This window comes from Chiloscyllium punctatum, chromosome 6 (assembly GCF_047496795.1).
Source record: "Chiloscyllium punctatum isolate Juve2018m chromosome 6, sChiPun1.3, whole genome shotgun sequence".
Lineage (NCBI taxonomy): Eukaryota > Metazoa > Chordata > Chondrichthyes > Orectolobiformes > Hemiscylliidae > Chiloscyllium > Chiloscyllium punctatum.
In genome coordinates, this window is record NC_092744.1 from 75016887 (window position 1) to 75077614 (window position 60728).

The following is a 60728-nucleotide window of genomic DNA, read 5'->3' on the forward strand; positions in this document are numbered from 1 at the left end:
TAATCCACATTTCTAAAAGTCACATTTTTCAACATTATACTCCATTTTCCTAAATCAATCACCCTGCTATATCGCTTTGCAGAGTCTTTGTAACCTAGTCACAACTTGTTCTTCCATTTATATTTGTCTCATCAGTAAATCTGCAATGCATTTGGACCATTCATCTGTCACAAATCTAAATTGTGAATAAGGCTTCATTGCTGTATAAGCGTCTTGGTCCTGAGGGTCAATTTGTATGTCACTTTTGTTTGTCAGTAGTTGCATTTAAATGTGTGTGCCGAGCTCTTCAACTAGACAATCATATCTCTCACCATAAATCCTAGGTACCAGAATGTTCTAGCTCCTCCCAATGGTGTGTTGTTAATTCTGATCTCAAGTGGACCCCGTGCACATAACTACAGTTTCTTTACACTGTTGGTGAGGAAGAGCACCGCAATCATTAGTCAACATTGTAATTATCAAGAAAATCACCACTGCCAAACAAACCAGTAAAATCATCACTGTAATCATTAGAAACATCACAATATAAATCAGCAATATCACAAAAGTATCACTGCTATGATCAGCGACACTGTCATTCCAAATTTCAGTAAAATCATCTGTAAAATCATCAGAAACTTCACAGTAGTCATAATGCAATCAGCTGTTTCAATCATCTTTGCAATAATTAGCAAAACTGAAGTCAATGAGAATCAGGAGAGAGCTCTATCTTGGTTAGAGTCATATCAAGCACAAAGGAAGATGGTGATGGTTGTTGTTGTCAACTCAGCCTCCAGGACATCACTGTTGAAGTTCTTCAAAGTATTTTCCAAGCCTAACTGTAAGAATATCTTTTTGTTTTCAGATGGTGTCCAGAAAGTAAGGAAAAGATGATTACTGCTTTAAAAAGAGGAGAATGTATTCGGAGTTGAAGCTCACCGCTGCATATGAGAAAATGCTACTTTTTGAGGACGTGGAATCAAGAGAAATGCATGCCAATCACCATCTGAGAGCCCTTGGAGCTTAGAGGGAACATTGTTTGCTATGTATTAATTTAGTGCGCATTGATATAATGGTCATAATGTAAACTTAATGGCAGGAGGATTGCACCTTCTTCCTAAATTAATTCTGCCCTCACTAGCTATATATTCTATCACTCGCCTTGTCCAGCCTTTGGCTCATATCACCAAACCACCCCTTGGTTTGTGCCATTACTCCTCTACACTTTCTTTTCCTTTGAACACCTCACTTTATTCCTTTCTTTTCACCATTCAGTTCAAATCCTTGTTCTCTTCCACGCACCAAGAGTCATAAAGCTTTTCTCACCAATGCATATTCCCTACTTTCCTCGTTGAACAACTTTTCATCTTGATGAATTCAACTTTCATTGCAATTCATCACATAATCACTCCTCTGTGCTCACTGCCTCCTCATCCACCCTCAATCCCTCCTGTCACGTAGGCTCTCAAAGCCATACATAGGCCACCCCCTTGTCATTACCATCTCATGTGATCTCCCTAATCTCATCATGTCAATCACAGCCAGTGCCATCTCTGATCACGTTCTAGTTCTGGCCTCCAACCACATCCCACGTCCTCTCTCAAATTCATTTCTGTTTTTGCCTATTCCTGGAAAAAGCTCTCTCACAGTTCACTTACAACTGCACTTTTAAAATCCCAACCTTTTTGCTGCCACCTATGAGCCCGATCACAACAAACTCTACTGAAGACCTTGTCAGCATCAAAATGATTATTCAATCTCTCTTTCTCTCTCTTTCTCTCTCAGTCTGGTGATTACCCCAGAACAGATCTCATTATGGCTCCCTGAAGTTCAAGCCAAGAGCCAAAAGTGAACCAAAAACCTAAGATTGTAAACTACTCAGAAAACTAATTTTTAAAAGATGAAATTAATTTATAATAAACTAATCTGTTATTTTTCCCTTCCCCTTTATTTCAATGGAAAAACACTTGTAGCCAGAGAATAGATACCTTCAGTTGACCTTAAGTAGGATCTCCAAGTCTCAGTTGCTCTGGGCAAAACTAATCATGGCCGCCAATTACAAACAAATAACCAAAATATACTCATGTATATATGACAAATGTAATACAAAGTACAAGGCAAAAATGTTGTCAATGAGAATAATTCTTGCTGAGTTATTGGAACTTTCTCCCTAACAGTCTGTCAAAGCTACCTTTCAACACAATATAATCTCCTCTTCATCATGTGTGACAAAAAATTAATTACTTGTTCAGAAAGCCATTCTTTTTTGACTCAAATCTATGCAAGGATCTCAATCAACTTCTTCTCCCTTCTCCTCCCCTACATCACACATGGAGAAAGTGAGGACTGCAGATGCTGGAGATCAAAGTCGAGAGTGTGACGCTGGAAAAGCACAGCAGGTCAGGCAGCATCAGGGCAGCAGGAGAATCAATGTTTCGAGCATATTCCCTTCATCATGCCCTCCATGATTCCTGATGAAGGGCATATGCCCAAAGCATCGATTCCCCGGCTCCTCGGATGCTGCCTGACCTGCTGTGCTTTTCCAGTGCCACACACTCAACCCTACATCATTGGTTATACCAGAACAACTGCAGCAACTGGTATGGATATAGTGTCCCAAGACTTCCACCCATAAGCATAAAGATAATAGATACTGTACCGAAATGAGTTCAGCCAGCTGGACCTCAGAGAAGATGAGTTGCCTGAATGGGGCTGTAAATCTGGTTCAAAAAGGGAGCCCTGGCTTACAGATAAAAAGGATATGGGCGGCACGATGGTCAGTGGTTAGCACTGCTGCCTCACAGAGGCAGGGATCTGGGTGACTGTCTGTGTGGAGTTTGCACATTCTCCCCTTGTCTGCTTGGGTTTCCTCCAGGTGCTTCGGTTTTCTCCCACAATCCAAAGATATGCAGGTCAGATGAAATGGCCATGCTAAATTGCCCATAGTGTTAGGTGCATTAGTCAAGGGGTAATTATAGGTTAGGGGAATGAGTCTGGATGGGTTGCTCTTCGGAGGGGTGGTGTGGACTTGTTGGACCGAAGGGCCTGTTTTCATACTGTAGGGAATCTAATCTAACCTAAAGAGACTGACACTCTGTTGTCTGACTCTATATGGGGCAATACTATAGTCGAGTATGATTCATATGTAAATAATGGGTGACTTGGTGAGGGGATACTGGCCTCTGTGGAGTTAGTTCAGATACTGAGCCAGAAAGGGAGAGATTAAGAAGGATTAATTGAAAAAGCTTGTTTTTATGGAAGATAGAACAGCAATGATTTTTGGAAAGGTTGTCACCTATGTCATCAATGTTGAGGAAAGAGAGGAGAAGGCAGCCTTACCTCAAGTTACAACCAATTATCTATGCTTCCAAACATTACAATTTGCACAAAGTCTTACTTTATCCATTCGTTCTCATCGTCTACTACATTTGCTCCACCTGTCCCACCTTCAGAATCTTCATTACTGGCTTACACTGGCTGCTGCTATTCAAATTTAAATAGGATGTATCCCTATCTCTGGAAACATCTTTAACTCTAAACTTTTTCCCACGCACTTACATTAGATCCACCCTCAAGGATCCATTACCCTTTTGTTCACTAGAGCCCTGGGCCACATTGGTTCTACTCTCTTTAGGTACTTCTTCTCTTCACTCTCTATTTTTAAAATGCCTTGAAACCCACTACTTTCACATCACAGGTATTAGTTACCTCTCCCACCTAGACCAGGGTAATAAGATGGTTCATGTAGTGCCTGGAGGTTGGATCCTTGGTTCAACAGTATATGATCATGAAATTCACCCTGCAGTGTCTGTCCCTTGCTTTCACTGTGAAGTCTCATGGGATGTTTTGTTACTCTGATGTTAACAACATCAATAGGATGAAAACAAGATTTCTGTACTATTTTTCTTGTAATAATGGGTTAAGACACTGAGCAAAGAGGAGCAGATAACAATGTGTTGTAGCAAACAATCATGACATAACTCTCAGCAACATCTACTTGTTCTCAAAGCGCTGTTGACCAAGTAACTGAAAGCTTAAAGTCAAAAATAATACCAGCTACATATACTCTACATAATTCAATCCAAAGCAGCTTCCCTTTGAATGGTTATGTGCAGAATAGAAAATGATGCAAAATAAAATACAATCCTTGAGCTTGTCATTGAACATCAGTTGCATTTTCCCAACAGCAAAATAAAGTTCTGTTCGCTCCTCTTCAGTACAGGTGTAGCTATGTCAGAAAAGAAAGTAGAAATTAGAACATGACTTTTCCAATTTACAATCAGAATAAGAGGTAAGAATGATCAAATGGACTTTGTGAAACTATTGATATGTCAGACCCAGTGCTCTCACACTTTGGGACTGGGTGAGACATTAGGTCAAACAGTGTCCTTTCAACTCTTGCCCACAATCATTAGATTAAATTATTTGTCTTTGGCTGTAAGGGTTTTGTGTGAAATCAATTTGATGTCTCAGTTTTGAATCTCACACATCAAAGTAGTTGACAATGTAACATCACACCAATTCATTCAAGGTTATTAAGCAAACATTTCCAATTCTCCTGTCAGCCTGAATCTGGAAATTGTATGGGCCCAGATTTTGCAATCTGTGATTCATCAACACAACACATCCCTGATCTAAAACAAAACTGCCCACAAAGCAAAGCAATCCTTACTATGTGAATTTTCCTTTTTCCAATGTTGTTCTGATTTGGATGTCAGGTCAAAAGGATCTGCAGATATTTAGCAGCAGTGATATCATCAAACAGGGTAAGTAACCAATCATATTAGATATGCTAATAGGCAGAAAACCTAGAAGTGAAGTATCTGTATACTGAATTTTTCAGATATAACTTAAACATTTCAATACAATCAAAGAAATAATTTAGATATCAATGTGGAATTATAATAGAAACTGAAATATTATAAGCAAACTATGAAATTAAACCGACTACTCTACTATAAATCGGTAGTTTTCCAGACGTAGCCTACCTATGCTCCCTCATAATTTCCTTAAACACTTGTGCCAACTCCAACTAGACCCAACCACCAAGAACATCTTTCCCTCCCCACCCCTCTTGACAAGGACTGTTCCCTTTAACAGTCATAAGTTGTCCACCAACCCCCCTGAACCCCCAGGTACCTTCCCCTGCAACCGAAAAAGATGCAAAACCTGCCAGTACACCACCCCCTCACTTCCATCCAGGGCCCCAAACTGTTCTTCCTCCTGAGACATAGGTTCACCTGCCTCTCTCCCAACCTAGTTTACAGCATTAGGCGCTCCCGATGTGGTCTTCTCTAGATTGGAGAGACCGAACGTAAACTTAGGGAACGGTTCACTGAGCATCGCAGCAGGGGCTGACTGGACCTCCCAGTCAGCACCCATTTCAATTCCCCCAACCACTCCCTTTCCGACATGACCATCCTTGGCCTCCTCCTTTGCCAAAACCAACCACAACGCAAATTGGAGGAACAACACCTCATCTTCCACCTGGGCAACCTATAGCCTGGAGGACTCACCACTAAGTTCTTCAATTTCAAATAATCTCTCCCAACTCCATTCCCAGCCTCTCCCCATCCCTTCCACTGCTTCCTGCCACTAATTGGATCCATTCCTCCCATTGACCAATATGTCTTCACCTATCCCCACATCACCACCCAACCCCTGCCACCCCGTTTATCTGCAGTTCCCCCCACACCCACCCCGCCAGTCCTATATAGAAGGGTTACACCCAATCGTCGACTTCTCCATTTCCTGATGCTGTCTGCTCACTGTGTTCTTCCAGCCTCCTGCCCCTCATAACTTTGTACACTTTAATCAAATTCCCCTCAACCTTCACTGTTCTAAGGATAACTGGATTATCTAGCCTCTCTTCATAGCTGAATAATTTCAAGCCAGAGAATATCTTGGTGAAACACCTCTGCACCATCTCCAGTGCAATCACATTCTTCCTATAGTGTGATGACCGGAACTGCACACAGTGCTCCGGCTGTGGCCTAATTAACATTATATATGTCTTCATCATAACTTTTCCTCATAAGATTCCTGAACATTCCAGGCATGTCTCTGAGCTGTTTCCAATGCTTCCTTAAATAAGGAAACCAATACTGTATAAAGTATTCCAGAGATGGTTTCTCCAGTGCCCTGTATAACAAAGACATAACCTCCCTACTTTTGTATTCAAGTGCCCTCACAATAAACAATAACATTTTATTAGCTTTCCTAATTAATTGTTCTACCTGCACTCTTACCTTTTGCAATTCATAACCAGGGCATCCAGCTTTCCCTGCATGTCAGAGCTTTACAATATTTCACCTTTTAGATCCTACATCTTTTTTATTTTTCCTGCCAAAATGGGAAATTTTACATTCCTGCACATATTGTCCAGTTGACAGATCTTTGCCCACTGACTTAACTTATCTATATTGCTTTGTAGCTTCCTCACGTCTTCTTCACAGCTTAGTTTACTACATATTTTTGTTTCCTCAGTAATTCTAGCAACCTTGGGATCAGGGTCATCCAAGTCATTTCTATAAATTGTAAAATGTTGAGGCACCAGCACTGACCCCTGTAACATCACTAATCACATTATGGGCGGCATGGTGGTCTCACAGCGCCAGAGACCCGGGTTCAATTCCTGCCTCAGGCAACTGTCTGTGTGGAGTTTGCACATTCTCCCTATGTCTGCGTGGGTTTCCTCCGGGTGTTCCGGTTTCCTTCCACAGTCCAAAAATGTGCAGGTTAGGTGAATTGTCCATGCTAAATTGCCCATAGCGTTAGGTGAAGGGGTAAATGTAGGGGAATAGGTCTGGATGGGTTGCTCTTCGGAGGGTCAGTGTGGACTTGTTGGTCCGAAAGGCCTGTTTCCACACTGTAAGTAATCTAATCTTGGCAACCAGAAAATGACCTGTTTATGTGTATTCCCTATCCCTGTTTATTAGCTAATCTTCTATTCATGCCATTACATTATTCCCATACCATGAGTTTTTATTTTCTGAAACAAGGTTTGCAATGGCCTCATCTGAAATGCCTTCTGGAAATTTAATTAAAGTCCATCTTTCCCTTCATCCAAGCACATGTTAAGTCCTCAAAAACACCAATAAATTAGTTACACATGATATTCCTTTGCACAAAACTAGTTTATGTAAGCCTGAGTACTTTGAATTTTTCTAAGCGCCCTGCTGTCATATCTTTAGTAAAAGCTTCTAACATCTTCCCTATGACAGACGTCAAGCTAACTGGCCTGTAGATTATGCATTCTGTCTCTTTCCCTTTTCTCTTTCCCAATGAAAGGAACCTTTTCCAGATCCAGGAATTTTGGAAAATTAAAAGCAATGCATCAAATTTCTCATTAGCCACTTCTTTAAAGTTCATAAGATGAAATCCACAAGGCCCCGTTGACGTGTTAACCACAACTTACTCACTACACCTTCTGGATGATAGTAATTTTATTGACCCTTCTTTACATTTGCTGTTTGACAGCTATTTCTGAGATGTTACTTCTATCCTCGACATGAACACAAGTGCAAAATTTCTATCAACTGTACCTACCACCTCCCTATTTTCATTTATCAAATACCCAGAATCACTTTCTAGAGGGTTCACATTCAGTTTATTCACTCTTTTTAAAATGTCTATAGAAATTCTTACTACCTGTTTTTATAAAATATTTCCAGATAACGTTTTCTCACAGCCTAGTTTTTCCTTCCTCATGAATTTTCTAATAATTTTTTGATTTTATTTTATTTTATATCCAATTATTTGTGCCTGTCATTTATCTTTGAGCAATTAGATGCCCTTTTTGAGTTTAATTCTGTCTTTAATTGTTTTTGTTAACCTTGGATAGTACATCCCCCCATTTTTCTCATTGGAATGTAACTATGCTGTGTATTCTGAGATACCCTTAAGTATCTCTACTGATCATACCCTTAACCTAATTTTCAAGTTAGTTTAGGTAGCTCTGCTTTTGTGTCCTCATGGTTTCCCTCATTTGTGGTTAAAATGCCAGTATTGGATTCATTCTCTCTTCCTCAAACTGAATGTAAAATTCAATCCTATTATGATCACTGTTACCCAGTGACACGTTCACAATGAATTGTTTTTAGGAAGAAATCAAAGTAAGTGGCTATCTTTCCACCATTTGGCCCGACTATCTTTTGCTCCTTCAGGATTAACCTCTTCAGTTGTCTTTGGTGTTCAAGATTTTGGGAGGAGCATACAATGACTTTGAAGAACCTACATCTAGTCACCAGTTGCTGCTCCCCCACTGTTAACCCTAAACCTGCAGGATTTTGCACAGCGCACCTTTCTATTCAGATTAGATCAGCTTCTCCACAGAAGAAGACCTCCATTAATGATTAAGGCCAGGGCTCTCAGACATGGGCCGGGGAATGTTTTGCAAAGCCCACTGCAAGATGCCATCGATCGAGCTCTATGACAAATCAAAGAATAAAGTTAAAAATATTGATTTATGCTTTGGGTACTCCTGATTACACGATATTTCCTAGGTCAGGATTGAGGGAAAAAGTCAGGAACTGGGCTGGTTAAAGACAGACAGTGGAAAAAGGGCATGATGTTGATCTTTAAACTATTAGGCATAGACACTGCAGATGGAAACAACTGCCTAACTTAGATTATATTTAATACGAATTAGTATGAAATTAGATTAGAGAATGCAATAAAAAAGGTTCACAGTCATAGAGTCATAGAGATGTACAGCATGGAAAATGATCCTTTGATCTAACTCATCCATGCCAACAAGATGTCCTAAATTAACCTAATCCCATTTTCCGCCACTTGGCCCATATTCCTCTAAACCCTTCCTATTCATGTACTCATCTAGATGCCTTTTAAATGTTGTAATTGTACCAGCCTCCACCACTTCCTCTGGAAGCTCGTTCCATACACACATCACCCTCTGCGTGAAAAGGTTGCCCCTCAGGTCCCTTTGAAATCTTTCCCTTCTCACCTTAAACCTATGCCCTCTAATTCTGGACACCCCCACACCAGGGAAAATACCTTGTCTATTTACCCTGTCTAGGCCCCTAATGATTTTGTAAACCTCTATGAAGGTCACCCCTCAGCCTCCGATGCTCCAAGGAAAACAGCCCCAGCCTATTCAGCCTCTCCCCATAGCTCATACCCTTCAACCCTGGCAACATTCTTGTAAATCTTTTTTGAACTCTTTCGAGGTTCATTCTCCTGCTCTTCACATGCTGCCTGACTTGCTGTGCTTTTCCATCACCACACTCTCGACTCTGGTCTCCAGTATCTGAAGTCCTCACTAACGGCATGAATTTCAGCCACTCAAATGTAGTATCCATGTAATAGTTGTTGCCATAAGTTTAACCTGAAAAAGTAGCAAAGATTTTGCTTATTACACAAGTATCTGCGGTACTAGGTAATAGTTTGGATGCTGAGTGTCGCTGTAATCACTCTTTGAATGAATGGGCCCTAAAACTGGAGAACAATCAGGTTATATTCACCTGGATGAAATTGATTGGAAATTTCCAGTTATGAGGAGAGCCTTGGGATATTGGTAGTAGATTCTGGATATCCACTTGGGCAGGAAAAGTTAAAAATCACACAACACAATCCTGATGAAGGATCGTCGCTCCGAAAGCTAGTGTGCTTCCAATTAAACCTGTTGGACTATAACCTGGTGTTGTGTGATTTTTAACTTTGTACACCCCAGTCCAACACCGGCATCTCCAAATCAGGGCAGGAAAAAATTTTGATTGAGGGAACAAGGAAGGCTACCTGCTTTGGTTTGAAATCAGGATTGATTAAGTTAGAATTGTAACTAGGAGAGTGGATATAAAAGTCAGAAAATCTTTCTTTACTCAGATAGTATCTGAGACATGGAATGATTTGCCAGAGAGTATTATACCTTTTAAGGGGAAAGTAGAAAAACATTTCTGGAAGAAAATACCTGGGAATTATCTTGGGCAGTGTTCATTGCTTCGATGGAAATTTAGCAGAAACCATGTTTATGCAGGGCATTTGAGGTTTCCATTAATCTTCTGGCAAGTCAATGGCAGCAGGTCAATACAAATCCCTTCAAAGCTCAACATATTGACCTGGACAAAGTAACAGGGCCATGCAAAGAAGCTGTGACAATCAGATTGATTTTAAATGGTGTTAGCTAATTACTGGTATGAGGATTATGAAATGAATTCCCAACCAGCCTGCACAACACCAGGCACGTTCAGTGTGTATCACAACATGAACCTATTGGGTACAAAGCTACTGAATATTTGAAACAGCAGTAAGGTACACCACAAGTTATACCTTACCACAATAAACAAAAATAAAACAAAGAGCAGCCAATGCTGGAAATCAGAAGTAAAAACAGGAATTACTGGAAAGTTCAGCAGGTCTGGCAGCATCTATGGAGAGAAAGCACAGGTAACGTTTTGGGTCCAATGACCTTTCTTCAGAACATTCCTTAAATAACTCCATAGAGGTTGGTATTGTGTTATCAAGTCACTCTTTATTTATACATGAACCATTCCTGATTATAGTCCTGCCTCATACAGTGTCAGGATCTCTGACAAACACCGTTTTTACCTGTTAGCCAGGGCTCCATGGCTGAGGCTGTTAACTTGGTCAATCAGGCAACTCACTCCAGTTCCCTTAACTCTGCTTTCTCTCCACAGATACTGCCAGACCCGCTGAGTTTTTCCAACAATTTCAGTTTTTGATAACACAACAAGCCTTCAGCAGTCAGTAAGTTAGCCAGAGTCAGTCAGTAGGTGGTATTTGCATGATATAATCTACATATGCCGTACAATTAAGTTGCCCAACAATTGGGACAGCCAACACCTGCCACGTGCCAGGTATACTTATAGTGCAGTCAATGTGTGAATTAACATCGATTGTAAAATGTTTTTCAAAAAAATATTAAAATAACTTTTAACTCAAACAAACTCAAATGCTGATCATAAGCAGGAGTATCAGGTTACAACTGCATGATCTGTAGAGGGCTAAGCTAGGAAGTACATCTGCTGCATAAGGGAGGCTGGAGAAGTGCATTCTCAACTGTTCTATTTTGATGATGAAATTCAAAAAGCTGCACAAAAGCATATAAATGCACTATTTACCATTGAGCAATAACCTTTAAGTCCAGTGATTCTGACACTACTTGTTTATTACATGTGTTTAATTGCACACTGGTGACAGACATTCATTTGGAATTCACTTGTGCACTTAGAAATAGGCACAGATTGAAATTCATAGAACCCCTACAGTGTGGAAGCAGGCCATTCGGCCTACTGAGTCCACACCGAACCTTCACAAAGCATCCCACCCATATCCTTACACTATGCCAATAACTCTTCATTTCACATGGTTAATCCACTTAGCCTGCACATCCCTGGACACTGTAGGCAATGTAGCACGGCCAGTCCACCCAACCTGCATATCTTTGGACTGTAGGAGAAAATTGGAGCACTGGACAAAACCCACACAGATACAGAGAGAACATGCAAACTCAAACAGCAGACAGTCACCTGAGGCTGGAATCAACCCCAGGTCCCTGGAATTGTGACATAGTAGAGCTAACCACTGAACTACCATATCATCCAGTTGTGGATAATGAGTAAGGATATGCATGTGTCAAACATGTACTTCTGTAAATAAATACTTGTAAAAGTGAAATAATGATCTTCAATCTTCCCTTCACCTACTGGCCTATTAGAACATAACAATGAAAGCAGAAGGATGGAGAACGGAAACATTAAAATGCTAGTGAATATGTTGAAAAAGAACAGAAACTTAAACGTAAATTGTTGATGTATAATCACTCTCCCATGTAGTTGGAGTCCGAGCCATATAATCAGTTACATCCTTCATAAAGAAGAAACAAGGTATTGCCTTAGTATTTTCATATTCTACCACAAGTAAAATCAAAAGCATTTTGCCACATTGATGTCCATTACTTTGATGGTAAAAAAAATTGTATTTTCCATTAGGTTCTTGGGTGGAGTTTACAAGAAAGTTAACCTGCTACATACTTATGAGGGGAAGTTAGGTTTGATAGATTTTTGATGGAATGTTTTTTTCATGGAAGAATATCTTTTGAATTTGAACAGCTTGTACAAAGTTTACTGTTCTCTGAATCAGTCCTAGCATTTAAGTTGCTGTATTGTATTATATTCTCTCATATGTGTAAGTTGCTGATTCCACCTAAGGCACCAGTGAGATTTCTGTCTGATTTTGCTTTGGCAAAATACAATTAATTCATGAACTACCTGTAAGAACAATAAAACAGGTCAGTACAGCTTTGCAGAAATAGAGGGGAATTTGCCACTGATGAGTCCAGAGGCACGTGTGAAAACACAGACATTGTGATCATGAATACAACAACTGAAAGTCCTTTAAGTAATGGACTCTGTCAGGGGAGATCCAAGATGGCGGTGATCCAGTAAGTCTGAGTCTACAGTGCTCTGCCTAAGACTTGGACAAAATGGGGCACCCACCTTCACCCCACTCTTTGATTCATTTAGGATAGCTTTTGCCCAGCGCACTCAGTCATTTTACATCACACTTGGATAGTTTAATGTTTTTTTTAAAATGACGAAGGGCAAAAGCTCACACAGCTCGCAACAGGCAGGGACCCCTCCCCCACCCCCTCCCGCAGCAGCAGAGATGTGCGTGGCAGCTTCTGGGGACTTACCTTCGGTGGTGAGCCTGTTCTCCGAGATCGCCAAACTCCAGGAGAAGATCGACGCCTTCATCGAGGAGACCTGATCCAGGTGGGAGTTGATCTCGGTCACGCTGCAGAAGCATGACTGAGAGATTTTTAAAATTCTAGCAGCGTGTTGGAGGGGCTGAGCAACAGGCCGTAGCCTCAGAGACTGCTGCTGAGTTATTTGTGGGTCAGGTTTGGGCTCTGGAGCAGCGAGTCTGGAACCTTGAAGAGCGCATTGACGACATTGATAATTGAGGTTGTCGGAAAAATATTCGGTTGCTGGGCCTTCCCAAACGGGAAGAGGAAGGGAGAGCAACAGCGCCTGCTCGAGGCTTGCTTGAAGGCAGCTGAGACAGCGTATCTTAACAGGCCTTCCATAGTAAGTTACAAAGGATCACAGCCCTTAGGGCAGCCTTGAATGCCGCACTTACTCAAACAGTAAAGAGGGAAATATTATTTGCAAAGCAGAGATTATTTGAATATGGTAACAAGCCTGGCAGATACCTAGCATATCTTACTAGAAAGAAAAAGGCTCCTCAAGCCATTACGTCCATTAGAGAAAATGCTGGTACCTTGACTTGTGATCGTAAAAAGATCAATACTGCCCTTAGAAAGTTCTATTTTGAACTGTATAAGTCACAGGACTGTGAGGATAGAACTGGGAAGATGGAATCCTTTTAACTCAGAGCAGGTGTCGATCTTGAATGTCCCCTTGACAACCCAGGAAGCACTCAACGCGGTTAGGCAGCTTCAGAGTGGTAAAGCGCCTGGGCCAGACGGTTTCCAGGTTGATTCCTATAAAGAATTTCTAGGTGAACTGGCTGGGCCACTCATAAATATGTACAACAACTCACGCAGTCAGGGCTGCCTCCCGCCTTCGTTGAGAGAAGCAAATATTTCTCTCATTCTTAAGAAGGGAAAGGCCCCGGGAGATTGCTCTTCATATGGACCCATATCCTTGTTAAATGTGGATTTCAAGATTCTTTAAAAAATGTTAGCATTAAGTCTGGAGAGAGTCTTACCATACATTATAAAAGAGGACCAGATGGGGTTTATAAAGGGTCGCAGGTCAACTAATAATATTAGAAGTGTCTTAAATATGATACAAGCCTGTCAACAGGGAACAATACCGGGTTTAGTTGTCTCTCTAGATGCAGAGGAGGCATTTGATTGGGTTGAATGGCCAAATCTTTTTTATACGCTGGAAAGGTTCGGTGTCAGAGAGGTAGTTATTAAATGGGTTTCAGTATATATAATGATCCCAAAGCAGCAGTGATCACCAATGGTTTAGGTTCGGATCGCTTTAATGTTGGCAGGGGCTGTCGTCAGGGATGTGCTCTTTCACCATTATTATTCACGCTAGTGATTGAAGCACTAGAGGAAGCTATTCAAACTGACCCTAATACAATGGCTCCGAGGGTTGGATTGGGCAAGCACAAAATTACTCTGTATGCGGATGATGTCCTCCTTTTCTTAAGTGATCCTTTGACAACCGTGCCCTGCATAATTCAAGTGGTCAATCTATTTGGTATGTTCTCAGGTTACAAAATCAATTTTATGAAATCGGAGGCCATGCCATTGGGAGGTCTTGCCAGTGTATCCAATTTAACGGATGGATCTTGCTTTCCCTTTCGGTGGTCACTAGAAGGTTTTCTATGCTTAGGTATTTTTATCACTCCAGTGTTTGGTCAGCTGTATAAAGCCAATTGTGTACACTTATTAGAGAAAATAAGGCAGGACCTTCAACACTGGGGAGATTGCCCAATATCCTGCTTAGGCAGAATAGCCTTAGTTAAGATGAATATCCTACCTCGTCTTCTATATCCAATGAGAATGCTCCCCTTGATGCTGCTGAGACTGGCGTTGCGCAAGCTTTATGGCTGGCTTGGCTCCTTTATTAGGAATCATAGACAGCCCCTTATCAAATTAGCAAAGCTGCAGCTTTCACAGGCAAGGGGAGGACTGAACTTTCCAGATTTCAGGAGGTACCAATTGAGCTCCTAATTATCCTATATAGCTGACTGTGCCTCTGGTGGCCCACAATCAATCTGGTTAGATATTGAGACCTCCCAAGCAAAATGTCTCCTCATCAATCTTTTATTTATGGACAAGATGAGAGTTATTATGGACTATTTAAAACCCTATTGTATTAAATACAATTAAAGCCTGAAGGATAATGCAACCAGATGAGCGTAACCTGCAAAAACTTCCCCTTATACCCCTACAGTGGGAGCATCAGGATTCCAGCCAGGGCTGACAGATGCTACATTTAAAAATTGGAAGTCCAGAGGTATCTCCTGCTTGGGAGACCTGTTTGATGGGGAGGTTATTTTGCGAGCAGTTTGCACCAGAAGTTTGGACTGCCTAACAAGGACCTCTTTCGGTATTTTCATATACAAGACTTTATACAAAAGAAGACCACACTGATAGTCAATCCCTACAAATCAGATAGGGAAAGGAGAGTGCTATGGCCAATGGGGCTGCCCTCAGTCAGTACTCTTTACCACTCATTATACAATAAGGTACCGAAGGACATGGAACGATAAAACCTGGAATCAAGAATTAGGGTTGGAAATCTCTTTAGTAATGTGAGAGAACATCTGGGAAAATGCCAGAAAGATCTCTATCTAATAGAACTCAGGCCATTCGATTAAAGTTACTCCACAGGCTCATATGGCACCTGAATAACTCGCAAAATTCAAGGCAGGAGCATCCCTAATGTGTCCTAAATGTAAAATAGAAGTTGGCACTCTCACGCATTGTCTATGGACATGCCATAAGAACCGCAGATATTGGGATAGAGTAGAAAATGCCTTGACAGAGATGTTGGGTATGGAGATTAGATGGGATCCAGTGTCTCTTCAGATTTTGGGCTCTTCAGATTTTCCCTCCCTGGATGTGTACGGGAGGAAATTATTTACCATTCTCTCCTTTTGTGCAAGGAAAAGTACTTTAGTGAATTGTGTAGCTGAAGGCCCCCAGGACTTTCGAACTGGCACAGGATAGTCATGGAATATATCCCCCTTGACTTCCTCACAAATATGCTGCACCAAAAAATGGAATTATTTCATAAAACATGGCAGCCCTTTTTGAACTATATAGGCACAGATATTTTGGCTATTCTGTCCAGGGCTTTTGTTTAGCTGTGGTAATGGTTCTGGCTGACCCCCGGGAGGAGGAATCCCGTATAAATATGGGTTTTATTATGACTTGATGTAAATCTATTTTGAGCATGTGTCTAGTTATTTAACTACATTTACTTAGTAATGTATGATATCCTATTTTATGTTTTGTTTCTTTGTAGAATAGATTAGTAGTTAGTTGGGTTTTTTCCCCTTTCTTTTGTTTTTTAAATTTTTTTACTTAATTTTATATTGGTGCTTATACTTGTTTGTATTATTTTTGTAATTTTGTAAAAAAAGTCTTTAAAATTTTCTTTTTTCGATACAAATAACTATAAAAAAAGTAATGGACTCTATGAAAGGAGTGATATGGTGATTGATAATATGATACACACAATTTTAGCTGAACAACCAACCTGCAAATTGACAACCTCCTTGGCACAGGAAACCTTTGTAAAAAAAATTCAGATGATTGGCTGATGTCTCAGTTAGACTTTGGGCAAAACTCAAAGCTGTCTTCTGTGCTGTGATGTAGTTCTCCTGCTCCAGAAAGTACTATAATTATTTCAATGTTTTTCTAAAACATTTAATTGCCTTCCATGCATGGTCACTGATTTTCATCAAACTTGTGATCTCCAAGACGTTTCAAAGGGGAACTTGGGTGTCACATAAGGCTATTGGAGATAGAGTTTAAAGCAAGTGATTTTGTATTTATGAACAGGAGAATCATGGGGAATGGCAAAGCTCTGATACTATATTAAATCATGTGGTAACTTAGTAGTTCATTGATATGGCAATCAATTGTTGTGGTTTATTCCTCATGATTAATCAGAATCACTTACAAAATCTCAGACTCTATGCAGCTGATAGAAGTAAGTTAGATACCTTGAACCTCCAATGGTCATGGATCTTGTGAAGAAGGTCCTAAGGAACATAATATGGTCGACCAAAGGTTGACTAAAAATAGTGTAAGTCATCATGACACACAGGACAGAGCTATCACAATCAAGGGCAATTCTTCCAGAGGGGTGCACTGAATGGAGACAGCTCACAACTGAGGGATGTGCAAAACAAAAGATGCTGGCAAGTTTAATTACTGGTTCGATGTGCAAGATGATAGCTAAGAATTAAGGCCCATAGACTGGCATATTGAAATAAAAGAGTGGAGTATAAGAAAGCACAGTAGAAGCACTAATAGTGGAACTGGAAGTGATGTTTGTGTCAGAAAACAGTCACCTACTGCAGAAAAGTCCTCTGCTGGTACAAGGGAGAGATCTTACAGTCATCGCCCCACCAAACATAAATTTGTAAGTAGAAGTGCTAGCTTAAATAGATCACATAATAAAATAATGGCCACAGAAGTGTCTTGGAACTGGACTCTCCTGGTTATTCCCTGAGACTGGGCCAGATACTAGTTTTGATGTGCTGGATGGTGAAATATCCAGAAGTACAAAAGGTTTTCAAAGCAAATAAAACTTTTAAAAATGTAGCCAAAATAATTGCATTCTCAAATTCTCTTCTTTAGCAGACTTAATTGACATGAATATAATTGATACAACTAATCTCAGTTGTATTCTTCACCAGCTGGCTTTCTGGAATATAGCAATTTCCCCATTTATGGTTTCAGAGACACAGGGCAACAGAATCTGATTAGACCTCCCTTCATCCTTCCCATTCCTGAACTCTGTGCTTCAGAAACACTTTTAAAATTTCAATATCCCACACTGTCTATTGTAACCTTGTACTATCCAGTCCCAGAGTGTGAAAGGCCAGTCTCTGACCTACAGTCCCCTCCATATTAGGTTAATCCTCATTGTACTTCCTGCATTTATTACAAACTCACCTCTCGGAGAATTGAGTCAAACTCTTCCTTGTTGAAGAGCTGCTCATTAATAAATGAATCTGCTTCTACTTCGTGTTCAACAGCCTAAAGGGAGAGAGGAAGAGAAGGCAAGAAATTAAACAGGCCACACAGGAGATTTAGCCTTGGGCACAACTGATGATCTGGATGCAAATGATTCTTGTTTTTAGAAGTTATTTTTAACTCAAGTTTTTGATCACACTCATTTGTATATCGATGAATGTAGCATCTACCATGGACCAACTCAAACTGGTAGTGTTTTAGATTGTAAAAACCTTTGGCAGGTAAAAATAAATTGCTTGGTGTTTACATCATTGTTGTGTAGTAGTCAGTTTTGGAGTAAAATTTAAAAAAAGATAAACATTTTAGAAGTATATTGTATAGATGAGCTTATTGGTGTCCATGCCCCTAAAAGCAGCTTTAATCTTGAGCCCTCCACAAGCTACAATGGATGGGAACTCACAATGTCAATTAAGTCAATCTGCAACATGGTTAGTCTTCTGGGCAGGGCTAGTTTTAAGTGCAATTTCCTGTCAACGAGCACAAAACAAAATTGCAGAACTTTGCAACATAATTTGCACTTGAAATTTCTTGATTTCGTCTAATGGTTTAGCCACTTTCTGGCAAATTGCATTGAGAAGACCAGTGCAACAGAGCATAAATTCTTGTGCATTGGATTCATAACTGGTGTGTGCTCTGGTTTTTAGCACTTTGTCCAGTACTTGTGGTCTTGTGTTCCTAGACCCTGTGGGGCTAACAGTTATTAAACAGATACTTCCTACTTGAACTAAGGTTGAGATCCCAGGATTGTCAATGAACCCAGTGAATCCCTCACTGCTCCATAAAGAAAGAAAGTTCAGCTCTGGTCACTGTATTGACAATTAAGGTCCTCAAGCTTCTCTGAAAAAATGCAATTTCCCTACCAATTTGTGACGATCCCCATTTCAAGATGGCTCAAACTGGAGAAGAAACATTCATGAAGGTGCCAATTGTCAGGAACGTCTCTGATAAGCCCAAATGAGGCCAAGTCCACATAGTGGAAGAAAGGTCTGAAAACATTAGCATCCCACTCATCTATTTGAGCAAATACTACCTCCTTTGCCTGCAGTAGGAATTGTGGTATTGAAGCAATACTGGACCATTTAGTCCCTTCAGAGCCAAAAAAACCCCCAGAAAGAATGCAATCTTCAATCTTGAGGGACTGTATTAAAGACTGCTTAAATTTATTTCGGATTGAGGACTAAAAGGGGAAAACTTTGTATGCAGATGTTTGCAGTTGCAGAAATATGTTACCTGGAGCACATTGTGAATTGTAATTAAAATGTTGCTTTCTTAGAGAAGTGAAAGCACAGTCCAGACAATTAGGCACCCCCTGTTATGTGTTTCCAGGGCATTTCCTCCTGGAGACATCATTTTGTTTGGCTTTTTAACTGGCATCAGTTGTGTGTTCCAGTGAGCTCCGCATGGAAACAACCTTTTGATTGGATTCACTGCAGTTTAACACAGACCCTGGGAGAAGAATGAAACTGAAGATGACAGATGTCCCAGATGCACGCAGCATCAACATCTCTCTCTTGCTCCTTCCCTCTCTCTCTCTCTCTCTCTCTTTCTCTCTATGTTCCTCTACTCTGAAAAGTTAACCTCTCTGGGCAATTTCTCTGTCAAAACAGCAGGGAAAAACTACATTCAGAATTGCCGAAAGGAAGAATACTAAAGTCTAGAAAGATCCCTGGGTCTGACCAACCAATCAGTGATCTAACGACTAATCATGACTGTGCAAATTACATCAAAGTATCAAAGAAAAAAGGAAAACGGACGATACAACCAACACAACTAGTTTGGTGATTTTGGATTGGTGATTCAGAACTGTGTTCCTCTGACTATTTTTCTTTCATGATCACAATAAATAGTTAACGTTTGTGTTAATGAGATTAAAGAAATGGTCTGCATATTATTTTAGGCTAATTTAGTCAATTAGATAAAATTGAACAGTTTGATGGCTTACATTTGTGATGGATTGGGGAATGGTGGTGTTTGATTTATTGCGCACTATCTCCAGCGAGTTCTGACATTGCTGAAGGTGATGAATTGAGGAGATGAACAAACCACCCAGACATATTTATAGAACATAGAACAGTACAGCACAGTGCAGGCCCTTCGGCCCACAATGTTGTGCCAATCATTATCTTAATCTAAGTTCAACCTAACCTACACACCCCTCAATTTACTGCCATCCATGTGCTTGTCCAGCAGTCACTATTATCCACTCCGCTAATAGATAATAGACAATAGACAATAGGTGCAGGAGTTGGCCATTCTGCCCTTCAAGCCTGCACCACCATTCAATATGATCATGGCTGATTATCCTTAATCAGTATCCTGTTCCTCCTTATCTCCATAACCCTTGATTCCACTATCCTTGAGAGCTCCAACCAACTCTTTCTTAAATGAATCCAGAGACTGGGCCTCCATTGCCTTCTGGGGCAGAGCATTCCACACAGCCACCACTCTCTGGGTGAAGACGTTTCTCCTCATCTCTGTCCTAAATACGGTCTACCCCGTATTTTTAAGCTGCTTCCTCTGGTTCGGCACTCACCCATCAGCTGAAACATGTTTCCTGCCTCCAGAGCGTCCAATCCTTTAATAATCTTATATGTCTCAAGCCCAGTCGCTCCAGTCTTTCAGTGTAAGGTAATCCCGCAATTCCAGGAATTGACCTCGTGAACCTACACTGCAATCCCTCAATAGCCAGAATGTCTTTCCTCAAATTTGGAGACCAGACTGCACACAGTACTCCAGGTGTGGTCTCACCAGGGGCCTGTACAGCTGCAGAAGAACCTCTTTGCTTCTATACTCAATCCCTCTTGTTATGAAGGCCAGCATGCTATTAGCCTTCTTCACTACCTGCTGTACCTGCATGCTTACCTTCATTGACTAGTGGACAAGAACACCCAGATCTCTCTGTGCTGCCCCATTACCTAAATTGATTCCATTTAGGTAGTAATCTGCCTTCCTGTTCTTGCCACCAAAGTGGATAGCCATACATTTATCCACATTAAACTGCATCTGCCATGCATCTGACCACTCACCTAACCTGTCCAGGCCACCCTGTAATCTCCTAACAGCCTCCTCACATTTCACCCTGACACCCAGCTTTGTATCATCAGCAAATTTACTAATGTTATTACTAATACCATCTTCTAAATCATTAACATATATTGTAAAAAGCTGCGGTCTCAGCACTGATTCCTGCGGTACCCCACTGGTCACTGCCTGCCATTCCGAAATAGATTCGTTTATCACTACTCTTTGTTTCCTATTAGCCAACCAACTTTCAATCCAAGTTAATAAATTGCCCCCAATACCATGCATCCTAATTTTGCTCACTAACCTCCTATATGGCAATTTATCAAAAAGCTTTCTGAAAATCCAGGTACACTACATCTACTGGATCTCCCTCGTCCATCTTCAGAGTTACATCCTCAAAAAATTCTAGAAGATTAGTCAAGCATGATTTCCCCTTCATAAGTCCACGGTGACTTTAACCTTTCCTGTTACTACTATCCAGATGTGTCGTAATTTCATCCTTTATAATAGACTTCAGCATCTTTCCCACCACTGAGGTCAGACTAACTGGTCTATAATTTCCTGCTTTCTCTCTTCTACCTTTCGTAAAAAGTGGTACAATATTAGCCACCCTCCAATCCGCAGGAACTGATCCCGAATCTATCGAACTTTGGAAAATAATGACCAACACATCCACGATTTCTAGACCCACCTCCTTCAGTACCCTGGGATGTAGACCATCAGGCTCCGGGGACTTATCAACCTTCAGACCTAACAGTCTCTCCAACACCAATTCCTGGCAAATATAAATTCCCTTAAGTTCAGGTCCTTCAGCCACTGTTACCTCAGGGAGATTGCTTGTGTCTTCCCCAGTGAACACAGATCTGAAGTACCAATTCAACTCTTCTGCCATTTCTTTGTTCCCCATAATATATTCCCCTGTTTCTGTCTTCAAGGGCCCAATTTTAGTCTTAACCATTTTCTTCCATTTCACATACCTAAAAAAACTTTTACTATCCTCCTTTATATTTTTGGCCAATTTACCTTCGTACCTCATTTTTTCTCTGCGTATTTCCTTCTTAGTAATCCTCTGTTGTTCTTTAAAAGCTTCCCAGTCCTCCGTTTTCCCACTTATCTTTGCTATGTTATACTTTTTCTCTTTTAACTTTATATGTTTCTTAACTTCCCTCGTCAGCCACAGCCACCCATGCCTCCTCCAAGGGTCTTTCTTCCTTTTTGGAATGAACTGATCCTGCATCTTCTGCATTATACACAGAAATATCTGCCATTGTTCCTCCACTGTCATCCCTGCTAAGGTATTGCACCATTGAACTTTGGCCAGCTCCTCCCTTATAGCTGCATAGTTCCCTTTATGCAACAGAAATATTGTCACTTCCGATTGTACCGTCTCCCTCTCAAATTGCAGATTGAAGCTTATTGTATTATGGTCACTACTTCCCAATGGCTCCTTCACTTCGAGGTCGATGATCAATTCTGGTTCGTTGCACAATACCAGATCCAGAATTGCCTTGTCCCTGGTCGGCTCCAGCACCAGCTGTTCTAAACTGGACACAATATTCCCGTGTGACCTAACCAGGGTTTTATAGGGTTGCAGCAAAAGCTTGCAGCTCTTAAACTTAATTCCCCTGTTACTGAAAGCCAAAACACCATACACCTTCTTTACAACCCTCTCAATTTGGGTGGCTACTTTGAGGGATCTACGTACGTTGACCCCAAGATCCTGCCGTTCCTCCACGCTGCCAAGAACCCTGTCTTCAACCCTGTATCCAGCATTGAAATTTGACTTTCCAAAATGAATTATTTCGCATTTATCCAGATTGAACTCCATCTTGATGGGCACACCTGACCAGATGAACACCATGTGTTCCTGGAATGCTAATACTTTGGATGCTGCACCAGTTGGGTCAACAGGCTGAGGAGGGGCAGATAGAGTTTAATTTGAAGGTATTGCATTTTGTAAAATGAATAAGGACAGGACTTATATATTTTAAAGTAGCTACCTGATGAAGGAGTAGTGCTCCAAAAGCTTGTACTTCCAAATACACCTGTTGGACTATAACCTGGTGTTGTGTGATTTTTAACTTATAAGTAGAGCCTTGAGTAGTGTTGTAGAACAGAGAGACCTAGAGTTCAGGTATATAATTCTTTGAAGCTTTCATCACATTTAGACAGGAGATTAAGAAAGTATTTTATATGCTTGCCTCCACTGTGCAGATTAGGACCTGTAATTCTTCATTGCAATATCAAAAGAAAATGTTTGAACATATATTAATCAATTCTGGAGTTCCAGGTCATGAAATTCAGATTCTGAATTGCTAATCAGCAGACAATCGCTGATTTGTTGCTCATTCTTTCCTTCCAGTGTTTTCTTCCCATCACTCCTGAAAGGATTACATTTCCAGCTCAGTTCAATGTATACTGGGTGACCCCTACAATCTCATTCAACTGCTCATCATTCAGGTTTGGGTCAGGGCAGAGTGTTCGGAGACCGTTGAACAACAGGAGCACTACAGCTGAGCCTACTGTGTCATTACGCAATGCCCAATGCGTGCATGCATTTTTTTAACCAGGCTTCATTTGATCATGATCAGCGATAGAAACACTGATTTATTTTTTTCTCTCCTAAATGTAAGGATAATAGCACCAATCACCAATCAGCAATCCATCATATGATAAACTGAGATGACTAAACTGAGAACACACCAGCGATTAAATGAAAACAATCTTGGTGTGCATAGTGTAGCACCTCAATGTGTTAGTTGGACATGGAGACTGTGCATGTGACCACATGCGTGATTCTGTCTTTATATGGGCTACAGTAAACAAAGAAATAGCACTTCATTTGGTTTCTTTCAGGACATCCCAAAGCAATTCACACCTAATGAAAATATTTTCAAGTGCAGCCATTGTCATAATGTATGATATATATATGATGTATGATATATGTAATATATATCGTATATGTATATATAGATATTATATATATAAATATATATATATATACACACACACATATATAAAACAGCTAATTTGTTCATGGCAAAGTTTCACAAACAGATTAGATAATTAAATAATTGAACAGAAAGATAAATATTTACCAGGCCATGCTGTTTTCCTGATAATGACATGGGATCACTTTTAAGACAACACCTAACGGAGGAGAAGGATTGGATCTTGGTTTAACATCTCATCTAAAAGGCATCATCTTTGTCAATGCTGAATGCTCTCAGGATTACACTTGATATGCCATCCTAGATTCTGTGCTCTGATCTTTGGTCTGGGGCGTGAGCCTATCGTTGTGTAGCTCAGACTGCTACCACTGAAGTTAGATAATGTAACTTTATAAGTTATAAGAACATATACAAACAGTACAGAGAGAATTCAGCTATCAGCTAGATATACATCAGAACAACAGTTACCTGTAGTACTGGATCACAAAATGTCACTGACTTACTGTTTGTGTGGTTGGGGCTTTCAGTGGTGCTTCAAACTCAGTAGGTGTGTTCAGCACAGTTGTGTTTGTACAGGAGATACATCTCCCTGTCCTGTAACACAGATAAAATCATAAAAGTCCCTGTATGGATTCATGGTTTCAATTTCTTATTGAGAGTGTTCAGCAGTTACTTTAGCATGTATCCAAAACCAGACACATAGAACTCATGTTGTGTAGTTACTTTAACATCTCTTAAAGCTGTTCCAGTTGCTCTGATTATGTACCTCATTTTCTCAGGGCTAGCAGGGAAATAGCAGTGGGAGTGGAAGGCTCCTTGGCATTGGGTGCAGCGTTTCAGGTCTCCACCCGCTTTGCACATGCCACAGCTGGGGTTCAGGGGTTGATTTTCGTGGGTCTGCAGCAGCACCTGAAAGTATAAAGTGGCATTAGGAATAGCATCACTCCGTCCCAGACAATGTAATGATAGAGCAAGAATGGAACTTCTTGACTTCAGCCTGGGGAAGCTGTTTGCAGAAAGGACAGACGTTGATTGAAAAGAGAAAGGGGGTAAAGAAGGGGGAAGGGCTCCAATTAAGAGTTAAAAGAGGGGAATAGGATAGCAGTGATTGCAGGAGGGAAGAGAGGAGGGAATATTAAAGGCACAGGGTAACAGGAAGTGATGGAAGGATAGAAATGAAGTCAAGGTGGGGGAAGGGAGAAGCAGGTACTTAGAGAAGGAAGAAGAAATATTGAGAACGAGATTGTAGGATGCAGGAGGAAGATTACCATTGTTCAAATAAGGGCATTGTCTTATGCCATCAATAACAGAAGAAGATGGAAAATATCATAGTGGAGTGACAAAAGGAAAATGCAGAGGTCCCAATTTGTGATTACATGATAGATGAGGGAGATAAATAGATCCCGAACTGTCATGTGATGAGTCCGGAAGGGAACCCAAATTCAAGTTTGCCATGGTAAGATTGGAGAAAGGGCACCCAGACTGATCATGAAGAAGAGAAGAGTGAGTGCCAAGAAAATGAAGAACATTGATCCTAAACTGTGCTGATGAAAATGGGGTACAGGGGGGAGTGGGTGACAGTTGGAAATTCCTAGCTGCGTCTGTGATTGTAGACTGGGTAAGAGGTGGGGTAACATTGGAGCTGAGTCTGTGTGATAGTACGGGGAATACTGTGATGTTTGGTACAATGCAAACATCATGTGATGAATTGTGTTACCCGCTGTTTCTGATTGGCAGTAAGATTGGCTGAAGAGGAAGCTGAAGAGGATGTTGAAGATGGTGCTGTGGTTACTGCTGTGGATTGTAGTCCAATGTTAGCAGGATGTTCTCTGTTGGTAAATGGTGATGATCTCAGCAGCTGCTCCAACTCTCCCACCAATTTCTGCTGATACAAGACTACCTAGTGCACAAAATAAAACAATCACTGCACAGGTAACTGAGGAGTAGTCATCACAAGCTTTCAAAACAAATCCCTGGCTAAATGCAGTTCCCAATTCCAGCAAAATGAATGGGAAGGAAGCTAATGGAGGGAAAACAGTGAGAAGACCATACTATGTGAGGATTTGGAGTGCAAAATACTGATGTATAGTGACAGGAGCAGTTTAGGATCATGCTGAAGGAAATGTGATGGGGGAATAAGGGGAGTATAGCTGAGAGATGAGGGAGACCTGGTGAAATAACAAAGGCAGTTTAAGTTTGGGTTGATTTGGGGAGATTAGAAGGAAAATAATTCAAGATATTGGTAAAGGGTTTAGTTAACTACTGAGGGGTTGGCAAAGTTAGTAAATGTAACTTGGAGATATGGATGTTGGGATGACAAATACACAGATGTATGTACAGGTATGGCATATTATTAACTAATGTTCAATAGATGGCAGTAAGAGCATTATGGTGCAATATTTATGAAGATGAAAGTTAGGATATTATTGTTAGAATTTCATAGAATGTATATCACAGAAACAAAACATTCACCAAACCAATCTTTGGTGCTCATATTGAAACCTCTTCCCTTCTTTCCTGTTCTCCCACAACCCTCCTTCCTATGCCTGTCTAGCTTTCCCCTAAATACAACTGTACTATTTATCTCAACGACTCCCTGTGATAATGGGTTCTACATCCCTAACACTCTAGATAAATAAGTTCCTTTTGGATTCCCTATTTGATTTCTTGGTGACTTGCATATTAATGATCTTTAGTTTTGCTCTCCACCAAAAGTGGAAAATGTATCTCAGTGCATACTCAGTTAAAACCATTCCCAACTTAAACGTTATGTAATAGGTCACCTTTCAGCCTTTTCTTTTCAAGAGAAACAAGTTGCAGTGTTTCTACAGAGGCATAAGCTTCCATTTCTGGAATCAGATTTATCAGCTTTCCTTGAACCCTCTCCGCTATCTCTATATCTACAAAGGCAGTTGAACCTCAAGTTTTCATATCTTCTCTGATTTTCAATTTTGTCCCTCTGGGACTTTAGCATTTTATTTTTTTAAAAAAAGTAGCCTTAATAATCTACATCACAGCTTTTAGTGTATATTTGCACTCCCAGGTTTCTCTCATGCTCCATCTCATTTATAAAATCATAAAATCCATGTGGAAGCAGGCCATTCAGCCCGTCAACTCCACACCGAAAAGCATTCCATCCAGATCCACCCCCTCTACACTATCCCTGTAAACCTGAATTTCCCAAGGCTAATCCACCTAGCCTACACATTTTTGGATTGTGGGAGGAAACCAGAGCACCAGAAGGAAACCCACACAGATATACAAAGAATGAGTTAGATTATTGTTATCCAAATATTATGTGACTTCCTTAATTTTTTTACCAGAATACATTAATATCTCATATTTATCTCTATTCAAATTCATTTACCAATTATTTCATAGAATTTCATAGAATCCCTACAGTGTGGAAACAGGCTATTTGGCCCAACAAGTGCACTGACCCTTCGAAGAGTAACCCACCTAGAACCATTCCCCTTCCCTATTTCTCTACATTTACGTCTGACTAATGCACCTAACCTATGGGCAATTTAGCATGGCTCTTTGGAGGGGCGGTGTGGACTCAGTGGGCCAAATAGCCTGCTTCCACACTGCAGTGATTCTGTGATTCTATAAATGGTGGAGTTTGAGAGAGACTTGGGAGTGCAAATTATATTCCTATTCCATATTAATGTCTTCTTGGAACTTATTATATTGTATTATACTTTATTGACTGTCTCTCCAATTTGGTGTCATCTGCAAATTTGGATTTGTGATTCTCAAGTCTAAATTATTAATGTTAATACTGAGTATCAGTAATCTCAGTGATCTCACTTATCCTTGGAGGAAACCACTTTCCATTTTCTGTCATTCAGAAATACTGCCCTTTAGCCACATGCTCTGCTTTCGATTTCCTATTCTTTCTCTACATGGTCATCTAAGTTCTAGATATAGAATAGATAGGGATTATTGAGCTGTATCCTGAGATTGGAAGTGAGATCATAAATTGGTAGAGTTTTAGAGATGGAGACAAGGGTATTTTTGTTAGGTGCAAGTTAAATGTGTTACTGGGAAGTATTTTTGAGATGGAAATGTATATGTCATTGGTCAGTCATTGAAGGAAAATGGATGAGGTGAAACCTGGTTTTACTGACCTCTGGTATTGAATGTACCGCAAGACATCACTGCCATTGTGATCTGTCTAACCATAAGTTAGTCATGAACAAAGCAGCTTAAAAAGGAGGCCTTTGACCTATATTTATCTAACAGCAGTATTTGACTCACCAAGGAAGCCAATCTTGTGCTATTTTGGGAAGCTTTTAGTTGTTGTTTTCTATATTAATGCCATGTATGATACCAAACATAGTTGTTGTGGTTCTGTTTGCCGAGCTGGGAATTTGTCTTGCAAACGTTTCGTCCCCTGTCTCGGTGACATCCTCAGTGCTTGGGAGCCTCCTGTGAAGCGCTTCTGTGCTGTTTCCTCTGGCATTTATAGTGGCCTGTCTCTGCCGCTTCCGGTTGTCAGTTCCAGCTGTCCGCTGTAGTGGCCGGTATATTGGGTCCAGGTCGATGTGTTTGTTGATAGAGTCTGTGGATGAGTGCCATGCCTCTAGGAATTCCCTGGCTGTTCTCTGTTTGGCTTGCCCTATAATGGTAGTGTTGTCCCAAGCAACATGAATTTGACTGGGACAATACTACTATTATAGGACAAGCCAAACAGAGAACAGCCAGGGAATTCCTAGAGGCATGGCACTCATCCACAGACTCTATCAACAAACACATCGACCTGGACCCAATATACCGGCCACTACAGCGGACAGCTCGAACTGACAACCGGAAGCGGCAGAGACAGGCCACTATAAATGCCGGAGGAAACAGCACAGAAGCGCTTCACAGGAGGCTCCCAAGCACTGAGGATGTCACCTAGATAGGGGATGAAACGTTTGCAAGACAAATTCCCAGCTCGGCGAACAGAACCACAACAACGAGCACCCGAGCTACAAATCTTCTCCCAAACTTTGACCTAAACATAGTTAACCCACTGGTCATGCATGTTACATGGACTGCTTTGAAGCTAAGTTCTGTAGAACTAAATGGGCTGATGGTTACTGCAGTGGGACATGACTTACTTGGACACCTGCTGTGCTCTGAGATTGCTGGTTCTTCTCAGGTGCTGAGGATAATGGAGCTCGGCTGTCACCAGCTTTGTTAGTGCAGGATAAACATCTCCAGGTACCACTGAGCAGATAAAGATACAAAATTTAAAAATTGCTCAGACAAATAGTCAGGGATGCATTTGAAGTTCAAATGCAATGTTATAAATCCACAGGTGAATTTATACATTGCAAATAGAAGAGCGTTATGTTTGTTATATAATTGTATCATAAACTGGAATTGGTATAATGAAAGTTGAATGTGTAACAGACTATTATCATGGCTTTATCATGAGTGGAGATTGTGTTATAAACAATGCAATAATGGAAAACTCTATAATGAAGGTTGGGTATGTAGAAGAGCATTATGACTAAAGAGTTTTATAACAAAAATAGGATGTGCATTAGTAAGTATTATAACTGAAAGCTTTATAATGAGGGGTTATATTTGTCAAAGTAGTGATGAACCTTAGAGTCAAAAATCCTGTTAAATCTGATTGAAGAAAATGGATTGGAAATTTGGACAGTATGTATGGTAGGCAATCTGAATTTTGTCCATTTTATAGCAATGCCACAAGTTAAACTTATCTCCACTGTCGGTGCTTGTACATGAAAACTGGAATCTTGATTATGCTGCCAGAGGTTTCTGACTATGAAGCAGCAGCAGGACATTGGCTCAGAACTTAAATTGGCTCTTTTCCAGTACAGTCAGAGGTGTCATCTTTTGCATCAGGTGTTAAACTGAGGTATGTCCACCCTCTTGGGTAAAAGCAAGAAAAATCATTGTGCCAATTGAAGAAGAGCAAAGAAGGTCTTGTGTTCTAGCCGTCACTTATACCTTAAAGACAACACCATGAAAATAAATTAACTAGATCATTAATGTTCTTGGGACCTATCTGGTTGCAGATTACCAGTTTGAGAATAATTCTCCCTTTTAACTATGACTGGACTTCATAAGTAATTCATTGACTCAGCACCATTTTGAAAGAAATGGTCTTGGTCTATTAAGTAACTAATTCTGTGCCCTCTAATACCTTTTCTGAGTGGGTATTCTTCATGGTGGAGTCACAGATAGATAGGATAGTGAAGAAGGCGTTTGGTAAACTGGCCTTTATTAATCAATGTATTGAGTAAAGGAGTTGGGATGTCATATTGTGGCTATACTGGACATTGATTAGACCAATTTTGGAATACTCTGTTCAATTCTGGTCTCCCTCCTATAGAAAAGATGTTGTTAAACTTGAATGTGTACAGAAGAGATTTACAAGGATATTGTCGGGGTTGGAGGGTTGAATGAGTTGCGAGAGGAAGTGGTGGAGGCTGGTACAATTGCATATTTAAAAGGCATCTGGAAGGTACATGATTAGGAAGGTTTAGAGGGATATGGGCTAAGCGTTGGTAAATGAGACCAGATTAATTTACGATTTCTGGTTGGCATGGACGAGTTGGACTGAAGAGTCTGTTTCTGTGCTGTACATCTCTATGACTTTATGTATTATCATAGACATGGCACCAAACAGTGGGAAATTAGACCCAAATACAATCTTATTTTTTCTGATATTAATACTTGCACTTACTCACAAGTTTCAATGGGATATTATTCAGAAATAAAGGGAAAGATAAAGTTTGTATTTTTAAATCACCTTTCACAACCTCAGCTTGTTACAAATTGATTGCCACTTAGCATATGATTTTGAAGTATGGTCACTGTTAGAAAAATGGCAGTCAATTTTGCAAGGAAAAGCCCCACGGGAAATAAATAATGTAAGTTAAAACTAAATCCTTCAGGAGGTGTGGGCTTTGCCAGATCTACATTATCCATTTCTAACTGTCATCACGATCTGCTTTCCTGAACCACAGTTAAAAATCACACAACACCAGGTTATAGTCCAACAGGTTTATTTGGAGGCACTAGCTTTCGGAGCGCCGCTCCTTCATCAGGTGATCCCACCTGATATAGCAGCGCTCCGAAAGCTGGTGTTTCCAAATAAACCTGTTGGATTTTAACCTGATTTTGTATGGTTTTTAACCTGATAGACCCTAGTCCAACACCAGCTTCTCCAAATCATTCCTGAACCATTGCAGTCTAACTGGTGTAAGTAGACCCACAGTGCTGTTAGAAAGAGAGGTCCAGGATTTTGGATGCAGTGTGGGAACAGTGATCTATTTTCAAGAAAGGATGGTATGTGATGCACAGGGAACGTGCAAATGTGGCATTCCCATACATCTTCTGTGCCCTTATCCTTCTAGCTGTTGGAGAACATGGGCGAGGAAAGTACTATTGAAGGAGTCTTACTGAGTTACTGACCAATAGAGACCAAATAAACTGCTTATGGATGTTAGTGTTGCTTGAACTAGTGCCGTGAGCTATCCAGTCGAGGTTACTTACAAGGACTTTGGTTTAATGTCTCATCCAAATGGTAGTGAAGAATGCTCTCAAATTACATTAAAATACCAATGCAGGCTACTTGCTCTCAATTCTTGTGCAGTGTTCAAAATCACAACCTTCTGACTCCAAGATGAGGGGCCAGCCACTCAGCTATAGTAACTCTGAGTTCCAGTACTTACTTGGGTATTTCTGTGAGGGGAGGTACAAGGCAGCCTAAATGAAAGGCCCTTGGACAACCATCGCAGCAGATCAGTTCACCTCCATCTCTGCACACTGCACACTCATCATCGTTCTTCTGTTCAGACAGGAAATGGGGAAATGAAAATGTGAGCCAAACAGAAGCAAACTGAGGCCTGGAGGGAACCAGGGGCAAGGACCTGGTGATTCTCACTCTTACTTGCCTTTTGTGGAACTCATTGTTTATCACTAGTCATTATGATCTACACTCCTCCAAAATAAATCCAGTTACATATCTGGCTCCTTGACCCGGCCACTAGCAATCTGAGACATGTTTCGCACGTGTGCTTTTCCTTCTTTTGCAAGCAAAGCCTTTGTGCTCTCATCCGTCTATCAGTACCCTTAATACCCTGAGCGCGCAATGGAAAATAGGGATGGACCTTCACTGTAAACTAAGGGAGACTAAAAGGAGATTTGATAGAAGTTTTCAAAGTCATGAAGCAGTCTGGACCTGCAGTTATTCCTGCCCCAACCCCCATTTCCCCCAAAAACCTTCAAATTATCATTTTTCAATGTTTAAATGTCTTTATAGTCTTGTATCTCCCTGTCTGTAATGTTCTCCAGCTATAGAACACACTCAGAACAGTCTATACTTCCAAATGTGGTCTGCTGTGTATCCTTATCTCCCTTCACCCAACTGTAGTATCTGTGTCCTCAGCCAGATAAACATAAAATTCGAACACAAGATTAAAGGCTGTGTATAAAGAGTTGTTGTTGTTGTTCTTGCTGTTCTGCAATACCTGTGCCAGGGGTAAACTTCTGCAGCGAGTGGCCAACTTCCAGGCCTTACTCCGACTCTTCCCTCCTGGATCCTCAGACTTACTGAGAACATGTGTTTCTCCGGCACCCTTAATTCCCTTTTTGGAAATTCCTGAATGGAATATACCAGATGTCAATATTCCTCACAGTGTATATTATTGAACCATATACAGAAGGAGGCAATTCGGTCCATCATGCCTGTGTAAGCCCATTAAAAGAGTTATCCAATTATACTCATTCCCTTACCCTACTGCCATGGCCTCCCAATCTTTCCCTTTCAATATTCTGCAATTCCCATTTGAAAGTTACTGCTGATTGCTTTCATCAACCTTTCCGATAATTCATCAAAACACGTAAGGAAATTACTCTCATCTCACCTCTTTGGTCAAGTATCTTCTCAATGTACTCCAGCTGATACTTGATAAGGTTTTTCCTTATTTATTGAAGCGAAACCTTTCATGATTTGGACTTTCCTATCAACCTCCCTCAAACTTTCTCACCTCCAACGAGAATAGTCCAGATTTCCTTTACTATTTCACCCAAATTGAAATTATATATCCTCAGTGCCACTGTCATAAATCTCCACTGAATGCTCCCTTAGGCCTTAACATCTTTCTTAAATTAGGTACGGCACTCCATTTTAGACCTAACCAGTGATCTTTGTGTGCAAAGACCTTGAGGTTACTCTATCTTACCACCCGCCATTTGAAAATTATACTACTTAATGTAAATTTCTTTCCCTCAGTCTTCCCACCAAATTGCATTCTACCACATTGGTCTCCATTAAATTGCATTGAACATTTACTAAGCTGTGTACGGTCCTCACACTCAACAAGTTCTCCTTCAAATCCTCCCACTTTCATCAGACCACAGGGGTAGCCATGGGCACCCACATCTGCCCCAGCTCTGCTTGCCTCTTCATAGGGTAAATAGAACAGTCTATTTTCCATAGTTACAACACCATTCCCCACTTTTTCCTCCGCTACATCGCTGACTGTATCAGTGCCACCTTGTGCTCCCATGGGTAGGTTGAACAGTTCATCAACTTCACTAACACCTTCCAAACTGACCTCAACTTCACCTGGACTATCTCAGACACATCCCTCCCCTTCCTGGACATCTCCATCTCCAACTTTGGCGACCGACTAAACACGGACATCTATTTTAAACCCACCGACTCCTATAGCCACCTTGACTACACTTCCTCCCACCTCTCCTCCCTGTTAAAATGCAATTCCTTATGCACAATTCCACTGCCTCCACAGTCTGCTCCCAAGGAGAGCAATTCCACTCCAGGGTATCCAGATGGCCTCCCATTTCAGGGACCGCAATTTCTCCTCTCATGTGATCAACAATGCCCTCCAGCGCATCTCCTCCATTTGCTGCACCTCCGCCCTTGAACCCCGTCCTTCCAACCGCAACAAGGATAGAACCCCCATGGTCCTCACCTTCCACCCCACCAATCCCCTGATACAATGCATCATCCTCCACCATTTCTGCCAGCTACAGGCAGACCCCACCATCATAGATATATTTCCCTCCCCATCACTATCTGCACTTTGCAGAGTCCTTTCCCTTTGTGATTCCCTCGTTAGGTCCATGCCCCCACCAACCCACCCTCAACTCCTGGCATCCTCCCTTGCCACTGCAAGAGGTGTAAAACCTGTGCCCATACCACCCTCCCTCAACTCCATCCAAATCACCAAAGGATCTTTCCACATCTGGCAGTGATTTTTCTGCACATTCACCCACCTCATCTACTGCATCCATTGCTCTCGATGTGCTCTCCTCTACATCAGGGAGACAGAACACTAACTTGCGGAGTGCTTCAGGGAACCTCTCTGGGACACACGCACTAAACAACCCCACTTCAACTCCCCCTCCCTCTCCCCCAAGGATATGCATGTCCTGGGCATCATCCACTGCCAAATCATATTCACCTGTCAACTGGAGGAAGAACACCTCATCTTCTACTTTGGGACCCTTCAACCACAGGGCATCAACATCGACTTCACTACTTTCCAAACCTTCTCCCCTCACCTCATCCCAGATCCAATCTTCCAATTCAGCACCGCCCTCTTGACCTGTCCTATCTGCCATCTTCCTTCCCACCTATCAGCTCCTCACCATAACAATTACTCTCACTTGCATCCACCTATTGCCTTCCCACCTACTTTATTTCCAGCCTCACACCCACCCCTCTATTTATCTCTCATCCCCCTTCCCCCTCCACATTCCTGATGAAGAGCTTATGCCCAAAATGTTGACTCTCCTGCTCCTTGGATGCTGCCTGACCTGCTGTGCTTTTCCAGCATCTGCAGTCCTCAACTTCTCCATACTGTTGTACTATCATGCTTGATAGTGACTTCAGTTCTGAGTTTTGCATCTTCTGCAAGCTCACTTGAGATCTAACTAGTGACTCACAAAGGTTTAGCATAAAGTTCTTGCGTTTCTACAGTGGTAGTGTCTCTGGGTCTGCAAAATGACCAGGAAATGGAAGGGAATATGGCCTGTTATGCACCATCCTTTGAAAGTTAGAGGGTGACACTAAGTGGTACATTAAGGTCACAACATGGTCGAGAAATTTGAGTTGAAAAGTGTGGCGGTGCAAAAGCACAGCTGGTCAGGCAGCATCCGAGGAGCAGGAGAGTCGACATTTCAGGCATAAGCCCTACATCAGGAATCATGATTCTCACTTGAGAATGTAATTTTTTAAAAGTTCTGAGATTTACATATGAAAGAACTGAAAACAACAAGGTCATTCAAAAAGATGAGAGACATAACAAGCAATCCAGGTCTTTTCCAATATATAATTTCAGTTACATCACGCTGTAAACCTTTGCTATAAATTCTGTATCTTACAATCTTATACTTCACAACCACCTGATGAAGGAGCAGCGCTCTGAAAGCTAGTGCTTCCAAATAAACCTGTTGGACTATAATCTGGTGTTGTGTGATCTGTAACTTTGCACACCCCAGTCTAATACTGGCACCTCCAAATCAAAAAATGATGGAAATACTCAGCAGGTCTGACTGCTTCTACGGTACGAGATATAAAGTTTATGCTTCAGGTTATGACCTTGCCTTTAATACTATGCAAGTCTGGATTCTCTCTATTCACTGTTTACATACAAGTCCTTGTGATCCATTTTCGAAATGGTGATGGAAGTACGTGCAACAATGACATTTTAAAGGCAAGTGGATAAAGGGAAAATTTGAAGAGTTTTGGGAAGAGAGCTGAGAATTGTATTGTCTTTCCAAAAGTCAGTGCAGTTATAATGGACCAAACAGTCTCCTTACTCATCTTACATTCTACTAATAGGTCGATTCTAATACCTCCTCAACCCAATGTATGTTTCTATTAATGTGTTTAGCTCTTGGTGCAAGAGCATTGAATTGAATTGAAGTAGCTTTATTGTCACATGTACTCAAACACAGTAAAAAGTTTATAAGTTGCCATCAGCAGTGCTATCTTGGGTACAAAGCTTATTCAGTTACAAGGTTAATTTCAGTGTAACAATATCCCCAGCATAGTGACCAGTATAGAGTACCTAGGTACAATCGTTAGTTATGGAATAGAGAAATAGAAGAAAAAAAGATGCATTACAACTATATTTGCATATTAGTTCACTTCTGAAATTGCATTGTGACTGGTTTAATACCTGATTCTAAGACTTGCTTGATGAGAATCCCTTTGAGGTTAGCACTCGAGGCAGAAAGCTCACTGGTTGCATGACTGTTATCTTTTTGAACTGGTTGTGTTCCTTATTAAAAGGAAAGACAAAAATAAATGCGCATGAAAAATTTCAGACATAACCTTCAGAAAATTAATGCAGTACTTCACGAAAGAGATAGGAAACATTTAATTAATGCGCATAATAACAAAAGTAAGAGTAACAAAATAAGGAGATACTTAATATCTCTCAACTAAAATTAGCGCCAATGAGAAAGGAAGAGTCTCTGGGAAGGGTGGGTCATCTACAGCTCAACAAACAAGTTAAGGGTAACATCAAATTAAAAGAAACACTGTACAAATCTGTCAAGGTTAGTGGTAGGTCAGAAAATTGGTTAAATTTTAAGAATTAACAAAGAATGACAAAAATTAGAGAGAGAAAGCAATCTATTACAGTCAGCTAGCTAGCTATAAAAACAGGTAGTGAGAGTTTCCGCAATATTTGAATAGTGACTCAAACTAATTTTGCTCCTCTAGATTTAGTCTGGGAGAACTGATAACAGAAAATAGGAAAATAGCAAACATGTTAAATAGGTATTTTAATTTCATGTAGAGTTCTTGTAACACTTCTCAAAGAAACCTGAAAATTAAAAGATGAAAGAGATGGAGGAGCTTAAAACAATCTTTGCCACCAAATAAAACTGTTGGACTGAAAGATTGACAAGTCTCGAAAACCAGATGGCCTGCATCCTTTGATCTCAAAAGAAGTGGCGCTGCTTATAATCTTCCAAAATTATTAAAATTCTAGGAGAGCCTAAGCAGGTTGGAAAGGGGGAGATTAAAAGCAGTAAACCATAGGCCTAACAGCCCAGCATCTAAATCTATCAATGTCATCAAGTTTAGAAGGAACCTAAATTGTCAAAGTGGGGGTAAAGCATCTACAAAAGGACATCTCTACAAGTGAATGGAGTATAATGTGGAAAAATGTGATCTCCATTGTGACAGGAAGAAGAGAAAAGGAAGATACTATCTATAAGAATTGAGATTAGTATAAACAGTCAGCAAGTGATCAGAAAGTCAAATGGAATGTTGGCACGCATTGCAAAGGGAATAGAACCTAGAACCATGGAAATGATACAGCACAGAGGGGAACCATACAATCCCTAGTATGGGAACAGGCCTTTTGGCCCAACAAGTTCACACCAGCCCTCTGAAGGTTAACCCTTAACCAGACCAATTCCCTTACCTTATATTTACCCCTAAGTAATGGACAATTTAGCATGGCTAATTCACCTAACCTGCACATCTTTGGATTGTGGGAGGAAACCGGAGCACCCGGAGGAAACCTACATAGGCATGGGGAGAATGTACAAACTCTACACAGACAGTGGCCTGAGGCTGGAATCAAACCGGTGTCCCTGGTACTGTGAGGCAGCAGTGCGAACCACTGAGCCATCATGCCACCCCTAGTCTTATCCATGCCAAACCCAAAGACACCTAGATGGCCTTTCTAATGCCATCTTCCTGCACATGACACATAGCTCTGCAGCTCTGCAGCTTATAGTACTTGAGGGGCAGATCCAGATATTTTTTAAACGGGTTAGGGTCTCTGCCTCCATCACCAACTTAGGCAGCGAATTCCACTCACCTACCACCCTTTGCGTTAAAAGGTTTTCCCTCATGTCCCCTCTAATCCTTTTGCCATTTAGCTTGATCTAGGAGCCCTGTTTTTTGAACGCTCTGCCAATGGAAACAGATTCCCTCCATCTCCACCCATCACAATTTTATATACCTCAATCATGTCACCCCACTCCAACCTTTGCTGTTCCAAGGAAAACAACCCCAACCTCTCGTTGTAGCTACTATTCTCCAGCCCAGGCAAGATTCTATTAAATCGTCTCTGCAATTTCTCCAGAGTAGTTACATTCTTCCTGTAATGTGGTGACTTTTCTTTAACTGAATATTAAAGTCAGAAAATTTTACTGTAGCTTTACAGGGCCTTGGTGAGACCACATTTGGAACACTGCTCACTGATGTGGACTCCTTTTTTTTATTTTTAAAAGTATGCAATTGCATTAAAAACAGTTCAGAAAAGATTCACTTAGCTTCTACCTGGGATGAATGGCTTTTCTTAGGAAAAAGGGTTGAAAACATTGGATCTGGATTCCCCTGTGTTTAGAAGATTGGGAAGTTCCCCATTTCAAATACAAAAGACCGTAGGGTAAATTGATACATGGCAGCTACAAGAAAGCCATTTAGCACTGAGAAAATTCACTCTTAAGGTGGAAAGACAGAGTTCTTTTTCTCTAAGAAACAATGACCTGTTCAATCACAATCTTGTTGAATGATAGGACAGGCTTAAAGGGCCAAATGGCCTACTCCGGCTCTGAAGTCCTGTGTTCACAGCTCACTAACAAAGTCCCAGTTCATTGACACAAAAAACTATATCTCACTGACAATGAAGAGTAATATCTCACCACGCACAGAATAATATCTCAATGATAACGCAGAGTAATATCTCACTACACACAATAATATCTCAATGATAATGCCAAGTAATACCTGACTACAGAGTAATATCTACTAGGAGAAAGTGAGGACTGCAGATGCTGGAGTACCAGAGTTGAAAATTTTCCAGCACCACATTTTTCAACTACAGAGTAATATCTCACTACACACAGAATAATATCTCACTAAACATAGAGTAATATCTCATTCCACACAGTAACATTTCACTGACATTATAATCTCACTGATAAAAGAAGTGACATCTCATTACACATCAAATTAAAAATCACAAAACACCAGGTTATAGACCAACAGGTTAATGTGGAAATACTAGCTACCTGATGAAGGAGCAGCACTCTGAAAGCTTGTACTTCCAACTAAACCTGTTGGATTATAACCTGGTGTTGTGTGATTTTTAACTTTGTCCACCTCAGTCCAACACTGGCACCTCCACATCATATACACAGAGTAACATCTCACTTACTCACATAGTCATATTTCTTTGATGCACAGAATAGCATTTTAATGACAGAAGACATTTCACAGACAGAATTACATTTTCAAGTCACAAAAAAATGCCACTGGCAATGAATCACATCTCACTGACTGAGTGACATCTAACTGACACAGAGTAACATCTCTTTGATACACAGAGTAATATGTCATTGCTACATGGAAGGCCCAGGAACTCATAAAACCCTGTCAAAAGTCCTTAGGTCAGAAAATCAGTTGTGGTCAAGGAAATATCTCTGAGTGGATCCAATCCCTGCCCCTTTGAAAACATACTGTAATGGTGCAGAAATCAAAAATCTCAGCTCAAAGGTGTTGGGTGGGATAATTGCATCAAATCCACCATAATCCAATGCTAAGCAGCCACATTTCTAACCTTGAGGCACTTGGTATCCAATTGCAGAAACTCTTTAGGTTATGTTGAGCTTCAACAGAGCTGTAGCTCTGCTTATGGAAGCTGCCTTCCAAGCTGGGCTTGAGTACAGTGTTTGAGGGTGAGCCAAAATGTTGCAGCCCTATTTCCTGAAGATCTTTGCACAATCCAATCACTAATCCAATCATGCTCGAATCTGAGACTACTTACCACTTCTTTGAGGCACTCTGACAACGTTAGTGTTCTCTGTTTTTTTCACGATTCTTCCTTTCAATATCGTCCCTGAAAAGCAACATGGTTAATGTCCCATTGCTGAAGAGCATTAACCAAGTATCCAGATACTGTCATCCTGTTATGAGAGTCTCCTGCAAATGGCTCAGTTGATAACCCACAAATTTCTGAATCACAAGGTTGTTCGATTCAGCACCAGTTTTGGACAATCCAGATATCTTCACTGGCATTTATATGGCCAACTAAGGGCCTCAATTGGCTCATGGATTTCAAGACTAAGGGGCACATTTTTAAACTGAGAGGAGAGAGATTTTCAAAAGACACGAGGGCAATGTTTTTACACAGAGGGTGCAGCATGTGTGAAATGGTGGATGCAGGTACAGTGACAACACTTAAGAGACATTTAGAGAAGTACATGAATAAAAAATATTTAGAGGGATATAGGCCAAGCACAGGCAGGTGGGGCTAGTTTAGTTTGGGATTATGGTTGCCATGGGCTAGTTGAACCAAAGAGTCTGTTTCCATTCTGCATGGCTCTATGATTAGTTGGGCCATCCAACACATTGCCCGCCACTGACAAAATACCAGTGAAGGCAGATAGGTGGTAGCTGCAGTGCCCAATTTTACAACAGCCTCGTCAACCACTGCTCCACCTACTGGCCATACCATTCCACCCTTGAGTATAGTGAAGGCAGAAGCAATTAAAGTTTTCAAAAGAGCATTGCGTAAGTGCCTGAAGAGAAGAAAACTTGCAGGACAATGGGGGAAACACAAAGGAGTGGGATTGGCCGAGTCACATTTTCAGAGAAGTAGCATAGACTTGGTGTTCAGAACAGACACCCTGTGTTCTGTAACCATCTTCTGATTCAATCCCCTCCCTGAGCCTCGCCAATGATGAAACATTTGGATAATGGCACTGAAGTAATAAAAATTCAGAACCCTAAGATGATATTCAGGGGACATGGTCTCAAATATCACCATGGCAGATGGTGAATGCAATAACAGTCTGAAATTAAAACCTATCCCATGAGAAACCCTATGTCTAATGCTGCTGAAAACCTGTCTAGTTTACTCATTTCCCTCAGGGATAGAAATTGGCCAAAAATATCTGGTGTGGCAAGTATGACTCCTGACCTATGGCAATGTACATGATTCTTAACTATCCTCTGGGCAGTTCATTATGGGCAATAAATGCTGACCCAGCCTGTGACCCTTTCATCCCATGAAGGTATAAGCAAAATACCAAGTGGGCAAGTGCTGAATTTAGCAGCTCACCTGCCTAATTTGGATAACTAACTGAAGGTCAACTCAGTTGTTAAAAAGTCTGTTGAACTGAAAAACATGCTGCTCATTCCAAAATATGGTCACCCTGGATGGCCAAACAGGAGTGAGTAAGCTGTTTTTATCAGCCTCCATGTGAAAAGGATGGGAGGAAGGGGAGCACATCATTAAGGCCAGGTGTTCTGCATGCATCAGGGACACCTTTACTCCACCAAAGATATAAGCCAAACTTCCTTCCAAACTGCCCGTTCAACATAAGCTGGCTGCTCAAGCCCCCTCCCTCCTCCCTGGGCTCTGGGATTGCTCATTGTTCACAAACTGCAGGACTTAACCTTCCCGGCACAGACTGGGTCCCCCTTGAGTTCTTTCCTGCACTTTCAGCAGTGCCCACTAATGAACCCTGGTACTGGAAGGAATGATGAAGCTGCAGCCCAGTCAGATAAGCTAGCTGAGTGATTATGAGAATAGAACTTCCTCCTGAGTAAAGGGTAGTAGTCCCACTGTTAAGCAATTTAGTTCACTCAGTGTTATAGTTATGACAGAGGTTATCTCAGACAGCATTAACTTCCAGCTAACTTGTGTGTGCGTGTGTGTGTGTGTGTGTGTGTGTGTGTGTGTGAGACTTTATGTCTGCATGTATTGTTTACACTATAGGTACATGTCTCAGTACTGTGTGTCTGTCTGAATGAATGAATGTGTGCATGTGTGAATACCTAGTGAATGAATACATGGCTCATTATCTGGGGTGTGTGTCTGTGTTTCTGTACTTGGTCTATTCGAGTGTACGGACATCCCAGTACTACAGCTATAGTGCTTACTCACTATATATTTGAACCTGGCATAACCTGAACTCATTGCTTTTGCTGAATGGACTGTTTAATGCTGCAATCCAGGCACCCTTATAGAATGCTCTCTTACCTGGTGTCTCCTTGTTATTGCCACATTTTGTATTCATGCCAGCTGCATTGGCTGGTGACTCCTCGGGAGATTTCCGTTTTAGCGGAGGCCTCGTTGTTATCTGATTGGGAGACATTCTGGGGGTTTTCCTTCCTCGTCTCAGTTTATTTAGTTCTAAGTCTGTAAGTTCCAAGCAGAACAGTTAATTCTTCTTACTTTGCTCCTGCAGTTTCGTAAAAATATCAACTTACTTGGATGACCAATTCCGGTTGGGGGCATAGTTGAAAGGTTGATCATGAAATGTTCTGACTGCATGACTGTTCACTGACAATGTGAGGAAAGGATCCCACAGTTCACTAATCCTCATTTCAAAAACTTTCCTTCTCCCTACTAGTTTCATCCAAAGAGATCCTTTCTGTTCTGTCCCCTTATTCCTCATTCACCCAGCAGCAGCATAATCCTTCAAGTTCCCTCATGTTTCATGTTTCACTCATGTTAAAATGCATATGGTCCAGCTTCCTCGGACTCCAAACACCAGGCTAATAGTTATTATTGGTGGTACCTTGAATGAGTCTTAATTATTACCGCATTGCAGCAAAAAATTAAATTGCTAATATTTGGTCCACCAGGGATAGCGTTCAAGATAGGAATCACTGAAAATTTCAGTTGTGATCCCCAGCTGTGGGAGGTACCAGAACAATGATCAACATTAGCACAAGAGCAATCATTTATTTCCCAGCATATTCATTTGGTTGGGGACACTTAAATACACCGTTCTATGCTCTGACTGCAAAAGACAGAGAAAGAGAGAGTGTCTCACATGGTAAATGGAACATTAGGAGATTGGTTAGCTCAGTTGGCTGGACAGTTGCTTTGCAATGCAGGGTGATGCCAACAGCAATGCGTTTGATTCCTATACGGCCTAAGGTGCCCTCCTTCTCAATCTTTCCCCTCACCTGAGGTATGGTAACCCTCAGGTTAAATGACCACCAATCTATTGAGAGAGCAGCCCTTTAGTCTTGTAGGAGTATGGTAATCTTACATTGTTAAATTTGACATGGTTCAAACATAACAGGGACAGGAAACCTATACAATTCACAGGTCGAAACAGAAGTGATTTTGAAAGAGACAGATATAAATTGAGAGACAGGCCTGGATTTTCATCCTTGGATTGCAAGTGGAGTCATTTCCTAATGCCCCAATGCCACTTCTTGCCCAGCGGGCCAGTCCACCTGAATTTCAAGACAGAATGTGAGTGATGCCTGGAGTAAGGGATGCCATCTCCTGAGTAGCAGGCCTGAGGCTGGATGCTGAGGCAGGCAGGTTAGAAGGCCAACCACCATTCACTGGCACATTGACCCAGTTGAAATCATAGAGATGTTCAGCATGGAAACAGACCTTTTGGTCCAAATTGTCCATGCCAACCAGGTATCCTAAATTAATCTGGTCCCGTTTATCAGCATTTGGCCCATATTCCTCTAAACCCTTTCTATTCATGTACCTATCCAGATGTCTTTTAAATGTTGTAATTGTACCAGCCTCCATCACTTCCTCTGGCTGCTTATTCTATACATGCACCACCCTCTAAGTGAAAAACTTGCCTCTTTAGGTCCCTTTTAACTTTTTCCCCTCACAGTATATACCCTTAAGGTTTGGACTACCCTGCCTTTACTATTTATGTAAAAACAAGGGCTGTGGATGCTGGAAACCAGATTCTAGATTAGAGTGGTGCTGGAAAAGCACAGTAGTTCAGGCAGTTTCCCAGGAGCAGGAAAATCGACATTTCGGGCAAAAGCCCTTCATCATTTTTTACTATTTACCCTATCCATGCCCCTCATGATTTTATAAATCTCTACAAGGTCACCCCTCTGCCTCTGACCCTCCAGGGAAAATAGACCCAGCCTATTCAACCTTTTTCTATCGCTCAAACTCTCCAACCCTGGCAACATCCTTGTAAATCTTTTCTGAACCCTTTCAAGTTTCACAACACCTTTCCTGTAGCTGGGAGAACAGAATTGAATGCAGTATTCCAAAAGTGGCCTAACCAATGCCCTATACAGCCGCAAAATGAGCTCCCAAATCCTATACTCAATGCTCTGACCAATAAAGGGCAGTTTACCAAATGCCTTCTTCACTACCCTGTCTATTTGCAACGCCAACTTCAAGAAACTATGAACCTGCACTCCAAGGTCTCTTTGCCTGACAACAATCAGTTCTGAATACAGGTATCAGAAACTCACACCAGTGCCCATTAATTACCTCCATGCCTCCTTATACTCCCATGTCTACACAGCCAACACCTACTGATGTGGTTTCTTTGGTAAAACTCCATCGTCAGTATGGGTATAATCTGAGTACTTACTGTCCTATACATTGGGTCACATAATATACACCACATAGCTTGAGGTCTTATTAAGAGGTCTGTCTTGAAATTTAGTAACAACAGTAAAAATTCACACTGCTATAATATCACAGACATGTAAATAAGATGGATAAATTACCCATCAGGAAGACAATTACAACACAGACAGCTTGCTGTCAATATCTTGGGAGTTACCACTGACCTGAAACTAAACTGGACCAGGAACAATTTGTATGGAAAGATTGTGGTTGCACTAACAAATCAGGAGTGGGATGGAATACTTGCCACTTATCTGGATGAGGGCAGTTCCAACAACACCAAAGATACTCAGCACCATCCAGGAAACAACAACTCATTCTTGATTAGCACGCCATCACTAATGTCAATATTTGCTTCTTCCATTACTGATATACATAGCAGCAGTGCGTACAATACAAGATGCATTTCAACAACTCACAGAGGCTTCTTTGACTGCAGCTTCCAACCCTGTTACCTCCAGCACCTAGAAGGACAGGGCAGCAGATACATGGGAACATGCAAATACTCTTGAAGTTAGATGCCATCCTGACTTGGAACTACATTGCTATTCCTTCGCTGGCACTGGATCAAAAGCCAGGAACTCCCCTTCCTAACAGCACTGTGGGTCTACCTGCACAACAAGGATCACAGTGGTTCAAAAAGACAGTTCACCATCAGCTTCTGAAGCACAGTTAGGAATGAGCAATAAATATTGGTCTTGCCAGCGATTCCTAGACACTTTGAATGAATTTGTATATAAACAAAAAGGCAGAAAGAGACAGCCCAACAGTCAAAGTGCTACAAAATAGCCAAATTTGAACTACTTCCCCCTCAGCACACTTTGTTCACACATAACTTTTAAAAATAGAGTCATGTGCATACTGGCATTAAATAAGATATAGCAGATCATCTTGATTAGATTAGATTCCCTACAGCATGGAAACAGGCCCTTCGGCCCAACAAGTCCACACCAGCCCTCTGAAGAGTAATCCACCCAGACTCATTTCCCTACATTTACCCCTGAATAATGCACCTAACACTATGGGCAATTTAGTATTGGCAAGTCACCTAACCTGCACATCTTTTGGAATCTGGGGGGAAACCAGAGCACCCAGAGGAAACCCATGGAGACACAAGGAGAATGTACAAACTCCACACAGACGGTTGCCTGAGGCTGGAATCAAACTCAAGTCTCTGGCATTTTGAGGTAGCAGTGCTAACCACTGAGCCACCATGCCACTCTTAAGTTTGTGCAGTATTGTAAAATGATTGGTAGAGAGTTGGGAGCCAGGTTTATCTTGTTCTTGATGGAAATAAGGAGAGATGTAAAATAATGGTTATAGTATCACTATTACCCTATTCTCAGTTAAAAGTAAACCATGGCGAAGGACAGAATGAAATTCACAAAAGCATTAATTGGAAACCGAGAGAGAGAGAGAGAGAGAGAGAATGAGGTAGACAAAAACACAGAGATTAGAAAGAAAAAAAAGGCAACAGGACACCCACACTCAGAGAAAGAGAGAGAGAGAGTGTGAAAGCAAGGGAATGAAAAAGACAAATACACAGAAATAAATAGGAAACAAAAAAATCAACATATACAGATGAGGAGTATGCAGGAGGGAAAAATCTCCTTCCCTTTGTTTCTCTGTAATTGTTTCCCTGTCAACTCTCTAGGGCGGCACGGCGGCAGGGCTAGAGACCCGGGTTCAATTCCTGCCTCAGGCAACTCTGTGTGGAGTTTGTGCATTATCCCTGTGTCTGCTTGGGTTTGCTCTGGTTTCCTCCCACAGTCCAAAAATGTGCAGGTTAGGTGAATTGGCCACGCTAAATTGCCCGTAGTGTTAGTTGAAGGGGTAAATGTAGGGGAATAGGTCTGGGTGGGTTGCTCTTCGGAGGGTCGGTGTGGACTTGATGGGCCGAAGGGCCTGTTTCCACACTGTAAGTAATCTAATCTCTTCACAATCTGTTGTGGTTATGTAGTTCTCACAATCTTCTGGATTGTAAGAAATTGAACACGCTGGTTGTTTCCTGGGCACCTTGTGGCAGATAGACATCAGAGCCATTATTCTCTTCCCTTACCTTTTGGAAAGCTGTGGTAAACAGGCTGGAGTTTGGGGTACCGCTCCAGATTATAGTCTTTGAAAAGATTCTTCCAGAATTCACTAATGGATCCATTGTTCTTCTCCAGGATCCATGTGAGGACAGTGTACACAGCCTTGTTGCTACCCTTCTGTTCCTTCAGCTGTAATGTTTCCTGTTGAAAATCAATGAGTAACTTTTCATTAATCTGAGTGTATTTCAGTAATTCCAGAAATATGAGGCTGAGACTGGATGACAGAAAGATGGATCAGTTCCTTCAATGGTTACTAATATTTAAAGTCAAACATTTCTGCCATGTACAGGTCCATTTGCAATCACTCACACCAGTTTCTCATTTTCATTGCAGACTATTTCATTTTTTCTCAATTGTCTTTTCCTAGCTTGCCTTCTTCCCCTTTTGGAAGCTTTTTAAATTTTAATTTTCATTTGCTACAGTATTTGCATTTTTTCTCATGTTCCCTTCTTCATGTTCGCTTCGCTTTTCTTGTTTTTGCTGAAACTGTCTTTCTCACATTCTCATTCTTTCTCTCTTTCTAATGTTCCCATTCATTCTCAAATTCTGATTCTCACATTCTCTCTCCAATGTTCTTTTCCTCTAGTAAGTTTTGGCCTCGTGTTATCTATCCAAGTGAGAGCTCAACCTATTTCAAGACAGACTTGGTATCTGAGCCAGGGCACTGTTGTTGATTAGGCAGCCTGTACAGAGGACATTATTTGATAGGTTTTCCTACTCCTGAAATTTCTTGCATTTCTCCAACACACTGCAAAGGTTTGAATGGGATAAATTTGTTCTATCACAATCTCACTTCTTATTACTACAGTTTGCTTTGCCCTGGTCCACTGTCATGATGACACATTGATTGGCTGAGCGTTGACCTATTTTGATACCTTGAATATTTGCTCTGTGATGACATCATGATCCACCAGTCCATGTAGAAATGGGAAGAGATCATCAATGGCCATTGAAATCTCGGTCCTGTTGACCTTCAAGATCTGTCTGAGATCTTCCTCGGGATTTTTATCACAGTTCGACATTCTGTGGACGAATGTACAGAAGGTAAATAGTCTACAGAGGCATCGACATTGCACTGATCTGAAAGTGTACTGAAAGACAGCAGTTCCTGAACCAAACACACAGCCGAAACCAGCAGCAAATCCCTGAACCAGTAATAGAAATTAAACCCAAAACGGAAACTGCTCCTGAACCAGAACCAGAAATTAAACTCAAACCAGAAATTGTTCCTGAAACAGAACCAAATATTAAACTCAAACCAGAAACTGCTCCTGAAACAGAATCAGAAGTTAAACCCAAACCAGCAGCAGCTCCTGAACCAGCAGGTCTACCCAAAGTGGAAATGTTACATGATACAGAACCTGTCCAGAAATCTTGACGAGAGTCTGTCAAGGAGCTGAAACATGAAACAAAGCTTGTTAACAACCAGAAACATACTCAACCTGGGACCAATGCAGGAATTAGAACCAGATCCAGGTGACATTTTGAATTAGGGTCAGAGCCAGTAAACAAACCTAGAGTCAATCCAATGTACTCAAATGTGGAATAACAACTGAGAGCTCCCACACACAACATTCACCAACCTTGAGCAGGATTAGACATAAGGAAAATAAACAATTTTTCTTTACAAATGGAATCTTTGAATTATAACCTTTTAGCACAGAAGGAGGCCATTTGATCCATCACATCTCTGCTAGCTCTTTGAAAAAAGGGGCCAATTTAGTCTCATATCACAGCTTTTCCCATATAAACTTGCAATGACAATTTGAGAAACATGTTGAACTGTGTTTTGGAAGTCCTTTCAGTTAAATAACAGTAAAAAGAGCTTTCACTTAAGTGGTAAAAAATTGCAGCATGCTGCTCTGCAAAGGGACCTGGGAGTCCTTGTGTATGAATCACAGGTTGGTCTGCAGGTATAACAGGTAATTAAGAAGGCAAGTGGAATTTTATCCTTCAGTGCCAAAGGAATTGAATTTACAAGTAGGGAGATTGCAGCTGTTCAGAGTGCTGGTGAGGCCACACTGCAGTACTGTGTACAGCTTTGGTCTTCTTACTTGAGAAAGGATGTACAGGCACTGGAGGGGGTGCAGAGGAGGTTCACTTGGTTGATTGCAGAGTTGAGGGGGTTGGCTCAAGAGGAGAGACTGAGTACATTGGGATTATATTCATTGGAATTCAGAAGAATGAGGGGGAATCTTATAGAAACATATAAAATTATGAAGGGAATAGATTGGATAAAAGTAGAGAGGATGTTTCCACTGGGAGAAAGTGAGGACTGCAGATGCTGTAGATCAGAGCTGAAAATGTGTACCTGAAGAAGGGCTTATGCCCGAAATGTCGATTCTCCTGCTCCTTGGATGCTGCCTGACCTGCTGCACTTTTCCAGCAACACATTTTCAGGCTGTTTCCACTGGCAGGTGAAACTAGGACAAGGGGGCATAGCCTCCAGATTAATTGGAGCAGTTTTAGGACTGAATTGAGAATGAACTTCTTCGCCCAGAGGGTTGTGAATCTATGGAATTCCCTGCCCAGTGAAGTAGTTGAGGCTTCCTCAGTAAACGTTTTTAAAGCTAAGATAGATAATGTTTTGAACAATAAAGGAATTAAGGGTTATGGTGAGAGGGGAGGTAAGTGGAGCTGAAGCCATGAAAAGATCAGCCATGTTCTGATTGAATGGTGGAGCAGGCTCAAGGGGCCAGATGGCCTACTCCTGCTCCTAGTTCTTGTGTTCTTATGTTCTATGTGATTCAGGTACACTTTCAATTAGTGCAATACAGATCTTAACGTGAAAAACATTTTTAATATTCGCTCTAGTTCTTCTTCCGATTTCAAATCTGTCACCTTTGGTAACTAACTTACTAGAAAAATAAAGTTTCTCCATCCTTGCTCCTTCAAAACACATTATAATTTTGAACACCATAATTAAATCTGCCCTTAACCTCATCTGTTCTAAGGAAAAATAATTCCAGCTTCCTTAATCTTTCCGCACAGCTAAAGTTCGACATTCCAGGTACAACTGCCTCTTCCTTTGGCAAGGTATCAGCATCCTTTCTAAAGGGTGATCCCCAGATCCGACACAACACACTAGCTGAAGCCTAGCCAGTGATTTGTAAAGGTAACTGTGATTTCCTTGTTTTTGTCCCGATTTACCAAATCACCTATCCCATGTCCTTTCCTTATTAGCTTGTGTTGCCACCATCAAAGATTACAGAATATTTCACTCCCCTCACAAGAGTACATTTATATCACACTGTTTTCATTTTGTTCCCCAAAGTGTATCACCTTAATACTTACCTCCATTAAGTTGGATCTACCATACATCTATCAAAATCACTATCCTAATTGCTCCTAATGTCTGCCACTATCTTCCTCATAACTTACTACTCTGCCAAGGTTTTGTATCATCCACAAATATCAAAATTGCACTTCTTGAAATCAGATCCAGATTTACAAGAACAATTATCTTCATACTAATTTTTGGTTTCACCATTGTATACTCTGTTTCAGTCAGAAAAATGACCATTCACTATTGTCTTATAAGACCATACAGCTGCTCTCTCATTAAAGAGAGAGACAACTGGTGCTGGTTTAACATGAGGGCCACCATATCTTAGGTGAGGGGAAAGGCTGAGAAGGAGAGTCCTTCATGGTAACCTCAGCCAGTGTGTGAATTGAACCCATGCTGTTGGCATCACACTGCTTCACAAACCAAACATCCAGCCAACTCCTTGGTTAAGTGCCCAAGTTGCTCCAATCCCTTTAATTCTATGTGCTTCTATTTATTTAATTAGTCAGTTTTGTAGCACTGTATAATATATACCATTCTAGCTTCATCAACACGTACTGTTCCCTCATCAAAAAACTCAATTAAATGATTAACATTTGTCTTTATGACAGATTCAGTTGAACCTTATTAATCCATGCTTGTTCTACGAATATTAATTTAGTCCGTAACAATATTTTTGGTTCTTGTGGTTTTAACTGACAGATCTAAAGTTACAAGATCTGTGTTTTTCACCTGCTTTAAACAGCAGTGTACATTTTTTTAAATTGTGAGTTTGGGTATTGGTGGCAAGGTCACCATTTATTTCCCATCCTCATTGATCAACCACATTGTTGTGGATCTGGAGTGACATGCAGGCCAGACCAGATAAAAGTTGCAAATTTCCTTCCCTAAAGGCATTAGTGAATCAGCTGGAGTTTTATGACAATTGACAGTGCATACCATTAGGCACTTAACTAATCCAGGGACTTTTAAAAAATTGAATTCAAGAGTCACCATTTGCCATGGTGGGATTCACCCAAGTCCACAGAACATTAACCTGGGTCTCTAAATTACTAGTATTGTGATATTAAGGTAATGCCACCACTTCCCTTCAAATTGTAATATTTACTATCTTATTGCTATACGGCCAAGACACTTAGAAAATAAAAGTACTTTAGGGTAATGTATAACCTTTGGTTCGTGTGTAGAATGAACTTCTAGAGGAAGTGGTAGATGTGGCCACACTTATAACGTCTAAAAGACATTTAGATACAAACTTTGGGTCTGCTACATGGATGACACCTTTGTCATTGCAAAATGGAACCAATTAGAGGAAACATACAACACCATCGGCAATAACCTGACAGGCATAAAATTCACAAAGGAGAAGGAGAACGACAACAGACTCCCATTCCCGAATGTGACAGTTCAATGTACAGTGAATGGAGAGCTTCAAACCAGCATCAACAGAAAAACAACAAACACAGACCAAATGCTTAACTTCAGAAGCAATCATCCCAACACCCACAAATGGAGCTGCACCAAGCTATTATTTCAAGAACTATATCACACAGCAGCATCCAAGAACTACAAAAGGCAGAAGGAAAATACCTATACAACAATTTCAAGAAAAACGGATACCCAATAGACATAATCCGCCGATTCCTCAGAAACAAACCCAAACAAGCAGACACAATGCAACCAAAAACTATAGCCGCATTAACTTATATCAAAGACATATCAGAAATGACTTCCAGACTATTCAGACCCCTTGGCATCCTGGTAGCCCACAAACCTACCAACACACTTAAACAGCAACAAATGAACTTAAAGGATCCGTTAGATACTACCAGCAAAACTAACGTCATTTACAAGATACCATGCAAGAACTGTAAACAACACTACATCGGACAAACGAGCAGGAAACTTGTCACCAGGATACACAAACATCAACTAGCCATCACAAGACATGACCCACAATCACTAGTTTCCATACATTAGACAAAGAAGGACACCATCTTGACTGGGACAACACACACATCCTAGGACAGGCGATTAAAGACATGCATGAGAATTCTTAGAGGCGTGCATTCCAACCAGAATTCCATCAATAAACATATTGATTTAGATCCTATCTACCCTCCCTTAAAAAAGCAGAAATGGCATCACCTACCGTAAGAAATCAAGACCTATAAATAGAGAGACCGGATATACCACCAGTGCTTTACCGGAAACTCTCACTGATGGTGTTACCTAGAATGTCGACGAAATGTCTGTAAACAAACTTCCAGCTCAGCGAGCTAACTTACATACTTATGAATAGGAAATGTTTGGAGGGAAATGGGCTAGGTGTAGGAAGGTGGGGCAGTTTAATTTGGGATTATGGTCAGCATGGGCCGGTTGGACCAAAGGATCTGTTTCTGCACTGTATTACTTTATGATTCTACAACTATAATATTCAGAAGTAAGAAGAGAAAGTACAGTTCTGGATAACATGTGTGTGGGACTGAGGGGGTCTGAAACTTGGTGGGGAGTGCTGTGGATGCCATGTGACAATATCAAGGAGAATAATGAACAAAACAGCATTAGATCTTGAAGGAGTGATGCCTAACATTTGATCTTCCTCAAAATCTCTGTAACAATGTTTCTCATTTCAACTTGACCTGCGACCAGTTGTTAACATGCAATAAACTATCTCTTGTAAACTACAAGTGTTTAATCCAGGTGGACTTGGAAACCTCTACCACACTAAACCAAACAGACATTGTAATGTCCTACACTTAAAGAGGATGGGAGCAGCAATCTTCATCATGAGCAGCAGATTAACACAGTATAGTGAGTTAAGACACTCATCTAACACTTGTGTCCATAGTTGAGGGATTTGTGAAAGAGGTAGGTAATTTTGCTATTCTTTACAAATTTGACTGGCTCTGTACAACATTTCATAGTTTCTTTTATTTCAATCTATCATTCAGTTAGGTATCGAATCAGCTGAGTGTGGTTAAGAATTAATTTTACTTACATTAACTTCATTGAAATAGTGTTTCTTCTAGAAACTATAACAAAGCTAGATATCAAAAATATGATGTTTCCATTGCTTCACATTGCTATAGCTCTAGATTCAAACCTGGGAATTTACTGTCATGTTCTCTGCGCTATTAGCTGGATTAACTCATTGAGAATTTAAGGAGCCCAAAAGGAATTTCATCAATTAAAACTTTGCCTTCAAAATCTCTTATGCATAGAGACCTATTGATTTCAAATTTCTGAAAAGGGATCCTTACTCATTGTGACCCCTTGCCGAGCAGGTCAGGTCCATTGGAATCCTATGTGGAGAGAACCTCAATTTTTGAACCCTTAGATCTGATCCAATGAAACCTCTTAAATGTGGAATTTCAATAGGCAGTGTGCCTCCTTTAGGGGTAAAATCTTATCCTTTATCGACTTTAAATCCACCACTTCACAAACATTGAGGAGGTAACTCAGAAAGTATCCGCAAGTGTCATCCCATTTATCTTTTGTACGATGTTTGTACAGCTGTTTCTGATCGAAAGTGTCATGCAGTACACTGATGTAAAAGCTGACTGCTTCTGGACTGTGACAGTGGCTCAACTGCTGGTCAGTGAGCTCAATAAAGTGCTTTCAATGCCAGGCTGCTTCCTCCTAAACCGGCAGAGAAAGCCCTTGAATGATCTGATGAGCCTCTCAATTCTGCCTTTCATTATAGTGCATTAACCAAACAGACCCTTAATACAATAGCTTAATATACATTAGCTTGACACAGACTTATCACAATGGAGTTGATAGTTAAAATTAACATGTCTTTTTTCAAATGGATTGTTTGTACAATGAACTGCTATGTTGTATGATCTTGGAGTAATAATTCATTAAATTAATCTACCATTATCAAAATTAAGTTCTCATACCTTGATTGTGAAGGAGTAATCCTCAATGCTTCTGTGATAAATGCAGGAGGAGGGTTGTAAATATTTTAATAAATACATTAACATGAATGAAGCTGGAATTTTGTAAAAAGTCTAATGTTTTCTGTTAACAATGACAACTAGGGAATAGACCAATCCAACCTTGCAGTCTGTTGACTTGAGAGGTGTCTCTTGCGATTGAAAATCTGATATTACTTCAGACCAGGACTGGGCAGGTTGCCTGTTAAGGTGTGAACAAGGTTACACTTGTAAAAAAACTTAGTTTTGCTTTCACCCAAATACACTGTCACTCGCCAAGAAACCACATCTTCCATTCAGAGCTTTATTTGATTCAATTATAGCTATAAGCAAGTGGAAAGTATTCCTGTAGGGATCTTAACATTAAGTCCTGAGCATCACTGGTTATATGGAGAGATGATTGTCAGAGTAACAGCCCTATGATCACTGAATAAGTCATTTTTTTGTTTCCATTACATGAGATACCTGTATTTTCACCAAATGTTGTATTTGAGTTTCCATGGAAACCAAACATTGGCATATCTGACCAGATATCACACTCTCCATTTTATGTCTTTAAACAGCTTTAGTTCAATGAAAGAGTGAAAAGAAAAGACCATTTTAAAGTAGAAATGAAAAGTCTCAGTGGACATCTCATTGGTTTGCTCTTACCACAGTTTCCATACATTGAATTCCTATTACCTCAGATCTCCAATGGAATCTTGTTCATCATCCTGTATTTCCCAGGATCTGCTCATGGGCTCCATTTTTCCCATTGGATTCAACTACCTTGGATGCGCCAAGGGATTGTTAATATATTTTGGATCATTTTCTACTTTAAAAGATGGAGAAGTAAGTTATCTGTTCATTTTAGCATACATTACTCTGAAGGTAGAAGAGTAATGCCAGAATCAACAGCTAGGGTGAATAAAGTGTTGAGGTGCATTCATGGGATGAGTATTAGAGAATACCAATGTTGTTGCCATTGCACAAGGCTTTGGTCAAGTTTTACTTGGAAACAGTTTGGGTTTGCATGCATGGGTAATATTGGGGCTCTGTGTAAAACGGTCACAATCTTTAATCGCATTATCCAGCGTACTTTCCTACTTTTTTCACTATCATCAAACCAAAGGATCAACTCTGCTTCAATGAAGAATGCAGAAGGGCACACCAAGACCAGTACTAAGCATACCTAACAATGGTGTATCAAGCCATTGAAGCCACAACTCAGATTATTACATGCCAAGGTACAGAATCAGAATTTGATGAATCCAACAGGTCAAAACTCCACAGTGCTGCAACATTCAGTCTTGAATTTTGGTGGACAATTTAAATATCAAACAGTGGATGGAGGCTCCATAAATATCCTCAACCTCAATGATTGAAAAGCCCAGTCTATGAGTGCAAAAGACAAGGCTAAATTATAGGCGAGAACCTTTAACCAGCAATGTCAAATTGGTGATCCATCTTGGCTTCCTCCTGAGGTCTCCTGTATCACAGACATGTTCTATGTTCGATGATTCACTCAACATGATATTTTAAAAATCTGAAGGCAATGGTCGGGTCCTGACAGTGTCCAAACAATTCCACCAAAGACAAGTGGCACCCTCCTCCAAGCTGTACCAGTACAGTTACAAAACTGGCATCTCCTGATTGATCAGCACTCCACTCACCAACCTAAACATTCACTCACTACACCATCAGTGCACATGGGCACAATGTGTCTAATCTATTAATGTAACTCAACCAGGCTCCTTCAACAGCACTTTGAAACCTGGGGTCCCTATCGCTTAGAAGGATAGGGACAGCAGATACATTGGAAAACCACCAGTGGCAAGGTTCTCTCTAGACCTCACACGAAATTGACTTGAAACTTGCTGTTTCTTCACTGTTGGATCAAAATCAGGCACTCCCGCACTAATAATATTGAGGTTATACCTGCACCACATGGACTAATGGGTCCAGAGACAACTCACCACAATTTTCTACAGGACAACTATAGGGATGGGCAACAAATAATGGCCAACCAGCCATGCCTCCATCCCACCAATAAATGTAAAAGCCTTAGCTTGAAGTGGATATCTTTCTGAATATACAGGTTCTTAAGCTCACTTTGATGGGGGCAGGCTGCAAGACAGTAACAAATTCTTAAACGGTTCAGCAATAGCAACTGCTATAGCCCAGTCAATGGATTATATTCTGTCGGACCCAGACTGCATATATATCCCTTTTGGGATCAGGGATCTTGACAATAGATCATGAGCCCAAACGCGTTGTTGCCCACGAGTAATAATCTTTTCCAGTTGATGTGCCAAAACATGTAAAAATGGCATAAAGATGGGCATGAATTCCAAGGCTATAAGATGGTCTAAGGTGGTAGGTCAAAGGGTGAGCCTTCAAATTGGTAGCTGGATTTTGCACTCTACCCAGTGCTTGTATTTCAGCATCAGGCTTGAGAGCAATTAAGATAATGTGGAAAAGGTCCTGACTAGTCCACAATCATGGGAATTATTTTAAATCATATTTATTCAAAAGAAACACAATGTTGCTCTGGAAAGCCAAGCCCATTTATCCCCTAATGACTAAACTGCTTTAACTGCCAACATTGATCAACTGAAAAGCACAGAGCCTGAAGTCCCTACAATGACGAAGGAAGTCTCGCCCTATCAACGATGCATCAAAATGGAACAATGGTCCGAGGTTAGCACAGTATTCAACTAACAGCTGGAAGTCCCCAGTCAAACTGTTAGAGTCAAAGTAATAACTGGCCAAAATACTCAAAGGTTGAGTCAATAATCATAGATACCCTCTGAAGCTTGCATATGACTGGTAGTGCAGAGTGTTGGAAAATTCCCTGAACTGTTTGTTAATTTTATCATACGTAATATAGCACAATATTTCTTAAATGGAACTCTGTAGATTGGTACTGAGTAACCCTCACCTTCCCAGAATAAATGAGGATACGTTCAATTTGCAGCCTCAGTATACAATGCTACTGCCTATCATAACCAACCCCACAACCCAGCACCATATTACAGAAAACACTTGCTTTTCATTTTCTTGGTTACCATGTGATAAGTTGGTTGGAAAGGCACTGCATCCAGGCAGGCTACTACTGATGGGAGTTCACTTCACCAGTGCTGGTCAGGTGCTGCAAAAACTGCTTTGGAGGCATGGTGGGGTGGCAGAGAATTTTTAAATACTTCACCTTGGACTAACTCCTTGATATATTATCACCTGCAGGAGATTTTAAGTTAACTCAAGCCCATCACGAGCTAAGCCAGCTTTTGTGGCCTATCTCCAGTTGTCCTTGAGAAGGTGTCCCCTCAAACTTCTGCAGTGCATGTGCTAGAGGAACAACTGCAGTGCTGTTGGTGCTGGTGCGAGAGCAGGGTATCTTTGATACACTGACAGTGAAGGAATAGCGGTATATTTCCAAGTCAGGATGGTGAGTGGCTTGGAGGGGAACCTTGTGGTATTCCCTTATTTGCTGCCTTTGTCCTGCTATTGCTAGAGGTCATGGATTCAGAAGGTGCTATCAGAGGAGGAAGTGAATGTTGAAAATGATGAATAGGGTGCTAATCAAACTAACGGCTTTGTCTAGACAGTGTTGAGCTCCTCAAGTGTTGTTGAAGCTACACTCGTCCAAGCAAACGGAGAGTACATTACACTCCTGATTTACAGCTTATAGAAAGTAGACAAGATCTGGAAAGTTAGAGGATGAACTATTCACCAAACCTTGCCAGTCTCTGACCTGCTCTTATCCCACAATATTTACATGTTTGGTCTAGTTCAGTTTCAATTGTAACCCCTAGAAAGTTGATACTGGGGCACTTCAAAAGGGTAACGCCATTAAACATCAAGAGGTAATGATAACATTTTCTATTATTGATACAAATCTGAGGAGCCAAATGAAGAGTTGTGAGTGGTGCCTAATTGAACAATTAATCCCTGTTTCAAGACTCCATGGGAATTTCACGTGTGTTGGAGCAGCTGGAACTTGAGAGAAGGTTGTACACTGGGAAGTTGGAGCCTGGTTATATTTCAGGCCGTTTAAGAGCACACCAGCAGCAAATGTTTACCCATCTTGCAGCATTGCCACTGAGTGATGAAATTGAGGAGATTGATGCCTCCCGGAGACACATGCAGTGAACCTTGCGTCTGCTGCACAGAAGTCAATGCAGTGTTCCTGCTACTCTCACAGTGGGTGCTACTAGTCTCCATTGGAAAGGCTCCTGACAACCTAGGCTCCCTCCTCCATTTAAATGAACACAAATGCAAATGTGGCAATTAATTGGATGCCTCCCACACAATTTTCCCTTTTTTTGCACCTTCGTGTGCAGTCTGGATTCAGAAGTAGTCCCAATGCCTGAAATAATCTCAAAGAGGACCACCTGCTATGCTTTGTGTCAGCTCTTGTTCAGTGGGTAGTCCTGAACTCAGTGTGTTCAAGTCCCACTCCAGTGAATTGAGCATAAAAAGCTTGACTGATGTTTCAGGACAGTACTGAGGAAGTGAAACACTGTCAGAGGTGTTATCTTTGGGATCAAGATTAAACCAAGGCCACATCTTCCCTCTCTCAAGTGAATTGAATTGAATTTATTGTCGTGTGTACCAAGGCACAGTGAAAAGCTTTGTCTTGCAAGCAATGCAGACAAGTGACATTGTTAAGTACATTGATAAGTAAATAATATGCAACAGCAGCAAAATCAAAAACACAGGTTCTGGTGAATGTTAAGAGTTTGTGAGTCCATTCAGTATTCTAACAACAGTATGGTATAAACTGTTTTGAAACCGGCTGGCACATGTGTTCAGGCTTCTGTACCTTCTCCCCGATGATAAGAGGTTGTCGAAAAACATTGCCAGGATGGGATGGATCTTTGAGAATTCTAGCAGCCTTTCCTTGTCAGCGGGCCTGGTAGGTGGCTTCTACAGATGGGAGGTTGGCCTTTGTGACTGTCCGGGCTGAGTTCACCACTCTCTGTAACCATCTCCGATCTTGAATAGTACAGTTGCCATACCAGATAGTGGCGCATACAGATGGAATGCTCTCGATAGTGCATCTATAAAAGTTGCCACGGGTATTCACTAATTTCCTCAGCTGCCTGAGGAAGAAGAGACATTGTTCAGCCTTTGTAACCAGTGCGTCCATCCACGTGAGGAGTCTAAGAAAGCTTGTTTTGATGACCACTCCCAGGATCTTGACATGCTCCACTCATTCTGCCGCTGTGCTGTTAATGTGTAAGGGGGCATGAGTAACATCACGCCAAAAGTCAATAATGAGTTCCTTGGTTTTGCCGGCATTGAGAGCAAGGTTGTTCTCAGTGCACCATTTTTCCAGGTCTTCCACCTCCCGTTTGTAATCTGTTTCATCACCATCTGAGATTCGACCGACTATGGTGGTGTCATCAGCGAACTTGTAAATGGCGTTAGTCTGGTATTTGGCGACATAGTCATGGGTATACAGTGAGTACAGTAGAGGGCTGAGTACACATGTTTGGGGGGCTCCAGTGCTGAGTGTTAGTGAGGATGAAATATGGTCCCCAATCTTCACTGATTGTGACCTGTGGGTCAGGAAACTGAGGATCCAGTTGCAGAGAATGGGGCTTAGTCTGAGATCACTAAGTTTAGTAATCAGTCTTGACGAGATAATAGTATTGAAGGCTGAACTGTACTCAATGAGTAGAATTCTTACGTAGCTGTTCTTGGTGTCAAGATGTGTTAGGGAGGAGTGAAGGGCAAGTGATATGACATCTGACGTGGATCTGTTGGTCCGATAGGCAAATTGGAGTGGGTCAAGAGTAGTGGTGAGGCTGGAGTTGATGAATGCCATGACCGGCCTTTCAAAGCACTTTACGACCACCGAAGTTAGGGCCACTGGGCAGTAGTCTTGAGACATGCTGCATGTAAAATATCCCATGATAATTTCAAAGACCAGTTGAAATATTTGCTTTCTGGCCAACATTGATCCCTCATTCAACCTCACAAAAACAAGTGAATATACAAACAAGCAATACTTGGCCCTTTGAACCTGTTCCACCATTCAATAAGGACATGGCGGATCTGATTTTAACCTTAACTCTACATTCCTGAATCTGTCCAGTAATCTTTCATCCCTTCAAACATTAAGAATCTATTTACCTTTGTCTTGAAACATTTAAAGAGTCTGCATCCAGTGCTTTTTGAGAAAGGGAATTCTGAAATGTCACAACCCTCTGAGAGTCGTAAGATCATGGAATGCCCTGCCAGTAGCAGTAGTGGACTCTCCCTCTTTATGGGTATTTAAGCGGGCATTGGATAGGTATATGGAGGATAGTGGGTTAGTGTAGGTTAGGTGGGCTTTGATCGGCGCAACATCGAGGGCCGAAGGGCCTGTACTGCGCTGTATTGTTCTATGTTCTATGTTCTATGTTCTAGAACAAGAATATTTCTTCATCTCTTTACAAATTTGCACCCCTTAATTTTTAAATTATGACTTCTAGTCCTAGATTTTCCCACAAGAGAAAACACACTCATGATGTCCACCTGCTCAAGTCCCCTCAGGATCTTTTATACTTCAAATAAGTCACTTCTGACTCTTCTAAACGCCAGAGGTTACTGGCCTTGCCAGCCTAGCTATTCCTCATAAGGCAACCCTTTCATTTCAGGTATTAGCCGAGTAAGCTTTCTCTAAACTATGTCCAATGCATTAACATTCTTCCACATGTATGGTGACCAGTAGTGTACACAGTACTCCAGATGCAATCTCATCAATGCCTTGTATAACTGAAACATAACCTTGCTACTCCTGCATTCAATTCTCTTCACAATAAAACTTAACATTGTCAAATTTCCTGATTACCTGCACACTAACCTTCTGTTATTAATCTCTTAGGGTACCCAGATCTTGCTGCACCTTGGATCTCTGCAACTTCTCATCATTTAGATAATATGTTTTTGTTTTATTCTTTCTACCAAAATGGACAATTTCATATTTACCCTCTTTGTGCTTTATTTGTCAGACCCCTGCTCACTCACTTAGCCACTTTATATCCCTTTGTAGGCTCCTCTTCATAACTCACTTTCCTACCCATCTTTGTGGCATCAGCAAGTTGAGCCCTTGATCCTTTCATCCAAATCGAAAACAGATGATTTGGACATCAGCATGTCACTGCTGCCATAGTTTGTTGTGCAGTCACCTGCTGTGTATCCCACATTCCAAAAGTACCTCATTGTAACATGCTTTGGGAAGACAGCGAGTTCATGAAATATACTATATATATGAAAATCTTTCTCTCTTTATACGGAAATATCTCACGTCTCCAAAATTCGCTGGACTCTGGGGCAGTAGCAGCAAATTAGAAAACAGCAAATA

General features: G+C 41.0%; 1 protein-coding gene and 2 long non-coding RNA genes across 3 annotated transcripts; all 3 read right to left on the bottom strand.

Annotated features, from left to right (window-relative positions):
- Positions 1-17611: 17611 nt before the first annotated feature.
- On the bottom strand, positions 17612-24580 carry LOC140478524 (uncharacterized). The gene is made up of 3 exons (XR_011960782.1): positions 24455-24580; positions 24192-24282; positions 17612-17716 (listed from the first exon to the last, which is right to left on the bottom strand). It is a non-coding gene; the product is annotated as an uncharacterized lncRNA (long non-coding RNA).
- Positions 24581-25440: 860 nt separating this feature from the next.
- Positions 25441-31500, bottom strand: LOC140478525 (uncharacterized). The gene is made up of 3 exons (XR_011960783.1): positions 31386-31500; positions 28794-28902; positions 25441-25588 (listed from the first exon to the last, which is right to left on the bottom strand). It is a non-coding gene; the product is annotated as an uncharacterized lncRNA (long non-coding RNA).
- Positions 31501-32072: 572 nt separating this feature from the next.
- aire (autoimmune regulator) lies at positions 32073-54141 on the bottom strand. The gene is made up of 7 exons (XM_072571700.1): positions 54077-54141; positions 47044-47191; positions 46135-46309; positions 41697-41855; positions 39477-39548; positions 35865-35966; positions 32073-32314 (listed from the first exon to the last, which is right to left on the bottom strand). Exons 1-7 carry the CDS (start codon positions 54139-54141, stop codon positions 32073-32075), a joined length of 963 nt encoding a protein of 320 aa, XP_072427801.1.
- Between the last annotated feature and the right edge of the window lie 6587 nt (positions 54142-60728).

Bases quoted from the DNA above. Each gene is read 5' to 3' on its own strand.
- aire (XM_072571700.1), bottom strand. From the start codon at position 54,141: ATGGAGCCCATGAGCAGATCCTGGGAAATACAGGATGATGAACAAGAT. The intron at 47,192-54,076 runs GTAATAGGAATT...ATTCGTCCACAG, and splicing joins GATTCCATTGGAGATCTGAG to AATGTCGAACTGTGATAAAA. The intron at 35,967-39,476 runs GTAAGTAGTCTC...CCTTTTAATAAG, and splicing joins CAGAGTGCCTCAAAGAAGTG to GAACACAACCAGTTCAAAAA.